We start from the raw sequence: 55,049 nt of genomic DNA on the forward strand, positions 1-55,049 counted from the left end.
GATACTATGAATGGTAAAATTGCATGAGTGGTTGTAATGTATATGACAGGTAATATTGCACATGAAAAAAGCAACTTAGCATTTTATTATATTTTATTGTTTGTATATATATTATATATAAAGAAGAATCGACCTAAAATACATAATAAATACATATTATCAAACAAAAAACAAAGATTTAATCAACGAGGATTGGCTGAGGGAAAATTACATCACACGTGTGTGTGTCTCTCTTTCTCTCTCTCTCTCACTGTCTCTCACTCTCTCTCTCTCCGTGCGTGTGTGTGCGCGGAGTGAAGCGCGCAGCTCTGGAGCGTCTGGAAACGCGCGGCAGAAGCGCATGATTCCGAGAGAGTCGCTCCACGGCGAAGAAGTGAAACGGGACGAGTTGATCTTCTGTTCTGCTCTCCATCATTTGCTCCTGTGACAGATTCTTCATCATCTTCATCCTCATCATCACCATCACCAGCCCCAACAAACTGGTTCTAAGCAAAGAGGAGAGACATGATGAGAGAGGGATCAACAGTGAGGAGGAGCGGATGAGCGCGTAGAGAAATAAAAGGGATACTGGTGGAAAAGTTGGAGGAGAGAGGACCAGGGGAGCGGGGGGGGGTCTCAGGTCGGCTGCTGCTGCTGCTGCCGATCCGCCATGCACCATGAGTAACGACAGCACCGGAGCTGAGGGGGTCGAGCCCCTCTGGAACTTCAGCGGTGAGTGAACCACTCAATTCATCAAGTTCTCCATGTAAAGCTTGGACCATAAAGACATGCATGGACGGGTGGTGGGGGGGGGAGGGGGTCCCATATTATGCTTTAGAAATACAAAAGAAAGTTATAATAACACTGGTGCATTTCTCTGTGTTGGAATAACCACCGTGCTCCTTTTAATGAATCTAGAAAATATCTGCTTTTATCAAATGATTATTCTTATAATGCTGACAGAGAAGAAACAGCATTGTGTTCATCTTTTGAATAATTGAACAAGGGATTGTGTGTGTGGTCCATGATTATTCTTTATTGTTATTTATTCATATTCAACCCTTAAAACTAATGGTTGCATGATAAAATCCTCTTAAAGGGCTCAACAGGTAAAATATAATCTGACACAATCCCCAAAAATCAACATCTATTTGTTTATGTTAACGGTGGAAGTTATTATTTCCTTTTTGTTAAAGGCAGCTCAGGGAAATGAGAAGAATAAAAAAAGGGAGAGAACCGAGCGCAGGCAGGCAGGAGGTGGAGAAGGAGAAGGAGGTGATAACTAAACAGAGGGAGAGGAGCAGCAGAATAAGGTTTTGGGGAGATTAAAAAGCCTGAATAATTACCTCCTCTCCCCCTTTCCCCTCTCTGCTGCGCTCCTCTCTTACTTTCCTCAACACTTCTCTTATTTCCCCTCATCCCGTCTTTTCCCCTCCTCTTTTCGTGTCTTTACCAGTAACAAGGTTTGAAATGAGAAAAGAACACGAAAGACATGAGTCCAGAGGGAATAAATGCATATATGCAGATTTTTAGGTGTCAATGCAGTCGCACTTTGCAGATTGACGTGTTGTGAGGATCCTACAGTGTGTGCGTGTGCGCGTGCGTGTGCTTGAGTGTGTGTGTGTGTGAGTGTGTGAGTTAATCACAGACCTAAAGAGGTGGGACTGTTGTTGTTTAGGCTGTTGTGTGAAACGACTTAACCGTATTTGTCTCTAACGCTTTAATGGTGCGTTTGCATTAAGATGAAAGATACTTGTGTATTTATATTTAGACTACCGGGTGGGGAATATGACAAATATTAGACACATCCGACAATGTATTATTGTCCAGCAATCAATACGCTCATCATACAAAGTAAACAACCTCAAAACTAAAATAAGTGTCTCGGGGGGGTTGTTTGACTTGGTTTGTTTTGATTTTGTGCGACCTGGGTTGCAGTGTTTCTGTTCACCTGGTGTTCGTGTGTCACCATTTTTGTGATGGTGTTCAGTCAGAAGGTATTCATCACCTTCCCCTGGTGACATGGTGACACACACAGACGACAGGTGAACGAGTGACTACTTTGTTATCCTCAAAAGACGAGCTTTTTTTCCTCCCGGAAGGAAAAGAGCTGCAAGGCTCTGTGTGATCGAATGATTGACAGCTCTGAGTTCTGGATGAAACATCAGGGGGTTGATGTAACAGACCCCCCCCCCCCTCCTCTCTTTTTTCTTCTTCTCTGATTCCTCCCTCGTCTCCTCCCCTCCATCAGTGGCTCCTCGCCTCCCTCGTTCACCTCTCCCATGTCTCCTCTCTTCCCTACTGCTCTCCTAATTCTCTCCTATTTCCATCCTTCGCTTCTGCGGCGGAAAAGATCCCCGCGGTGTAAAGGCGTGTTTGTTTGTCTGTTTGTGCGTCTATATGCTTCAGTGTGAATAAAGAGCTCTGGAGTGTGTGTGTGGGGGGGGGGGGGGGGGGGGGGGGGGGGGGGTGCACATGATTATATGCATAAAGCATGTAGGAGGGTTAATGTGTGTTTGTGTATTTAAGCGTAACTACTGTAGTAAGCATGTGCATTTGTTTATGGGCAAGGTCATTTTACTGTGAGGTTTTCTTTTCCCCCTCCATTTTTACCCAACCCATCATGTACACAATTGATATTTAGTTTTTAATTATGTTGCTTGTATATTCCGGTAGAGGTTATGCTGCCGTATTACGCATTTTTTGATGGTGCATTATGTTTTAAATTCACCGGAATTGAAATTTTAACGCACCAGCATGTCCATCAACAGCCGCCTCTGCACAGGGAGCACATACAGATGGTATTTGTTTTTTGTTTCAGCAGCCGCCATTCAGTTCTTTCTGCTCGTGAGGGAAACAAAACATGCACAGAGGGTAGTTGCACAGGACCTTTTTTTATCTTTTTCACCGATTCCTCTTCCTTTCTATTTTGTACAATGCTTTTTGGTCATTCCGTTGTTTGGAAAGAAAAACCACTGGGGCGAAACATCGTTTTCCACACAGTGTGCTGGGGAAAGCTGACGACAATGGAAAGTGGCGTCTTCCTTTTCTCAACAAGGCAGGGTTTAGTGCACCACTGCCTCCCACTGCTGTGGTTACATCATTGCCACTTAAGATCCGTGAGGGCTCTATCAGTCAACACGATATATTGTCTAAATCCACACCACAGGGCACATTTCATTTCGGTGTACTCCGGTGTACTTTCTACATTGTTCTGGCTGAGCGTCAAGTTTTTGTTTCTGGAGCCTGGGTGATTGGAGAGAGTGAAACTGAACCCGCTGACCAAAAACTGGTCAACACCACAGGAAGGTTACTCTCACTAACTAGTCGTTCCACCTCAAAGCCTTTCTTGTCAGATAACTGCTCCAAGTCTCCGGTTGAAGCGCCCATAGAAGTTGGCAAAATCCAATAATCACTGAAGCGGTTTGCGGGATGCAAGAGTCATCGACATGGTTTATTATGGGATGGTTCATCGAGGTGCTTCCATTATGTTCTCCAGGAGGGACAGAACCCACACTTCTTTGCTATTAACCGAAGCATGGTTCTCCAGGAGGACAGCATTCGTAAAAAAATCTTCAAGGCCTGTGGCACATCGTGGACATTATGGAATCCAAAAGGCAAGACCAGGTTCTCAGAATGGTCACCAGAGGTGATTTCCAATTAGTCCTCTTCTTGAATTCAGTCTAAAGGATATTTTGATTGGTATATTGTGTTTCTTTTTGAGAACCTATGTCGTTGGTTTTTGGGGCAGGGAGTACAGTTACATTTGTCACTTTTTGATGTTTTCAATATGAAGTAAATATCTTTAGCTATTGAGATGCTGCTCAGACAAACCAAGACATCTGAACATGTTACCTTCTGAAGTCAGAACTTATTACTGGTATTCCTTATTATTTTCCAATGCTTTAATAAGTTGATTCATCAAAGAAACAAGTTTGCCAATTAACTGATGTGTAGATGTGAAATTAAATGCCAGTTGCAATCCTGGTTGAAATGCCTCGCCTGCTTCCTGTATTAGAAAGAGAGGAGTAAAATGGAGGGAAAAGAGCTGATGTGCTGTGACCCACATTTCTTTCCTCTAATTAATTTGAGGGAATTATTGTGTTTTTCTCTTCTGGCGCTGGGGCAGAGGAGAGCTGTATTTAGGAATAATAGCATATTGTAATGACGCCTTTACAGTACCAGTATCATCTCACACAACCGGTAGTTGTGCTGCAGTCTTCTACTTTGTTTCCAATGTGTCATGGCCCCCAGTTGCCACGTGTACACGTATGTTATATGACCGCATCTGTGTCTAGGAGTGACTGTGTCAGCCCCAGATGTTATTACTGGCACGTTCCCTGTGAGCTGGCATCCAAACGGGCACAGACGTGTGTGAAGTTGGAGAGAGTGTGTTGGATGCAGGGGGCCGATAGAGGAATTAAGAGGTGGGGGGTTTTGACGAGAGGCAGATGAGGATTTATTCCAACTGTTCACAGCAAGAAGTGACAGCTAGTCTGCTATGGGATTAGAGCCGATTGTACCAACATTGCTCGTATCTTTCGTAATTCATTTACCCATCATTAGATATAAGACATTGTGCCTATGTGTGTATAGATAAGGGCAGAATGGGCTTCAGAAATATGAATTATACTAATTCTCAAATACTGACAGATACCTCAACAGTCAGCGTTTGAACCTGGGATTTATTTGACAGTCTCATCTCAGGGACATGCCTCCCCCCCACACACACACATTTCCATGATTTATAGGAATAATTTATCATATTTCAGGGAGAAACCTGCTTTTCTGATGCAAAGTCAACGTTTCCTCCTCGTCTGCCTAATTTCTCGGTGAATTAATTGTGATGCGCGTTCGCAGAATCCAACTTTTTGTGCGACATTGACGCCGACCTCACAGCGACTAATGGATGGAAATGAATAGGGCAGGATAACGGAGTGCTGGGTTTGACTTAATTCTGTTATAGCACAGATAGAATTAGTGCTATTGAAAGGTATTTGAATTCCAGCTTAACTGAATTCATTCTGACGGCTTATTTACAGATAAGCTATATACTATTAATTTCCTACATTTTTCATAAAGAGAGAAAATGATTTCAAGAATTATCAACATAAAATTGTCAATAATGGAAATATAATAGAAAAAGTATGGATTAAATGCACCAGTTTAGAGGTTCAGTGTGTAGAGAAACATCCCACACCAGATGTAAATATAAAGTATATAAATATAAGAGCCCATAGTAGGATGAAGGGCCAATTTGAACCATTTAGATGATTACAGATTAGTATCATTTAAGTCTTACACACTTAAACTTTAACAAATATTAAAAAGTATTTCACAAATCTGAGGAAGAACACTGAAAACGATTGTCTCCTCCCTCAGTAAATCAAAAGTTTGCGGAAGATTAGCCGGTGCCTAATGACGCCCACTGTATAAGGCACAGACATAAAAACTGATGGAAGCAGATAACTGACTTTCTCTGAGGACACTGACATGAAGCACTGTGCTGATTTTAATGCAGATAAGGTCAGATTCATTGGAAATGCGTCTGTGCAAACCTCTGAAGTGACAGAGGGAATTCAATGGAGGAAATAACGCAGCTGAAGTCATCTCACTCGGCTCCGTTAGAACTTGCGCTGCTGAAATTGTTGCCATTCATGTTAATCACAGAGCAGCACTTTAACAGCATTAAGAGTATTCTGTTAAAATGGCTCCAGAGGATTCAAGCCTTGAACAGAACACGGCCGATTAATGGCTTCGTGAATAATGTTGCCATTAATTAGCCAAATCTAATGTGACAGTTCTGCTGGACTGAGTTTAGCTCCGATATCAAACTCGAAATACCGCGAGGCAGCGTTCAGGCACCGGCTCAGTAGCTGTAGAAGGAGCAGCTGAGTGTATCTTGATAATAAAACAGTTTTGTGCCCACATTAGCATTTTTATAAGTGGTGCCCCAATGTCGGGGCTGCGTCTTTTGTTTGATTAATTCTAACCAGCCCACAAACACGCCTCCTTCTTAGAAATAAGACGTCCTAGTCCCGCTGCTGTGGTGCAATTGGTCCTCAAGTGCAGCCTCTGTGGACACATGTCTCTCCAGCTGTGGCTTCAGATGCGTCCAGATCTCTTCTTCTTTGCCCTTTATTTGAGTTGGCAAGGAAAAGAAGTGTTGCACAGCCCACATCTGGAGCGGTGAACAAACAGCTGGCTGAAAGCTAATTCTGGTAAAAAGACGTTTTACAAATCGGAATAATTGCTGATCAGTGACAACAGTTGTTATATACAATGGGCTCAATGTGTAAAATACTGTATCTGCTTTTTTGTTAAACCTCTACACACATTCTTGTCCTGTTATTGTGTTTTAATAAAGGTTTCCTGCTATCACAACCGACCAAAGGATGCTATATAGAGAATAATAATCAGCAGTCATTTTCAGGTGGAGGTTATATAATCACAGCCTCTAAAAAAAACAAACATCAGACTTCCATATTAATGAGAACAGCTCTGTCTTTTTTTTTGTTGCTTTTACTGGCTCACAGATTCCAACCCACTGGGCTGGCTTATGCTATCATTTGGAAAAAAGCTCAGTTTATCCAAGGAAACACCAAGCTGGAGTTTCAAGGATTTACGCACTCTGGAGGCCGTTGTGGAGAAGCTCCAGATCCGGGGTGAGAGGAGCAGGCAGAGGGATGAAACCGGCTTAATGTGGGGGTGAACCTCTGAGTCTGTTCACATGGGGGACTCGAGGATGAGCTTGTGGTGGCTGGGTGAATGTGTCTCCAACTTTCAGCAAATACACCTTTTGTTAAATTGACTAAACTGGCCTTGCTGATATAATTTTTTTGAAACAATTTCATATTTATCAAGTCTTGTTTTGGTGTATTTAAACTTGTAAAAGTCTTATCAGAAGCCGTGCTTGTGTTGGTTGGTTGGTTGTGTCCGGCACATTTCAACAACTACTGGATGGCTTCTCTCTTTTGTGGCCATTGGCTCTTTGTTTTGATTTGCAATAGACCCCAGTAAATGGAAGTCGGTGCAGAACCCAGTGTGTGAGACAGATGAAGCACATTTTAAACAGCATCAAAGATGTTGCTCTGACTCGAGGGAGAGCCAGCCATTGTGTTGAGGGATTATGCACTTGTGTGTGTGTGTGAGTATGTGTGTACTTGTGTGTGTGTAGTGGCTGCACTTAAACTCAGGGAGTGGGGGTGTAATTGGGCCACAATACAAAATATTTTGGGGGGGAAGATATGGGTGAGAGAAAGAGAAAAAAAGGTATTAAGTAAGTTATCTGGAGAAATAGTGCTTGTAGTGAGGTAGAGAGGCTCCATTACCGTGTGTGACTGTGTCAAATAGAATACTTAATGTTGCTGTGCGTGCACACACACACGCACACACACAGACACACACACACACACACACAGAGCAGATCGCTGCTGGCTCTGCACTGTGAAGTATGGATTGGCAATGCTATGATGTGCTTGGGGGGGTGTCAACTTTGCCTCCCCCTCTGACTGTCTCTCTCTCTCTCTGTCGCTCTCTCTCTCTAGCTACACACACACACACACATACACTTTTAAAATTCAAATTGGGACATGAACAAACCAGTAGCTTTGCCAGAGGAAAAAGAGATGAAGAGATGAAGCGAAAGGGAGGAGAGAGTGGAGTGTGTGCAGATGGAGAGACAAACGGAGTGGGGGGAGGGGGGGGGGGGGCAGGTTCCTGATCACAGCATCAAATTTGATCAAACTCCCTCTGACCTCGGTCACACGTCATCACAGTCGATTTCATTGTTTGAATGCGTGATCAAAGCTATTGTCTTAAAGCTGAGGAATATATGCCGTCACGTTAAATGTCAAAATATTCAACTATAACCTACTTATTGCTGTGAATGGAGCAACAGCAAGAAGAAAAAAAAAACATTCCCCCTGTCAGGTGAGCACAACTCGGAGTTACTAAACTCACCTCATTCAAAAAAAGACTCACAAATACTGACACGGGAGGAAAATCCTGCAAAACACTTCTCTTGTTAAAACAATATTCCCTCTCATCTGATATACCAGCCTGTGATGATATAATAAGCATGGTTTCCTGTAGAGATACTAATGGTAGCATGGGTACTTGGTATCTTACGATCCGGCAAGGTCTAGGTATTGTAATCGATGTAATAACTGTAAACTCATTAACTCACATGCTGATGATCAGGGGCCGTTTGTGCTGATTGTGTATAATTAACAGTCACTCGCTCACTCACTCGTTTTACCATCGGGCAGGATGGATTTTTTAATCTCCTATTTAACCGTTTGGTCTGACTGCTTCCGAACTGTCGATCATTCGATCAAGCGTTACCACAAAACTCTGCTTCGTAACACAGTAGAGCCATATCTCTGAAACTAATTTGAAATCACTCAACAGGGGGCGCCACTAAGTGCACGAGTCTGGCATAAATTGTGCCAAAAATCATCGAATCTGTCGAATCATCACAGAAACTTAGGTAGACCTGGCCAACAGGTTGCACCTTAGATGGTTTCCACATGGCCATATATTATTCCTGTGAGGCTTTTATTTTGAAACTTGGCCTCTGTCCAATTGGTCTCGGTAAATGAAGCATCACGTTTGAGGATTTAATTTATCTTTAGAGTAATGTATATATACACATAATATAAACATAATTGAATGGATGTTTTGAGTTTCAGAGCCTGATCATTAGTACTTATTATTATTATATTGCTATTTGTTATTCTAATAACGTTTTTTGATCTTTTATGTGAGACTATACTGAGCAGCGATTGTTTCGTGTGGGCGGCGCATTATCCACACTGCCACCCACTGCCTCCACGTTGTGAGGCCATGGTCCACACAAGAGAAGTGTTGACAGTCCTCGGATAAAGAACATCTCCTCAGCTCATGTGCTCTTGATGACGCTAATGAAGTTTCTCCTCCGGCTGTTATCAACTAGGATGCAGGCGCCGCCTTCGACAATCTGTCAATCAAACTGCAGCACAGGTGGAACCGCGTCTATGTGAATTCTTCCTGCTCCTTTAACGCCTCTATCCATTTTGTCGGCTGTAGTGTTTTATAATATCATCACTGGTGGCGGGCGGAGGAAGCCGCCTCGCCTCCTCAGTTTGTTTCTAACTCAATTCTGGTTTTATTTTTACCTCCTTCCTTTTGGGATTGCGCTAACCCATCATCACTGAGCTGAAACCCCCGGATCTGTGTGTAACACTGCCCTGACGCCTGAAATACCCCTCGTGTTGCCGAGCCGGCGGCGGCCCCTGCGGCCGCTGCAGCAGGAGCTTTCAGGGATTACGGATGTCAGAGGAGTCGAGTGCTCCCTGCGAGGCTCACAGAGCAAATCTTACAGTCCACATAGAAATACTATTATTAGGGAGGCACACGTGTAGAAATCTGAGCAAAAAATGTCATTACACATCTAGAAGAGTTGAATATCCTCTCGTGTGCAGCAGACCTATAATGCTCAGGTTTTGAAGTGTGATAGAGTCTGAACTCATCCCGACTGATCATTGGTCCTGAAGGCATCAGAGCAGCTGGAGTCTGATCCGGTTTGACATCATGTATGAGAGGGTGTGTCCTCCCTCCTCTGATGTCTCTATGCTGTCGCAGGTAATTCATGTACTGTGTGTGAGCCGGTGAGTCGGTGACAGTGGAAGCAAATGGCTTCACTGAAAAGGGAATACAACCTCCGTGTGTATGTGCACAATCTTTCATAAAGCATGGATGGGTTTTAACTGAACTTGGTGATTCACTTTTGGAGCTGATTGGTCAAAGGTAATAATACAATAAAATACATATTTTGCAAGATCAATTAATAGAGAGACAATCCTAGCTTATATTGATATGAAGTTTAGAGCTGATGTCCGTAGAAATCCAGGAGAAGACGATGTGAGGTTCGCATCAACCTGTTTATATTCATGTTCAAATATTGAAATAAAGCATCCAGTCTTTCAAGAGACTGCTCCATTGTGCAACTAGAGGTCAACAGCTCCACATGGTTAATATAGTTGTGATGAAGGGGGTCAGACCCCCCCCCACTGCCTCTCTCCCTCTCTGTATTCAATTCTGCTGTAGAGTTTCCACCTGCTACACCCACACTTGTAATTCCAGTTCCCTCTGCTGCAGCGCTCCCAATAATAAATCTGTTTAAATTCATTTATTCTCCCCTTTCCCACATTTTTGCACCCTTCACCGATCACATTAAAATACTGTAAATGTTGCACTTTTTTCCCAAATGAAAGAGTGCTGCAAATCTGTAATCAAACTTCTTTTTTTTTATCATCACTCTCTTGAAAAGAAACTTTCAGCAAGCTCAGTCATGTTCCAATCCCAGAACTGTCTGCTGCTCAACACGGTTAGATTTTCTGCCATTTCTGCCTTCTGGCATTTCCCTCTGGCAGTGTCTTTGCCTTATGACACTTGGGCATCTCCGTTACCTTCATCACATCTGTGGTAACAACCCGGCACCCTTTCCTCTATCGATCCACGTTCCTCCCTCCTTGTCCCACTGCTCCTGAGGAGAGAGACCTTCGTTCACTGCAGGAACTGCATCTCCGCCAATTTATACTCCAGAGTTTTAATAAAGATTTTGATTGGCATGGTGGCGTCCAGCAGCCGGAGCGAGGGGTGGAGGTGGAACTACCACCATGTTTGTCTATAATTACCTCTTAGCCCACACTCATTCGGAAGTGTTGCAAAACTAACTTTTCCCTCTGCATTTGAACTTCTCGCCCACAAACAAATGGTCTTTTAAGTCGCCAACACTGATATGGTCGACGAACACATTCCAAAGTGCAAAGCTGTATCTAACCCTGAAGTGCTTCCTCGCCTCATCCTCCTCACCTCGGACACCTCCAGCTCCACCTCCTGTCTTTTCATCAGCACCCACAGCTCCGCCTTGCCAGGTCTCCCATCAACTTGTTTCACACTCGCACTGGAGATCGCTGTGTCATCCGTGAACATCACAGTCCATGGAGTCCCCTACCTGACCCTGTCTGTCAACCTGTCCATCACCAGTGCAAACAAGAGACGGCTCAGAGCTGATCATTGTAATTCCACTGGCACACTACACAACTCCTACATGCTTCGGTACCACTTCTTCATACATCACCACAACCCCTCTGGCACAATTCGGTCTTATAGTTTCTCAGTATATATTCATAGTGTGTATATTAATCATTCAGTCTGTAAAACTGAACTGGTATTGTTATTCTCTCGGCTCCAGGTGACTCATTTCCTTATGATGAATAAAATGTATTCCCATTCCTGAACGTGTGAGCCTCTGGTCTGATCGTCACACGTCTTTCCCACTGGTGTTACCTTGATCAGTTCAGTGCCTAGACAAATGAAGATGAAAGCCAAAAAAAAAGAGGCAATGATGTAAAATAAACTAAAAATCATACTCTCATCATGCAGCCACGTTAAACAAAAGGCTAATCTTAATTCATGTAGTTACTTTTTACATCTTGGTAGGAGGTAATAAAATGTGTTTTCTTGTTCTGGCAGAACAAGCACTGTTCACACCAGTGGTCCCTCTCTACCAGCGACGCCTGCACACAACAGACCCATTGGGCCAATAATTAGGTTGATACTGTGGGCTGTGCATTGGGACCCTGTGGGTTTTGTGTGGATTTGCTCTAGTCCACATTTCTGTGTAAGAAAAAAAACAACAGTGGCCCCACAGGGGCTTGTTTGCTAGAAAATTGCTGGACCAGCGTTCTTCCCCGAGGAGCATTTTGGATCTCTTCTTCATTTTAAACCTTCTTTTCTCAAATTTAAGATGAATATTTAGCTTTCAGCATTGAGGTGTAAAGAGGGAGGTAACCTCACTGCTCACCTCTTCCTCCTCTGGGGAGGAGGTTTGGAATAAAGACAAGAAAAAGATGCCGGGAGAGGTAACAGAGCAAGGAGCATAAATATTCTGAAAACACATCCAAACAAAGACAAACCTTAAAAGATATCAAAAAATGATGGGGTGGCAAAGTATTTCTTCCAGGATTCTTCAAATGCATCCTAATATTCACAGGTCATTCTATGTTATTTGGCATAGACTCAGATTTTTCTTTTCAGATCCGAAACTTCAGGAGGTGAAAGAAATGAAATTGGAACATCTTCAGTTGTATAATTTAATATAATCTCTATTTTAGATGAATTTTTCAGTAGATTGTTGGCTGCTAGTTTTCTTCACAGTGTGTGTGTTAATGTTAGAGAGATATAAATGTTGCAACAGTGCGCTGGCTCGAGTCTTGTTTCTGCGATGTTGTTCATGTATAGACGAGTGTGTGAGATGATGGTGATGAAATCAAGGGTAACGTGCTTCTCATCTGCCTGTGTTGTATATTTCAGAGAAGATCTAAGGAAGCTCTTTTGTGGGCAGGGGCGTGTCCTGTTCTTTTTATTTTGGGAAAGAATGTGCAGAGAGGACAGACATATTAGACCACGTCTTCTATGGACGACAAGAATATTGTCCCTGAATAGTGAGAACATGAAGTACACAATCCAGACTATAGAGAGGTTATGAACCTGTTTTGAAAACATAGCATATTACGAATGAATACATTTAACTCTGTTTGTGGTCTTAATGGGAAGCCTGGGTGAGAGAGAGAGTCTCTGGTGTGGTAAACAACACAATTCTGTGGTTCTGTATATGGTTCAATAGACTATGATCTCCAGTCCTCACTGGGGCGGTTGGCACAGAGTGGGAAACCGCCAGCATCCAGAGTAGAGTGACTTTTCAAATAGGAGATGATTGAAATGGTTTGGGCATCTTATCATGGAGCTTTCATATGTTTTGTATGAAAGTTTAAGTTTTTTACTGACCAATAGGATCCTAGCTTATAAATCCAAGCTTAATACATATCACACAATCAGCTTTCAGGATCTTCAATTACAGAGGGTTAATAATGCTACCTCCTCCTGCAGCTTATCCTGCTGATCTTATTTTTCTTATTTTCACCAGGTGAGATCTTATAAACCCGAACATTGTAGTATATCCAATTGGGTGAAGACCCCATGGTAGACTCAGTACAGTTGTCAACAGGGGGTCCCGGATGTCAGGGGGAGAAACAGGAAGAGGAGTAAAATAGAATAAACATAACAGCTAGTAACTGACAGCGTGTTCACCATGTGAACAGTCAAAGATCAGAGAAGAGGACAAAAGTTTGTCTATGACTGTCTGATCTTGGTTTCAGCCTAAAGTAGAAAAGCTTAGAGGCTGAAAACACTACTTCAGAATGAACCCAGGTCAAAACAACAACAAAATTCTATTAAATCAAAAAGTTAACTATTAACTCAAGCCAAGTATAGACATATACAACTTAAATACCTAACGCTGCAACAGAGAATTGCACTTCACTCCCATATTTCTGTCTTATTTACAGGGGGAAGTGATCGATATACACATTTTAAGATAGTCCAAACAGAACCTCATGCTAACAAGGAACAAGCTGGAGGCCGAGATCACTCAGACACGGGGGTTAGATGCTGTCCAGTCCGTCTCCCTGGGAGTTGGAGATCTGGAGATTTCTTAATTGGATGAAATTGGATTTGGAACCAATCACTGTCCGACAGCTACTCAGGCCAAGGCCATGGATCTGGAGACCCAGAGGTGGAGCCGCAGATTCCCACCTGTACACAGAGCAGCCGCTCACACAGAAACAAACAGGAACAAAGGCCTAAACCCTGGAGGCCATTTCCAGATCAACCCTGAGGCACAACAGGTCTCTATTAGCCCCCGTCACCTGTCCATACCATTATTGCAGGTCACATGACAAGTGAGCAAATAACGTAGCATAGGCACTTGAGTATAACATCAACAACAAAGACCGTGACCGACACAGAGTTAGCTCCATTAATGATGCATCGGAAACGTATGTGGCTCTGTGGGGATTTTAGAACATCACGGACCCAATGTCACCGAGTAAGAGATTCAAACAGAATTATCACGCATCTAAGATTATAAAAAATGTAAGAACATCTTCCTGGCACGCTCGTCCTCCACGTACCTAAGTACTGAGTACCTGAGTACTAGTGTCCCCTTCAGCCCTCAGTGTCCACATGAACCTGGTCTGCAGCAGCAGCAGGTTATCATGTGGATTGAAAATGCATTGGATTCCTAATTCTGTCCGCGTCCACGCAAGAAACAGAATAAGAAATGCTCTGCAGCTTAAACATTTGATTTGCAATGAAAATTTGCTCTTTTAGATTCTCTTATTCAGCCTTTATTTATAATATATATTCTTCCCTCTCTGTATTTCTCTCTTACACTAATATATGTCAATTTTTTCTCTTTTTATACTAATGTTTAACCTGTATTGAAGATTTTCTTTGTAATGCTTGGGTGTGGTTTTCCAAAGCCATTACTGGTTTCTACAACACCCCACGCAGTGTTTACCATTTAATTTACATGATTACCTGATTATATATATTTAATTCATACACATCTCCTCTTCTTTTTCTGCTCGCATACATCACACAGATCCGGGCTGACTTTCATCTGAGCCCTATTCTAGTCAGGGAATCACCATTCTGATCTCTGGAGTCAATATATCAATATGTACGTAAGCATATAATTTATAGGCATCTGTGTGCAGTGTTTATTTAGTGTGCCGTGTTGGCATCGTCTGTGGCTGCACATGGACACTGGCGCACGTTGTTAATTACTATTCCAACCGTGATGATTATGTCTAATTACAGATTGCAGTGCATCTCGTCCGGGGTCCGTTTCATCCGTCAGCAGCGAGCGCCTCCCGTCTGTGTCCCGCTGTTATTAGACTGTTAACCTGCGGGTCACCAGCAGGAGCTTTATTAACGGGACCCTGACGTGTTTATTGCCAGATCCAAATATATGTATTTTTGAGTAAACTGGGCTGAAGCACGAGCTGTGATGAAGAGGAGTTCATGTGAGCTGTGAAGCAGTCGGAGTATTAAAGGGCTAGAAAAGAAAGAACAGTGTGATAGATGTGCACGGAGGTCGGTCACACTGTGTCAGACAAGCTTTGATGTTGAATTTCACATGCTTAATGACTGTTATAGGCAGTTTGCCTGTCATAATGAAAAAACAGTAAAAGACAACACTGCATTATATTGTTTAGAGCAATACAGTACTTGAAAAATATTCATAATGAGAAATAAAGCTTTCCCATCAAATGCAAACCAGCAGGATCCAATATATTATATACAAAGTATTTCTCCGTTTCATATTCAGAGCTGATCTTTCCTACTTAATCCAATCATGTGATTTCTTTATTAGATATGGCTGAACTATGTCGAACTATAACTTAACGCTTATTGTATAAACATGTATAGATAAGTAGGAGGTGATTAGTTTGTGAAACATGAGGTGAACTCAAACATGTTCTTTTCTTTTCCCCGGAAAATAGAGACGTTTTAGTCGGAGCAGGTTTATTTTATTTGGGTTGTCACATGAATAACTAACGCTCAGGCAGCTCTGTAGTTGTTGTGTTTAAGATTTAAAATACTTGCAGTTTCCCCCGGCGCGTGCATCATTGTGACCGAGCAGCATGGGGCTCCTCGCACATGCAGGATACACATACATGATTCAAACACTGCGGATACATTACATCCATGTTTAAACACTGGCCGGCTCCACCCACTCTCACTCAATGCCTTTATATGGCTGCAGTAACAGCAGGGGTGTGTGTTTGTGTGTGTGTTTGATGGTTAAGGGCTGATAACCTTCTGAACTGTGTGTATGATCAATATGTCCGTGCTTTCAGAATGTGCTCGTACTCCTTCACAATTTACACACTCGGTTTTGTAATAGATAAAAAAAAAATGTCCCCATCGATCTACAGAGGGACAGAGAGTGGACCACTGACCAGGAGGTCGGTGGTTTGATCCCCGACTCATAACCAATGGGAAGGCAACCGCGGGGGTGATTGCATCATCGTTTCCTGCAACGCTGGCCCCGCAGTTCACACACCTCATCGCGGATGGAGCCCTGAATACTTTTTATGATTATCTCATTGTGTGATTTTATTGAACAGAGTTGCTATCAAAACAGTGAACTGTCTGTGTGAGCTGTCTGCAGCAAGGGGAGAACAATGGAGACCTGCACAAAGCCCCTTATCTGCATCAGGAGTACAATCAATGTTATTCTCACAGTGAAGGTTTTAACATTGTGTGAAATACTTTATCGGAGTAGAACAGAAACAATAGATGTGTTCATTAAATACATAGGCTTTACAGTGTTTTCAAAATATCTATTGCTTTTCGATCATTTCGCATTTTTGACAAAGATTGATTGACTCGCGTATTTAACAAAAGCAAGGTGTTCTTCTGAAATGCAGAAATGGTGGATGAACAATTGACTTTGATCGATGGTGGAGTCATTTCAGAATGATGGAGAAGCTGGCAGAAATATTCATTTCTGGAGTCACTGTGGAGGGAGAGATGACAGAAAACGGGGCAGGACAGGGATTCACCTCGTATTTTATAATGAGCACATTTGTATTTTGGACACACAAAAAAAAGAATGGACCAGCACGAACAGGAACACTGCAGGGCTTATGCTCAATTCTCAGTCGGTGATAAATACAGCTGAAAATGGCTGGAGTGTTGAAGATACCACGTGTAAGTCATTAGGCCGACTCGCCTGTGTAGTGTGGTGGCTGGACACTGGTGTTGTGGGCTGGTGGCGTCAGCGGTAGAAAGTGAATACATTCGGATGAAGAAAAGCCAAATTGATAAATGGAACGTCTGTCAACGTAGTGAGAGCAATGCAAAGGCTAGGGAACCACATGGAAACCTGACAACCAGCAGATCGGCAGTTCGATTCCCAGTCTTCCACATCTGCAATTGAATAATAATCAAATCGACTCCTCTCCTGTTGCCAATAGAGGAGTTGGTCCGTCAGGTTTTTTTCTCTGGTGCTGTAAACTTTGAGATTCTCTCACCTCACTGTATTTCCATGAGTACGCAAACTTTGATGGCCATCTCCCAAAAAGTGCTGTGTCAGCATCTAGACTACAAAAATAAAGTCGTTAACGACCTGGTCCACTCCAGAGTTATTTTACTTAGACGAGTATTCTGATTGTAAACATTCCCATTGGAAAAAGCCAGGTGTCAGCAGGTTTCTGGACAAGTGGAAAAGGGGTTTTAAAGACCCAAAACGTGTCAGAAGCAGTTATTAGTTCGTTTTGGGTTTGCTGCAGAAACATTACTGACAACACTGAGAATTGGAAGTTCGGAGATTTTGTGTGCGAATGAGAACAAAAGGGCACAGGAGCAGGACGGCATTATTAATATTAGAAAAAGTGACCCTACGCCTGAACCTCAGCTCCAATGATATCCAACAGGCGGCAGAGTGATGCAGAGGTTATTACTGTTGCATGGCAGCAATTTGCATGACTCATCTGTGTGGGTGTCCACTGGCAGCGTGAACACTTGCCTTGAGTTTAAATGTGAACTCGTCCTCATGCCCAACGCGAGTGGTCCTCTCCTGATCCTGCAGACATTAGGCTTTGAAAACTGAGTGTTCGAATTGAAGATTAGAATCTAATCTAAATGGGGCGGCTGTGGCTGAGGGGGTCGAGCGGTCATCCTCCTCTGACTAGAAGGTCAGCGGTTCAATCCCAGTCCTCACCATCTGCATGCCAAAGTGTCCTTGGGCAAGAATGGGCAAAATGTGATGAATTGACAAGCTGCGGAAGTTTTAAGCAAACTTTCGGTGACAGACGTCACCAAGCTTGGTCTTTGTAGTCAATCCTATTGTTTTTAAGTCATTCTGCCTCCATTTAAGTCTCCGCCTTGTATTTTCCACTCCTCTCTGCCTAATTACAAGATCCCTTTGTGCAGATTTTAAAGCTTTTATTCAGCTTTTATCTCCACTTAGACATCACTGCCTTTGTACGCTTAATGGCAGTTTTAACCTCCGTGCCAACCAGTATGAATCAGTGGATTTTGACGTGAAGGCGCTACACAGTAATTATAATAAAAAAAAGTTTCTTATTAGAGGGTTCTCTTTGAAAGCAGAGCCCGTTTGGTGCAGTCAAAATATTTCTTCATAATTACATGAAGACAAATTGGCTGTTTTATGACTTTTGGGAGTTTTAAGAGGAAGCAGTGATTTATCTCAGGTTACATATCTAATATGTTATTCTTTATTAGTCATTAGCATACATTTACCTCAGTCTCAACCTGTGATCTGTACCTGGATGTGTTACTGAGCTCAGGAGGAACACATGCAATGTTTGGTATGAATGTCGGGGGACTGGACTGTGATTGGATCTGCCAGACCGCTTCATAACCTGATTGGACCTCAGTCAGCTAATAGGGTAGCCAATCAGAGGCAGGGTAGGGGCAGCAGTTATATTAAATAAGCATTTCAAGTTTAAAAAAAAGGTGAAATTACTACAGAAAGTGACAGTTGATACTTTCACAAACACATCACAGCTAATGACTTGTATTTGTTAACCTACTTGGCAATAAACCCTCGATTCCGATTGTATATTGTTGTGGAAATTGTAATTTTGGCAAGTTTTTTAAAGATGCTAGGATCTGTTTTAAATTGGCATTAGGGAACTCAAACCTGTCCATTGCTCTGCAGTGTTATAGAAGTTGTTTAAACCTTTGGTGCGTCACTCACACGCTCCCAAAATGCTCGGCGGTATATCGAAGAAGATGTCGAAGGTGGGAAATTGGAGTTCTTTAATACTTAAAGGAAGCACGGCCATTCCTCCTGCTCTCCATCCCCTTGCCTCCCGCAGCATTTGTTTCTTCAGTTAATCCACCCAGTGAATGTTATCAGAGGCAGCCAGTCTCTCCCTGTTAAAATGAGTTTGAATATCAACTGAATGACTCTGTTGACTCAGCATCTTGTTAAAAACTAACCGTACATTGAATTTCAACCACAGTGCAGATTGGACGGGGGCTGTGCATTAATTGCCAGTATATGCGCCGTGCTTTGAAGTTCCGGCCATGAAAGCGCATACGAATAGATTTGATTAGCGTGATGTGTTAGAAAGAGTTGAGCATTTCATCTCAGCCATTGCCTGATAATATAATAATCATGTATATTCATATAGGCAGGTTCCTCCTCAATATGAAGCTTGGAGTGTTATATGCAATATGCAAACATATGCAATTGCCAACACTTCATACTATTAAACTGATGAGGGCCTGTGAGTCATGAATAAGCTGCTTGATTAATATAAATACATTCAAATTAAAGCAGATTCACAATTAGTTTTTTTTTTTTATATTCACCACTTAACTGCTCCCAGCAAAACAACACAACTGTAAATACTGTTAAACGAGCAACAGAACAAACAACACAGACGGTGACTGAGGCAAACAAATTGGCAAAGTATCAGTAAACGCCTGAAGTGGAAGAGCACGTTCATAACTGCTCCTGGGCCAGGATTGTGTTTGATTAAACAACTCGTTGATTCGGGGAAGACAGAGAAAACGTATAATAAAATGATTTAGCGCTAACAATCAATTAATAAAATGTGACGTTGGGTTATGGATGGTTATGTATGAGACCTTTCAGATCGTGCGAGAGAAAGTCTCCAGAGGCCAAACTAAACCTGGAGTCTGAACATCCACAGAAAAACCTGATGTCTGCGGCGTCTTTGAAATCAAGGCTAAACTCCCTTCCATTCCCAATGCCCTTTGGTAAATCAGATAATTAATTCCCTACGCTGAACAGGAACCATCACTTTTCTAATTCCTTTTCAATTTCTTTCTTCTCTCCACCTTCTGCCATCTCTTACATTTTGCCTTGATGCCGTTTGATGGAATGAAATGTTCTGTACAAATGCAGCCGCCTTACCTTGAAGTGCCGAGACATAACGAATACAACATTGACCCATTGTGTCCAATCACTTGTCCATTTTATCCACGAGAGAGTTTGGCCCTGAACATCTGAGGTATTCATAGAGCATTTGATCTGGAAAAAAATCCAGCCACTCAAGACAGACAGTAAATAAGCACCGTCACCAGTGTCGGCCAAAGCCCCTGTCAAAATATTAAACATATTTTGAAGCACAGCAGTCGTGATGAGCAGAGAGGACCGTGAAACACTCAGGATTCCAAACTGGATTCAGACCAGTGACCTTGCGCAGTCGGGTTTTCTCCTCATACATTTGTTGAGCAGCAATTACAGAGGCAAACTCAATTCGACTGCCTACAAATCAGCTCACAGGCTTCACTCCATTCTTTTTAGCCGTGATCAGACGATCAAACCGAACTGTAACCTCAGATTAATGTCTTCAACTGCCGGTATATCTAAGAAGTCTCAAGAAGTCGTTCCAACTTTGGTCCGTCCATTTGCTTTGAAATCGTAATGCGGGAAAAACATGGACGCCTTAAACCTGTGTTGTATTTATAATATTTGCCTAATAGCAAAATTAAAAGAATATGCATGTTTATAGTGGATAAAATGTTTGGTGTTGTGTGCTTGTGAGAGATGGACATACAGTTTGCAAGGGACAAAACTGAAAGTATATGACAAGTTTTGAAACCAAAAAACTATATATACCTCCAAATATTGTATAACAAGAGGTAATTTTGAAGTGAGAATGAAAATGTCCTTATTCTATCCTCCTCTCCTGTCTCTCCTTCTCCCAGGGTCATCGGTCAACCAATCAGCTGACCTGTTCTCCAACGCAACGTGCAATGTGTCCACCAATGACTCGTCGTCCTGTTCTCCAGTGCACGATGGACTGGGCACAGGAAGTCCATACAAGGCTCTGGAGATGTTCTTCATCGCCTTGGTGACGGGATCCCTGAGCTTCGTGACCGTCACTGGAAACATTCTGGTCATGCTGTCCATCAAAGTGAACCGCCACCTGCAAACTGTCAATAACTACTTCTTGTTTTCGTTAGCCTGTGCTGACCTGATCATCGGCGCGTTCAGCATGAACTTGTACACGGTCTACATCATCGTCGGCTACTGGCCACTTGGGCCCGTGGTCTGCGACCTGTGGCTAGCTCTAGACTACGTGGTGTCAAACGCCTCGGTGATGAATTTGTTGATCATCAGCTTCGATCGCTACTTCTGCGTGACTAAGCCCCTCACGTACCCGGCGAGAAGGACCACTAAGATGGCGGGGTTGATGATCGCAGCGGCGTGGATTCTGTCCTTCATCTTGTGGGCTCCCGCCATCTTGTTCTGGCAGTTTATCGCTGGACAACGGACGGTGCCCCCTGGAGAGTGTTACATTCAGGTACAGTGCATCACACTCGGAAATACTCAAACAAACAATCATGTCACAGTCATGAATCCTAGAGATCATGTGTTTCCATACTTCTGATGAAGCTTGGGACCCATTTCTGCATTGACATGACTCGGTGACTGAGGCATTTCTCTACTTCCTCTGTTTCTACAGTTCCTCTCAAACCCGGCAGTGACGTTTGGGACCGCGATAGCCGCGTTCTACCTTCCCGTCATCATCATGACTGTCCTGTACATCCACATCTCCCTGGCCTCCAGGAGCAGGGTCTCCAAACACAAACCAGAGAAGAAGGAGAAGAAGGGAATAAAGTAAGAGCTTCGAAGGGATTGAATCTTGTCACCAGTGACCAAAACATTCGGAAAATATGGCAGATAGCATATGGAATCACATTTTCCTTATGTAGCTACTTATGTTTTATTCCGTCTAAGGAAGTAAAAGTTGTTTTCTCCAGAGAATTCTAACACCGACTATGGATACAAGGGGATCTGATAATGACTTGTTGCTTTTGAGGAGAGAAATTATATAAAATGTCCATTTAAACTGCTCCTACATAATATTATAATGATCTACACAGTTAACCAAAGTATCAGCTTCTTTTATATTTTAAGGAATGCAAGGACTGAATGTGCTGAACACAGGGAGATTGATATGTGAGCAGTAAAAAACTGAAAAAAAGAATATAAATTTATATATTTACTCCAGCTCAAAAAGGTGCTAGCAATGTGCAGGCCGGACTAGAAAGTGCTGGCAAACCAAAATATACCTGAGTCCATTCTCCGGAGATTCAGTTCTATAGGTGCAGATTGTTGAAGGACAGAGTGACTGACTGAGAGTGTGTGTGTGTGTTATATTTATATGTATTGCTTCTGCACATATGTGTAGTTGCACGTGATTGCTTTCATGTTTGACTGTTTTGTATGCTACAGTTTATATCTATGTAAAGAGAATCATCCAGTCTATCATCATTAATTAAATATACTGTTTCCTGCACAATGAATTTCCATAATACGTGCAGATAAAATATTCATAAATTACATAATGTTCATACTTATGTGTGCATCATACTAGAACATAGGACGTGTCTTTGGCACGTGCAAAGAATTCCATAGCATCTAGGCGATTTGAGCAAACAAAAAAATCTGTTCTTTGCTCAGTGTCATGATTTTTTTTTTCCAGGGCTCCCAGTTTGATGAAGAGTCACCTGTTGAAGCAGAACAACAACAACGAGACCAGTCCTCAGGCCAGTCCCCGCTCCACTCCCAAACTCAGCCTGGAATCCACCACCACCGCGGTGGAGGCCGTGAAGAACGGCCGGGTGGAGGAGCCGCAGGCTGCCCAGCCGCACCCAGCAGCACAGCCCAGTCCAGGCCTCACACAGGTGCTGACTCACAACATCCCTGCCTCGGTTTGTTCTTCAGTGGGAACACAGCAGTATTTACAGTGTTTGAGCTTTGGCTAATCAATCAATATATGTATTGATCCATCCAGGAGGAAAAAGAGAGCTCCAATGATTCGTCCACAGCTTTCATCCCCCCGACAGAACCGAAAGACAACGCCCACATGAAAGTGATATCTGAGGTCGGTGCAGCTAATGTCCCTTTAATTAGCTCATCTATATTTCGATCTGCCCATAGTCTGTCATCCTGGTACCTCTGATCCACATTTTGTGTTATATATTGTGTTAACTGTGCTGAATTAGATTTTACTACTGGTTCATACAAGTATTAACAACAAAGAGTGTACTTTCACCTCTGACAGTCCTAGCTTCAGCTATGGGGGAAACATGTTTTTGTTAACAGTAATGAACTGAAGATTAAATATTGACAAAAAAAATAACCCCATGTGCTGCAGTCCTCTCTCTCTAATAAAGGAATATAGATTTTAGTTGAGGTGCACATGTTGTTCAAAGTTTAAATCCATGAGTCATGGTCACAAAACATTATTCTCCTCACAGGCTGCAACAAATCCCAGCCCGGTTGCCACGACAACAACCAATCTTTCCACGGCCAAAACTAGCATAGGCTCGCGGTGGTCGAAGATAAAGATCGTGACCAAGCAGGCCGGGGACGAGTGCATCACGGCCATCGAGATCGTTCCGCCTGTAGAGGGCGCCGAGAGGCACTCAATCCCGATCAGCCGGCCTCGCACCGTGGCGAGAAAGTTTGCCAGCATCGCCCGGAGCCAAGTGAAGAGGAAAAGACAGATGGCCGCCAGAGAGAAGAAAGTATGTTTGTGACAGACTCGCTAATGTACTTTTATTGTTTGTATTGCTGTGGCTTTAATTCACGAGTTAAATTGAAACGATCCCTAAAAATAGAACTCGTGTTCCTCTAAAGTCTGACGAGCGGATGATGGACGTGGCCTGCAGCGGTACTCAGGTTCCATCTTTACTGATCAGACAGACAGAGCAGAGTGATGTCATTCATCATTAGAACAGGGACAGCTGAGAGGAGCGTCCCTGCATGGCAGCATCTGCTGCCGCCGTACAGGTGGGACCCGGTCCACCCGACTGTGGATCGCGCGAGGAAGCAGCTGGTTCCTGAGACGAGTTGCAGTCATTCCACTTAATTACTGCTCGGATTGACAAACATTCCGCTGAGACTTTAAAACAACAGCATGCATCCTCAACCACTCTTTCCCCCCCTTTGTTTTAGACGTTCATGAAATTTCCTTCTGGCTCACTGGCCATGTTTTGAAAGTCTCCACGGGTCGCATTCAAATCCTCAGCAGCGAGAGAGGATATTTGTATTTTTGGGGGATTTTACTAAATCAAAAATCTTAATCATTATCCCGGACAAGTCTTGGAACCGACTCCATGCATTCATTAAAACCTGTCCCGTTTCATGAGAATTCAGCCGTCTTCATTTTAAATACAGCGTCCCACCAATAACAATTAATGAGCATTCACTTAGTGTTTCTGCAAAAGTCAGGCACTTAATCTTAAGTGCCCGACTCGCGCTGTGAGAGTCACTTGGCATATTTAACTTTGTCTTGAATAAATTGAGGTGCTCTACTTCAAAAAAGAGTCAACTTGTTGAGCGGCTGCTGCAGGGAGACTTTTTCTAAATGTTATGAATATGTACGACAGAAATCTGCAGAGCCAGACAGCGAGAGTGCATCCAGACAGAAGAGATGAATGTGACCACGCAGCCTCCACCTCGCCCTCACCAGCACCTCACTGGTTTATTGATGATGCCTCCGCAGAATAAGCTCTATTATTGTATATATATATTTTTTTCATATCCTCCACCATTTACTTTGGTTTCAATCTATGTTTACAAAATACTCCATAAGTACCTTGCATATTTGAACAGTGCCACACAATAGTATCTGCTGATTCCAAACCATACCGAGCAGGGGAGTATTTCTACTCTCCACGTGCACAGAACAGTATCTGAGAGCAGAAAGGCATACTCGCTGGTAGCCAACCATTTCTGTTCCACATGCACGTACGCGAGCACAAGCCTGTTCCTTCCCTACACGCTCCAAACTGCTCAACAACACCCAACGCTCCAGCGCTCGGCAAGTTGAATTATGCGACTTTGGGGACAGGGAGAGTGGCTGATGCTCCCCTCCTCTGATTGGTCACTTTAAACACGCCCGTTTCCCACCTCTCTCTGTTCGTCAAATGGTATTGCTTCTATTTACACTAGCACATTTTTCGAGTTACAATAACTTCAAAGTGTATCACGTATTGAACCTGAAGGAAACATCTCTTCAGGTGTTTGCAGAGAGACAGTGGACCACACGGGGCTGTGCTCCACTGTGTTCTGTGCGTCTTCACCAGCGGAGAAGAAACTGATCAATGACAAGAAAGAGAATGAGCAACATCAGCTTCAAAGATGATAATCACATCGTTAACCATTCCCTTTGTAGCTGGGAGAGGAGATTATTCTACAAGGTGGAGAGAAGCAGTGTGTTAAGTGAATATAATAATAATAATGTACTGTAAGATATAAGGCACAGTGCTCACTCATTGATTAACTACCGCCAACAAGTTTATTCTGGGGTTATCCTCAAATAGATTCATACCCCTGCAGTGAAATTAAGTCTTTGCTCTCTGCTCCTCATACTCTCTCCTTCTCTAAAGGTGACCAAGACTATCTTTGCCATCCTGCTGGCCTTCATCATCACATGGACGCCATACAACGTGATGGTGCTGATCTCCACCTTCTGCCAGTCCTGCGTCCCCGACACCGTGTGGGCGATCGGCTACTGGCTCTGTTACGTCAACTCCACGATCAACCCGGCTTGTTACGCACTGTGCAACGCCACATTCAAGAAGACTTTCAAGAACCTGCTGCTGTGCCAGTATAAAAACATAGGTACAAGATGAGATGGAGGGAGAAGACTGAGGGTGGGATGGCTGAGGGGAAGAACGGGGGGGAAAGAGGAAGGACTGCTGACAGGTGAGTGAAAGAGAGCTGAGGAGAGAAATGGAGTTTAGCAGAAGGTTCCTTCCACAGAAAGCACACATCAGTTTGCCGGGGATGAGCAGCCATAGTCTATCATGCAAATGAATGCAAGTGATCCCAGTTGGCTCCTATGGACTCAGAGTGTAACATGAGTGCAGACCAGGGATTGTATAAGCTGCTCAGCTTCCACTAAGTTGGAACAAATCACACACTGGGCAGAAACATAGTTTCACAGACACAGGGAAAATAATTGCAGCGGGCGAATAGAGGTTTATGGGAGCAGAGGGATGAGAAAATGGAGGAAAAACAAACAGATGGGTGGAGGGATGGATATATACATGGCAACATGGAAGTGGTCTTTCTGGATAGCTTGGACGTACTTACAATTTATAGAGGGGACTGTGTAAAAGGTCACAAATAGCTCAAATCAGATTGAATTAATAGCAATAAACAAATATGAATGGTGGAGGTCAGCAGCAAATTTTGTAGGAAGAATAGAAATGTAGACGATATGGATGGATGGATAAACTCTGCGATAATGGAGGACATAGACAATGGATTGGTGGCACTACTCACTGAATAGGGACATCTGCAGGGGATGTGAAACCAGGATTTATTCCACATATTAACTGCCAGTAGAATGAGACTGTGCACCAGGCGTTCCTGCACCTGCACGGAACTCATCGGCATCGAACAAATTCCAGCTGTTTCCAGCTGTGTTCGGGCACAGCTTGGCCACCAATTAAAACCTGCGTGTCTCCGCTGTCAGAACAGCAGCGCCGCGGCCACAGACATAATCACAGCTACAGTCTGTCACAGTCAAGCAATCAGTGCGGAGACGCGTGTTAACAAGCTTCTGCCGGTTAGCTGCACGGACTCAGACTGGACCCGGCACAGCACAGGCTGCTCGTTCTCACACTGTGGTCACAGCAACTTGTTCTACACACTGCACAGTATCATATGCTAATGTCCCCATAATGTGGGAGCTCAGTATCAACAGTAATGAATATTATTGGGCCTGGAGGGGAAGAAGAAAAATCGAAGGTAGATGATGGGTGTAAACTAATGCATGGGAGCTTAATAACTGGTGAAGAATGATGCTGCAGTTTTCACCAGTTTATTTTATTTCACACCACAGCTCAGTGAACTTGTTTGATACAGAGCTACAAATATTAAATGTTACCCCAGAGATGGTAACAATTTATTAAATTGAATGTGTTGGTTTGCTTCGATTTTGTTTTTGGAGCTAAAGCAATGCTTTTTTTTCTCCATTCATAACAATTTCCATTTCACAGCTTTCAGTTCAAAAATTGTGAAAAGCTGATTATTGTGTACATCAATTTTCCAGAGATTCCAAAGAGAAAACATCGGGATGGCATGAAATTACAGGCGGGAGGATGGGAGAAAGAGAAGAGGAGGAAAGAAGTCAGGAAAATTACGAGCTCGTGGGAGAAAAGTAGGACACGGAATAGATTCAGAGGAATTCGTCATTTAGTCCTGCTCGCTATTCTTAATGATCTAGAGGGAGACGAGTTATCAGGATATTATAAACTGTTCTATTGGCTTAATGATGCTGCCGTCTGATATTTCAGTTCACATAATGAACGATCTGTGTTTTGTCTTGTTCTCACATCGTCCGTTATTCGTATAAACGATGAGGGCACGTCAGGTTTTGGCGCGGAGCTTAGGATTTTTAAGGACACTGGCGTTATTTGCGCTCAACGCAGATTTGTAAAAAAAAAAAGAAAAGGCCCATCCGAAAAAGTCAGCCAAAGTGCTGAGAAGTCTCCCATGACTCAGCAGGACTCGGGTCGGGGTGCTGCGTATAATGGGACTGGTGTCGGCTTAGCGTGGCTCAGCAGCTCGTCAGGGAAGAAGTCGAGCACCTACAGCTCAGACTGATGAGAGAAACGGTGCAAGGAGGAAAATGATGACATTCCGCTCATGCATGCTGGGACAGAAGAGAAGCTAAGGAAACATGGGAGATAATCAGCCGATCAGGTGGCAGTGGTGCAACGTATAAAGTTCACCATCTTCTAATGGCTACTTCTCCGACTTATCAAGAGTGACAGTGAGTTCAGTGAATCCAGCAGAAGCTTTGTGATGTGATAGAACACAAGTGTGTGCTGCCGACAAATCTGCGGAGATGATGTGATGCAGAACCTCACAGCAAACATAATGTGGCCCGTCTGGCCGGAGCTTCACTTCAAACTCCGCTTCTTGTGTTTGTTAATGATGAGGAGCGCTGCTGCTGCCGTCGCTTTGCATTTGGTCCTAAGACACGAGCAGAGGAAAGTTTTCAAAGTCTTGTGTAACGCAAAGGGAGGAGCGACCCAGTATCACTGGTGTTCCCAGTTAAGAGAGGATGTTTTTGGGCCCTGTTTAAGATTGTGCTGCTCTGAAAAATAAACGTACCATTACATCAAGCAGCTGTCACCTCACATATTCACACAAAGTTGCGTTCAGTTCGCTTCACCCTCGACCTCAAGATGTTTAAAGGGGAATTTGAGGATCTAACTTAGTCTCAGCGATTGTGACAGTCCATGAAAAGTTATTTTTGTCACCAATAAATTGCTGTAATTGCAGCAGCTCTCTCTCTCTCTCTCTCTCTCGCTCCTCTGCTTGTTGCCTCTCTCCATCTCATCTTTTGCTCTCCGTCCGTACACTCAGGCTCTAATAAGTGTGGGGGGGGGCTCCATCGGTCAAATGATTCATTGTCCACATGCGAGACGTAATGTCTCTTAGCAAAGAGCCAGAAGAATAATTTTTGCATTTTATTGGTGGACTGTCGCGGTCGCCCCTGTAAGATTACCTTGAGCCACCTGCAACCTGTTGTTACCCCCCCCCTCCCCCCCATCTCTCTTTATCACTCTGCTCCCCACAGGGTCAAAGCAGCAGGATGGAGGAATCATTACACATTTCAGCAACTCTTTACACCTCAGTGTGTTTAGTGTCGGCAGCTTTTCCTAAACTGAGTGATAACGGCTCATAGTGGTCTTCAATGTTTTGCTGTCGCTGTTTTAAAGAGGGCGAAATGGATCAGAGACGTTTTTACTGGAGTTCACACACAGACGCTGAGTGGACAGGACTCTAGAGCAGTGATGCCTGGTAGGAGGAGCTATTTTGGGACGCTCAGGTTCCATAAGTGGGTCTGCAAGTAGTCAGTGGGAGGTGACTCACAGCTCTCTGCATGGGCATGAAAGTCAATATGCTCTTGTGAATAAATACAAAAGTTACAAAAAGTACAAACGTGTGTGCATAAAACTACCACATCTAGTTTGAAGTTCAGCCAGAAACACACAATCGTAGCTTTAAATTCTGTGACAAGCGATGATCTGCAGCTTAAATCTGATTATTTGGGGAAATCTGGAGGAAGTCCGCAACGATTTGTTCACAAATTTGAAAGTGAAACATTTTTTAAAACAGGCTGGTCTGAGGATAGTTTATAATTCAATGTTTTCTGTCGGCCGTGTCTGAAGGACAGAGAGAAGGCAAACAATTAAAAATGGAGATCATATAAAAAATGGAATAATGACTAGGAAAAACTCCGCTTTAGAACTCCATTATTCTAAAACTTTTGAATTACTTCAGACAGAGTAAAGTGAAGACCAGAACTAGCAGAGTCCCTCTCCACTGCAGCCTGACAGCAGACACTTCCCCGGCTGTAATGACCAGTGTTGCTGGCGGATTCTATCGGCTGTCAGCAGCTCGCTAATTAAAATGAACTTCACATGTTGGTTGAATCCACAGTCTGACTGAATTCGTTTTAAAATGAGGAGACTGCAGCATCAGGCCAGTAGTTTTCTTGAAAATAACCCAGTTGGCTGCTTATGATGTAAAGATAATAGATTTGCAGTTTGTTTTTACTTTTGAATGAAGAGAATATCAAGTATGCTAGACAACTGTAAATTGACTGCACCTCTGTACATATACTTACAACACAAGAATAACTAAAGATATAACAACAGAGAAAGGGTAATGAAAATAAAAACAGGCACACAACAAATCCTTAGGAGAAGCAAAACCAACAACACAAAACCAACAACACAAACTCAGAGGACCAACTGAAGGTGTTGATCCTCTGACAGCAAACCAACTGAACAAGGAAGCTCAACCTCCTTATGAAGCCTCCAGCCTCCAGGTGATTGCCACCAGCTGAGGGAGATCCCATGTGCAACCTGTTGCTCCAGATGAGCCGGGGAACCCGCGGCCTGGATCCCCATGTGATCTCTATGGTCATAACATAATCCTATCTTAAAACCTATTTCACCTATTGTACAAACCTAATTTGTACAATTTAGATGAAACAGGCTTGTGCAAACTTCCCTCGGATTATTTCATATTCACCTCCCGCTTGTAGATTCCTTTCACCTAAATCCTACACACTGAACCTTAAACCCTCAAACAGCTTAAAAAAGTCCTTGCAAAGACATTTGTACAAGTACACACAAGCAGGAATACACTTGCTGGTGTTAGAGCACACACACTTTACATTACACAAACAAGCCATTACCTGATAGACACAGTGCCTGACACCTGTTTCACTTACTGCTTCAAATCTAAAATCTGAATGGACCAGTCCTGAGTCTTATCTCAGTTTCAGAGTGTTCTTGTACTGAGCAGGTCATTTGGACTCTCACTCGTCCCTTATTACTCGGGTTCTCCACTTGTCTCAATAGATTACGTTGCTGCTTCCTCTTCAATATATTGAATCCCATCTGACTCAGTCACCTCTGATCAGCCATTCATCTCATCCTGTGCAACAACCAGACCCTAAATGGTTCCGACACATCTTCATCCACTCTATACCCTGGAGTCCTGACAGACAGATCGTACCACATCTCATTTTCTGTCATCTTCGGAGTCTTTCATTATCCTCCCGTCTCAGATTTCTCATCCGGTGCTTCCTCCGATACTTCATTACTCCCTCTCACTCATTTGTATGTTTGTCTGAAGTGATTTTCTTCTTACTGAAGAGCTCTCCGTCTTGTAGGTGCAGGAACAGGCAGAGGATCTGCTCTGCGTCCCGGAGGCCTGAGGTAAACCTTGATGGGTCTGTTCATAGCTGTCTCATTTCAGTTGAGTCTACGAAGGCGTTCCATGATAACCATTACGACAAGACAAGAAAGACAAGAACATGTTAGTGCCCATTCTTTTTTTAATACGTGAATCAGTAGCTACTTGGTTGAGATGAAGTCACCGGATTGCTAAATTAAAAAAACGTGTCTTCACTAAAGCGATGTGTCAGTAACGTTCCACCCATTGGAGCCTTGGTTTCTCAGGGATGATTGACGCATTCGCCGGCCGCATTTGAAGGAGTCTTCAGATGCAGCCTCAGAGTGACAGGGAAAAAACAGGGAAAGTAGAATTTAAAGCCAAGTTCTGATCAAGGGTTTGTCTCCAGGCAATAGCTGTGAGAAACAAACCTTGTGGTAATTTATCTGCTTATTACCTTGATGCCTGCTTGGCACCAATGGATTCTGCAAGTTCATAAACAATTCCTCCAGTCTGTTGAGAAAGTTTCTTGTTGTAGATCCACAGGCAAACCTGCCTCACGCCCAAACATAACGCTGCAGTAACCCGATGGCTTCATTAGAGGTGCGGTTGTGTGGACAGGATGTCCAATATGCTGACTCCACTGTTTCTTCTCGTTTTGTCTCAAGGGTCCTGAGCTTGTTTAACAGGGCCCTATTAAATCTAAAGACTGGGTATCCCTCTGTGGTGTAGCTCTCGATTTCTCAATCCTAAGTACACGCAGCAACTCCTAGATAAGGTAACTGTATAAGTGTCTTCCTTGATCTGTGTGGCATTCCACAGTGAACAAGGTGTTTCTCTACCAACACTTATTGAAGAGTCGGAGGACGGTTATGGGAATATTTCAAATCAAAATGTAAAGTTGAGCAACAACACCCCTGTGCTGTGTTTGGCACATCTTCGTCCTCATCAGCAGTTTTTCGTGCTGTGTCACAACTTGTTTTATTTCCTAAAAAACTCATCTAGAGTATGAGTATAATTTAGACATAACTTTGAGAATGACACAGAGGACGTGGAGGCAGAGGAGACGTTATGAAGTGGAAACAATTCCCTTTATTATCAGTTGTTCTCAGAGAGTCGGCACGGACTTTTGAAAAGCTTTCGGGTAATTTGCTTTGTTCCCTCCTCTTCACTATCTCCTCAATTAATCAATACTCCTCTTGCTCTCCTCCACCTCATGTCACTTTCTCTCTCTCTCTGGCTGTGTTTACATTTGTCTTGCAAAGCTTCTGCTATGACGACGATCGTCAAATTACTCCGGAACATTTCTGAGCGAAATACAACCAGTAATTTCAACAGCAGATTAAAAATCATCATTCTCTCCCTCTTGTTTTGAATGTTCACTAACATAGGCCATTTGCAGATAGTAAAGTCCCCATATAAAGAAGGTAACTGCAAGATTGAAGTAAACTCATTTCCTTAATCTCAGCTCTGCTCTCTCTGTTTTTGTCATGGGAATATTGTCTGGTACTTTGAACCGTTGGAGACGACTCTGGTGCCGGCTTTTCTAAACGCTCAGCCCACTTTTCACTGTGCATGTCAGGGATGTGGAACCTTTTTCCTATCAAGGGCCATCTCATTTCTTTATTGAACACATACATCACACTAGCCTCGGTAATGCGATGGCTGGGACTGCGTCTCTGTGCCGAGCTGTTTGCATTCACAGCAGCGTTTTGTCCCAAACAGAGATGCAGACTTTCTGTAAGTGGAATAATCCTCGGGACGCTTACGGAGCTCAAGCAGTGGGAGGCAGTCGTAGCGCTGAGCTCGTTGCAGCTTCGCAGCTCAGTGATTTCATGTTGTACGTTGCCAGGTCCATCGGCTGCTTCTGCATTTAGCAGCGTGTTCACTTCCCTTTCTTTAATTTTCATGTCCGGAAAACCTCTCGTCAAATGCCTGAAACAGTTTCTCACGCTCTCTCAACAGAAAATACAGTTTTACCCCTTTCCAGTTGCAACACGCATGGCTTAATATTTCTGTTCATGGAGTTTTGGTTTTGAAAAGCGCCACAGAAATGAAGGATTATTAACAGCATTATTGTTATTATTATATATTCCAGTAAGAACAACTGAGGCTCAATACTGACTTAATTCTTCTATCATCAGAGTTTTTTGTCCGTCCTCACTAAATTCGCACGTTTACTTGTTTTCCTGATGCTTATGCAGATTCTTCAGATCTGTACTGAAAGGCAGCTTTTTCTGCTTTTGTGTTTTCACAGTGAGAATAAATCCTATTCTATTTAGAACACAGCTTTAGAATTGGTGCATTTAAAAAAACAGAGGAGTGTTGACAGAGAAGGAAAGTGAGTGGATGTACTTCGTCTTTCAGGGACTTTACGAGGACAAATAGCTCAGAGAGACAGAAGGAGAGGGGGGGGGGGGGGGGGTCGCCGGTTGGTTAGCTCATATTCTTAATTGACATTTTGAATGGTTGACAGCGGAGTTTAAAGAAATTGGATGTGACCGCCTCACTGCTTCTTACTGACAGAAAGAGTGAGAGCTTCACCAGGCCAAGAATTCACGAGAACCTCCATCCATCCTATTAACTTTAATTATAAAACTTGGGTGGAACTGACGAAGGGGCCAAACATTTATCCTAGAAACTAGGATATTGATTGGTAAAACCATTACCAATCAATATCTTCTAAATCTACCACAAAGATAATGGAAACACTCATGTTCCAGGTGAAAAGAAGAGAGGTCTTCCTCGTGTTCAAGTAGTTTAAGTTCTGTTCAGGAAGGGACCAAGCTACAGTATCTCTGCCTCCATTTCTCACCAGCTCTCTTTCACCCAGTGCGGCACTGGTCTGTTCAGAAAAAGCTGAACTCTTTATCTCCTGTGGTTTGCCATTGTAACTCTCCTCAGTTTGGAGAGCATCCATTTGTCCCCGGGAGGAGGTTTGTGGTGGTGTGGTGGTGCCGGATCCGGCACAGAGTCTGACCCACAGGGAAGAGGAGGCGCTTTGAACCTGTGGCTGCACAATAAAGTCTAATAACTGTGATTGAGCTTTTTTCTCCCAGCGGAAACAGATCGGTGGACACATCCAACAAGCCCTCGCCAGCTCTATCGGTCTGTCATCACACGCCGCCACCAGGAGCTCATGGCTACAGATGGGACCGGATGTTAATGTTCTCTCAGTATTCATCGACTGCACTAAAAACCTTGAGGCAAACTCTGATCAACCAGTTTCGTGGTGTTATTGTGTGATTTTATTACGTTTGTGTAAAGAAAAACAGGAAAAACCGAAGCTGAGCAATGCTACGATTTTGCAAATGTGTGTATGTCAAAGAAAGTTAATTTGGAAAATGTTGAAACTCAAACTCAACCCTACCCCTGGCTGAGAGTCCATGGTCCATTTATAAAATACCACATACACTCAGTGAACACTTATTGGGAACACCACATAATTTTCCACAAGAAATTGGGAACTTTCTTCTGAGGTTCTGCTCCATGTTGACATGACGGCATCACATTGTCTCTACTAACGTTCCACTGGATTCACAATTGCATGAATTAAGAGGCGGAAAGGTGTTCCTAATAAAGTGCACGCTGAGTGTATATCTGCTACGTGGAGAAACAGGAGCCTTTGACTATGTTTACACCAATATTCAGATTATTGACCGAGTTTACATGAGTTGCCAATAGAATATTCCGCAATTATTGCTTATTCAGAGGATGACATTATTCAGGTGAAACTGCTCTTATTCAGACTATTGGTTTAATCTGGTTAATATAGGAGTATTGGTGTGCATGTAAATATAGTCGGGCCCAGTGGGTGAAAGTAGCAGAAAACCCTCCATAGACATCTGCTTCCAAGAAAAACTGAGGGGAGAGAACCAGTGGCCAGAACATTCAATTGAGGGAACACATTTTGTTTATGTCCTCCTAAGTATTAATTTAGAGTTAGAAAAGCTGAAAAGGTTGAGAAAGGTTTTCCACTGTTGTGTGCAGTGGCCAGTAAAACAGCGGACGCACAGCTCAGGGTAGCTCACACTGTCTCAGAGGACGATGAAGAACCAGGACATCTTGTTTCAGAAGATTGTTTGGATACACAGTGATGATCGCTGATGACGGGTTCCATCTTCTTTCCACAAGAAATCCCACAGAATGTATTTTCCCTGATGGAACAATGTCATGACAGCTCAAAATGGCATTTTTCTTAAAAACCCAAACTAAAGGAAACATCCGGAGAAAACGACATTGCATGGTGTTTCTTTTAATTTGGTAATTTACAGTAAGACACTGGTTTAGCATTTTCCTAAGATCTCTCAGTAAAACTCGATGTAATGTAAAATACAAAAGGTAGTAACCAGTCACTAGTTTAAAAAACACCTCCATATGTTCAAACATCAATGTAAAGCACATTTCTGTAAATACACAATCATTCTGAATATTTGCTCTAAATATATGACATACTGAATCATTCCAGGGGGACGAGATGTGGTCCTTGTCTTCTTTCAGAGTATATGAAGTATATTTACCTCCCAATGTACAGAGCATGTACTTTATAGTGATCTAAAGACATTGTGAATTGTAGTCTCTTATTTTTTGGGGTCAAATTATTGCTATTAAAACTCAGTGGCATCAGTTAAGTGAGAAAAAAACCTTTTCTCATGTTGAAAAGCAAACTGGTACGTTCATCAATTTTCCGTGAAGAGTACACCCCCCTGCTTTCAATGTTTTTATCCGGGAGCTGGAAACCTGTTACACCAAACTAAAGGAAACCGGGACGCACAAAGGTCTCTGGGACGTTTCCTTTATGTTGGCAGCAATTTTATATGTACTGTAAATGCTTTAAATCTAAAGAGCTGCGCTGCCAGAGCCCCACGACTCACAGGCCACGAGCGGGAGGACTCTTTAAAGTGTAAATCAACACGATGAAGTAGCACTAGGTGTTTGGAGCTTTCACACGGAACATTTCCAAGCAAATCCATGAAAAGTGTGGCGTTTATTTTATTTTGAGGCGGTCACCTGGAAAGGTTATCGACAAACACTCCCGATCAGTTGCTGTAGCGTTCCAAGTCATGGCAAGAACTGATCCAATTGATATGACGGTCAGCTAATCGGAGAAATGTCCATCACCATCAAACACCGTGATGAAACTGGCTCTAATGAAAGAGAAGGAAGGCCGCATGAGTCCCGGAGTTCGAGTAGCAGACGTATCTCGAGTTGAAGAGTGTGGGGGAGTGAATGGGTACTTAATGGGCAAAGTGGTGCAAAGAAAAACAACAAGAGGGAAGGAAATTTACTACTTGAAATCTGTGGCTCGGCCTGATATCGACAGTGAATCTTTGTGTGGGAGGGGGGCGGGGGGGGCCCAGTGGGAGATTGATGGATTGAGATGAGATGGACCACAGAGTGAGGAAAAGACCGTTGGGAGAATGTCCTTGGTGACTGCTTTCTGAAGACGGTTGAGAAAGTGGGTCTCTTTTAAAACCATGAAATATTAAACACTTATGATCATAATTAAAATTTGGGTTATTGCAGAGTTTAGCGGTCTTTGGTATTGGGGGGGGGGGGGATAATAGAAACAATGAAAAACCATTGACATTAGAAGTTTTAAAACTTTTAAACTGCCACAGCGCTGTGTATTTGTTGACTTTGAAACGGCTAAGAATACAACAATGTGAAATAAAATACAGTCATGCAATTTATTTTACAGCTAAAAAAAAAAACATTTCAGTGTGAATTTAATTACTTTCATTCTACTTTAGTATGCTGCACAAACCTCATTATGTAACAGTGGTAGCATGTGGCTCAAACACGAACTTAACTCCAGCACTTTGGGTAAAAAGAATTTGGTTATTTCCCACGTGGGTCATAAAACAGCGAATCAGCGGTTTACTACGGTTTGATGGGTCGCAGTTGATTTACTCTTTAAACCGATAAGTGCGAACACAAGTCCTCTCCCCGCTTCAGTTTCCTGTGGCGGCTTTTGGGGGAAAACCCCCCGTCTGGTGGTTTATTTTGTCTGTATAATGCTTTTATGGCTGTTTGTACATTATCTTATATTGTATGTATGTATTTAATGTAACACAACCCTTTTTTTCGAAAGCTGACACAGGAACATCGCCTGGCACAGTACACGGCTCGTATGACTTTTTAAATGAAACGTTCTAAAGATAAATCAGAAGCTGCTTGTGTTGATAATAAACTGTAATGCTAATAAACACCTGCTGTTGAAGGAGTGTGTCTTGTGTGTTGCTGCCCACCTCATGCATGGTTTATAAGAACACGTCATTCAGGGGAGTAATTCAAAGCAGTATGACATTTTATATGTTATTACATTATATTTATACACTTAGGAGCTTAGGAATTGGGAAATGCAAGGACAGCAGTGTTGCTATTTATAGAGCTAAGTATATTAACTTTCTGATAGAGTTGCACAGATATAATTAAAAAAAACAAGTAGGCACATATTACTTGATGTTACATCAGCTTTACAACTGTGACTTAACATTTACAACCTGCATTTACATTTTTAACTTTGAAAAATTACTTTCTTGAGCCTGTTTGTGGTTTTTATAGTAAAAAAATGTTTGGGATTATATACTTTTAGTGCGTTTTGGGGTCCAATACATAGATATAGTAAGTAAAAGGTGAAAAGATAATAGCCTGATCCTCCAGGCGATGTTAGCGAGATAGCAAACTACATTATGTGGAAGGGCACAAGCTCTGAAAATAGCCCAGGTCTTCTAAAGGTGAAGTCACTTTAAGACACTTATCTGTGTCTGGTATGTTTTTATCCACAGGTTCAATCACTAAAGCCAAATATTCTTTTAAACTCACACTTGGGAAAGTTTCAAAATAGTTGGGATGGCACAAAATCCTGCAGATGTATCTAAACCCCCCACCCCCCGATAGCAGATACAACAAAACTAATCTCTGCACGCACATCATTCTGCTCAGTGGATTTCTAATAGAGTTTTATCTATTTAAGTGAGCTTCAGTTTGGGACACTGGAGATAGCCCCTCCCACTGGCGCTGTGCAGCCGACGTCAGGCGGTAACCACGGCAACACAGATAGAAGCTCCACATATCATTTTATCCCGAATGTCGATTCCAGTGGAATGGAACACGGAGATCAGAACATGAGAGCTGACCTAGATCTGGAGAGGCAAGGTGGCAGGAGTCGGAGAAATGAGCCACATGGACGAGACGCTCAGAGTCGATCACACACACGTTATTATCAGATGTTATTATCGTTTCAGAAAGAGACTGGGTCGTCTTGTCCTGGTCAGAGTGGGACACACCGTCTTTCACACTGTGACCTGAACGGACACAAACAACTGTATCGCACACGGTTGTAACACAAGATTTTAAGAAAATGGCAGTCCCTGGTATTTAGCAGTCACTCGCCCAGGGAGAAGTGGAGAGGCGGTGCGTTGCCATGGCGAAGGTGTGATCATCGTCAGAGTAACTGTCTTATTATGAAGAGGAACAATCGTCAGCAGGAACGGGAAATGGAACACACACACACACACACGCACACACACACGTCAGTGTATAAATCAAAAACTAAAACAGTGTAATTTCCATAATAAAAGTCATACACACACACACTTACGTCCTGACTACTAGTATAATATTTAGCATCACATAAATCTGTTATATATTCACATGTATTCACATGATACAAAAGCCTAATACTATTACTGTAATAATAGTAGTTATAATAGGCTGGTAAGGTTAAGATTTCATTATACATATAACTGGGAGTTTGCCTTAGTGGCGTTTTGATGGCTGAACCAAATAGTTGGATTACCTCCCAAAGGAACCTTGTGGCAAGTCTCTGATTTCACCAACTGTCAAATTCAAAACACAAAAGACGAAAATGACCCAAAATAAGCAGATCTCATGTCACATTGTCCAAATGCAATGAGCTGAAGCAACAGTTGTCTTTAGTTCAGCATCTCACTGGGAGTGATGCAACCGCAAGTCAAGTCTTGTGTCTGGTAATGAGATCATGGGCTTCGTGCAAGAACCAGTCGTACACACAGACGATCTGTTTTTGTACAATTCCCTCTTAGGTACAAACAAAACGCACAAGTTATCATAATAATAGCAACTTTATTTATAGGGCACTTTTCAAATTCTAAGTTACAAAGTGCATCAAACCGTGAGCACAGCAAAAAACAAGGAATCACAAACATGAAAAGGCACACACAACTGTTTTATGGGTTTAATCTTTTCATATTTGATGACGTGTGATGTATTTTATATTTCAATGTGTGCTTATGATGTGCATTTTATATAATAGTGTTTATAAATATGTATCTGCTGCAAAGAGCAGCGGCAGCAGAAAGGAAAGTGGTTGAGCCATAAAGTGCATTATTTATACAGTTTTTTCATCCTATGTAAAGTGTTTCTAAAAGATTTTGAGGCGGCTGTACAAACAATTGTATTATTAATATCTCCTGTTACGTGTGGCCAATCGTTAGAGCCTCTGATTAGAGCCACACATGCTAAAGTCTCCTCAAGTGTTAATTGAAACGGACGAACCTGTGTGAGCGAATGGACCAGACCCAAGAGACATGACGACTTCAGCAGCATAAATTCAGTCTGAAGTGGGGATGAGATGAGCAGAGGAAAGTGCTCCTTCATCTCAGCAGACACACCAACTCTGACCCAAAGGAATCACACACAGGGGATGGAGGAAGTCTGCTCCTTGACGGTTACAGGGCCAGGGATTGTGTTCAGGGGCAAGCATGTTTCCTTCTTTATGAGTGAATGAAGCACGACATGTTTGAACTGCACCCAGGGCACAGGACGACTGACATCCTGGCACCTGGTACATCCTTTCGGTTTTGCTTTAATATAAAAAAGGACAAGTGTCTGAAGTGCTTGTGTCCTTTTTTAAACCACACCGAGATCTTTCATTATAACCTGATCCTAGAGTCTTAGCAAGCGTGGAACTGCATTTTTCTCCTTATCAGTGCATTAAAACTCACGGGTGATCCACAGAGGCCCGGTTTGACTGACACATCCGCGAGCTGGAAGACGAATCAGACACTGAGACACTTCACACGGGCTCCTAATACCACGAGACAGGGCTTCCCAACGCTGGAAAATGATCACAGCGGCCATTATTTGAGTCCATGTTACGATTGTGAGATAAAACATAATCACCAGTCTGATTCCAGACCTCGGAATGGTTGATCGTGTTCCCAGTGGGTCCAACCAGTGGCTCCAGGGGCTCAGAGCGAGGCCTGCGAGCACGTCTCCATTTGACAGGCGGCGGACCGCGCTGTCTTCCACAAACCACTTCCTCCACCGAAACATAAGTGACCTCTTTGACTTTAAGTGTCTTCCATGTGCTCTTATCTAAAATCCCGAGCGGAAATGTAGAACACAGGCTCATTAAATTTTTGACAAGGCCGTGCTCATTAGTAAATGAGATAAAATGTCCTTCGGGGCTCCATCGTGGAAGAGTCTGCGATTTCCCTGCCAGGCTTTCTCTGAGTCCATCTCCACGAGGGGCTCATCCCTGCAGCGTCACGTTCCACTACTTAGATATCCCTCTGTAAACTCCTCAGCTCTCTTTCTCTTCTAACTGCAGACATTATATTTATTTACCACTGCATTCATGCATGATGTTACCCTCTGCTTACCCAGACAGCAAATGGATGTGGGCAGTGATGCAGCACGCCCAGCCTTCTTGTGGTCCAAACTAAATTGCTGTGAGCTGGAAGTTGCCCACTTGCAAAAACAGAAAATAGGGCCCAACTTTTCTAAAAACAAATGCGATAATCTAAGCGAGGTGTAATCTGGATGTGAATCTGAAATGGCCCCTGTTTTAAATGCTGAATTTGTGTTTGAGGAAATAAGATAAAAACTGCTAGGGAGAATAAAGAAATGAAGATTTGAAAACAAAAAAAGATTTGTATGTTAACTAAAGTGGATGTAGAGAAAATAACCCAACTTGATGTATTGATCTAAGTTTTTTAAACCTTAAAAATTTGTTATAAACAAGTGACAAAGATATAACCCCATCTCTTAACCATAAACAAGGGGAAAACAGGGATATGTGTAAATATTATTATCATTATCATCGTCTCATCAGTGTGTTATCACCACCGTTCTTTGCACGTTATTTATTTAATCTTTCGTTCTTTCGTATTTGTGTATAAGTGTGTATCTGGACTTCCATTGCACCATATGTATTTTCTTTTCTTATTTTATACTTATCACAGTGTTGTCCAACAGTCGTCCTCTGCCTTTCACAGAAAGCATCATGATCATCTTGCATCGTCCTGTGAATCTGCTGTTTGACCAGCTCCAGTAGAGTCACTGCAGCGACTTGTCCCACTTTCAAAATGCAAACCAGACCGGACCAGCTGTGACGAGATGGTCAGCACTTAAAGGGAGAGTGGAGGGCAAAGGTCCACAGCTGGAAACCAAGCCTGCAGAGTGCTCTGAAGCCATGTACTTTTTATATCAGCTTTAGAATCCCTGTAATGACTTAGTATGACTCAGGTTAAATGTCTTTCTCCTGATTTAGTAATAGACTACATGTATGAAGGGTATTTACTCAAATAGGACGTTAAGGATCTTATAGTTAGCCATTGCCTCACAGTTGTTATGTCTTCCCCAGAGGTAAGGTGTAAAGATATGCCCAGAACATATCAAGGTCACCCTGATTCTGTCATATTTAAAAAAAAAGTAAAAGAGTTGTATGTGTTGTCAAGTCAGAGTCAAAGTTACCCCAACCTTGACCACCAAAGTCTAACTAGTTTGACTCTGAGTTGTTTCTACTGAATTTGAGGAAATTTGCAGCTGAGGAGACACACAACTGAAAAATCCCCAACACAACAGTGAGTAATTCAGTTCATTTCATGGTCAACATCCATTTCTGTTGCGATTGTGCGTCCGTTGTGTGGTCTTTGCAGTTGTGATCACCGTTACCGCGCTCTGTTGAAATGTCTCGAGTACGTTAGAAGAGCCCTCGATGAACAGACGGAAAATATAAAATCAAAAGCAGAACCAAGAGAATGAACTTAAAGGAGAATATTACGAGAAAGGAACTTGTGGGAGATCTCTTGACGGCGAATGGAAAAAGTCACAAACATCTGTGTAAACAACACAAGCGGCGCCTCAGCCAAATGCGAGTCGCCGGCTGAAATTAAGACAGCGGAATAAATCTTCAGCCGGGAGCCGTTTATTTATTGATGAAAGCTTTCTTCTCCCACCTACATCAAAAGGCATGACTGACGGATTCTAGGTGTGTGTAGGTGTGTGTAAAACGTGTGTGTGAGACCGACTGTGCGGCGGAGAGACAGGCAAATCAGGTCATTAAAACGAGTTCAAAGTCACATGACACCGTATCGTCGAGATCCCAGGAGACAGAACTTAGCGTCACGGCGAGAAATGTGTCAGCCTTTAATAACAAACAAATAATAACAGTGATCGTTGGAATATTGACGTCACAGGTAGAGCAGCTTAACAAGCAAGAACATTCGGAAACTGGATCAAAGAGACACACAGAATATAAATGCTTTATTTGTCTTTCGAGGATAAAAGTCAATTCTGCATTTTCCATACAATCGCGAGCTGCTCAACCAAGTTATCAGTGACTGTGTTAATTCCTTAGAGATCCTGTAGACCTGCATTATCAAATTTCACTTATTCATAAAAAGTTTGGGGATGTTTTGTTACAGCTACAGTAGAAAAAAATTGTCAAAACGTATTAAGAACATTCAAAGTGAAAGAAATGGACTGGATTACAGAGAGCTGCTGTGGTCTTGAGGCATTTTGACAGTGGTGGTGAGATTTTTAGAAAGAGAAAATGTTTATTGAGCCCCAATCAGCTCCAGCTCTCCGACATACAGCAAAACAAAGTTTGTCTGCTAATGACACATCCCAGATTAATAAGATAATTCCAGACCCAAAGCAAAGAGGAGCTGAGACAACCTGGAAATTAAAATAGCTCGAGTCTCCAGCACGGAGCGGGTGCCCACGTGCATTTATTCTATTAAAGGTTCGGCGGTGAAGGCTCAGATATTGAGAACGCCCCAGGCGGACATTTTTCACATTATTTAAAGTGGAGGGTGGTGTAAAGGAAGATTAATACCGCAAATATCCCTTCGATTTAGAAGAAGCTGCGTTTGGTTGGTCATAAAGCTAGAGGAAGGCACAGGAATATGTGAATGGGAATCAGGTCAGTCCAGCTGTCAGACCCACAACTGCTTCTGACAGTTATTGCTTTGTTTCTATTTTTGGGGGGTGAAGAAGAGAAGAATATAAAAGTATCACAAAGCAATAAAGATAACAAGATTATAATGTTTGTTACAACTCAATAAACATAAGTACTGGACAGAGCCCAAGAAGATGTTTCTATTCTTTAAAAGTCAAGTTTGCATTAGAGCAAAGTAGTGTTAGGCTCAGTAAACAGCTCCTGCTGTACAGTATTGTATTGGCTGAAATTCACCAAGAGGGCGCTCATGAGACAGTCCATAATGACCTAAAATACTTGTTTACATCTTCCTCAACACTAAAAAATATATAATATCGATCATATAGGAACGTGGCTTATGTAGAAAAGCTGCTAACTGATCATGGTGGAGTAAATATCTATATATTCGCCATACATACATAAAAATGCTCGGGTGAAACTAAAATGCGATTGCGCATTGTTTACTTGGTGTCACAAATGCATATATATTTCTACATCAAAAATATTGTGTAAATTATGAATAATAAAAATAAAGTATAACAGTTATGTTTTGGGTCTACCGCTACCATTCATTCTGGAGAACCTCACGAGCACCCCCTTCACAACCAATCAGCCACTAACTGCTCTTGACTGCAGCTGAGGCCAAAGAGTTCCTTCTTCTCGACTGAGACTGAGGAACGTCCAGCTGTGAACTCGTCGGTCGGGCCTTTGTTTGCTTCCCCGGTTTTCCCTGGCACGGTTTGGAGACAGAAATAGTCTGTTGACACTCTGCGTCGTAGAGAGCCCTCTTCAATGTCCCCGTTCGGGTTCTCGAGTCGGAGCTCGGATCACAATGTCCCCAACTTCCAAACCGATACTTACAGTCAGCTGGAAGAGAGAGAGAGAGAGAGAGAGAGAGAGAGAGAGAGAGAGAGAGAGAGAGAGAGAGAGAGAGAGAGAGAGAGAGAGAGAGAGAGAGAGAGAGAAGGGAACACAAGTGATAACATGCTTCTAAGGTTGTTGATCCACGTTATGTAGTTTTTCCCTGTCAAGCATAAATCAATGTCCTGTGAAAATAACCTGTTTTAAATTTCACAGTTAAATCCAAGGCCCCATCTGGTTACACAAGCTAATAAAATATAAATCAAATTGTCAAATAGTCAATATTGACACGTTCCGGGGGTCTCGGGGGGGCGCCGTTTATCCATTTTGCAACGCCCATTGAAAATTCACTTTCTAATTTTCTGCACATTTTGGTAAGAATTTGAGCATTTGAAAGCCCTCAAAAGGCCAATTCATTTGCCTGAATAATAATAATCCTTACAATTTCAATAGGGCCTCACTGTCTGTCAGTGCCTGTCAGTGCTCGGGCCCTAATAAGACGTGCTTAAACATTCACACATGCATATATAAAGCTTTTAATAAGTCTACCATCAGTATTTAATCCATCAAGGCAGCTTTAACATATTCCATCTACTTCTATCTTATTCAGAAATAAAATTTTGATTCACATTCCTTTCTTTTGCGACTTATTGTTGTATTATTTTCCACTCTGTCCTGCCTTAGCAGTTTAGCAAAAGCTCCAACTGACCTTGGACCAGGGAATCATCACACATATGCCTGCATGCTACGTCCATTGTGATTATGAAAATTGCTTATCCTTTCCCATTCGCAGGGGGCACTTTAAATAACTCGCCTACTCACAATTAAAACGCCTCCTTCTTTGGAAACCATTTCACACATAGCAATAGCTATAACCTTCATTCTGTGTGCTGCAATGTGAAACCGACCACATTTGCCTCCATTGTCAGTTTGTCAGGTGAGGAACAACAGAGCGAGCTCACATCTGATAAATCGATTGTAGCTGCAGACTTTACATTGAATGGATCTCGTCTAGTCACTCTCTGGCTCTTTGTGTTTGTGTGTGTGTTTTTGTGTGTACCTCCAAAGTCTTTTTTCCAGTTGCACGGTACTTTACATTTCATGGTGTTGGTCTGCTGGTCACATGACCCCTCTCTAATTCCTGCTCCGCAGTCTCCGTTGCTAGGCACACAGTTGCCATAGCGCCAGTCGGTGCATTCTGACCCATACTGGGAGGGCTGGTTTTTCTCTAAAGAGCAGAAGAAAGTCTATTAACAAGTGGTTTTGGACGAGACCTGCATAGTTATCAGGATTATTCCAACGAGCGAAGCCACACGCTCCGAGACAAATGGGAGAGATGAGGTGTTTGGTGCTGTAACAGTGGAAGGAAATGCACTAAGTAAACATACAATGACTAATCATGCAAATACATGTTGACTGAACACGCATGTATGCATTGAATAGATATCCATTCATGCTGTGACTAAACATGCATATATATATATACACAGTTTGTCCCTACAAAAGAAAGGCCGACCTTCAGTTTGAAAAGGGAGAAGAGCTGTGTCCAAGCATCCCAACAACCTCTCTGTATGTAACATCACTTGATTCTTCTGTGCTGTGGTCATAATTCAGTTTTAATTACTTTTTTTCTTTTTTAATCTTTATTTACAGTCTATGATCCCATTTGCTGTCACACATGACCCCAAGATGTCCCTTAGCAATAAAACTTGACTAGTGTTCATAATTATCTGCTTTAGGCTTGACCGTCCATTTGGGTTTCCAGAGGAAACAGTTGTTGTTTCCTTTTTGTGGACAAGATGGTGAATACCCTGTGTGCGTTTGAATGTTCTTCGCCATAGTTTGATGAGGAGTAACCAACCACCAGCAGAAATCGGGGATCACCAACAGCCTTTAGGGACATATCGTCAGTTGTGTACCCTGGAGGGTTTGGGCCTTTTTAATCACAAGACACCTTCTGCTAAGGCAGAGCCACCACAGGCTGATCAAACCTCTGTGTGTGTGTGTGTGTCTCTAACAACTTGGGGCTCAGTCGGGATCTGTCCCCCTGATCCAGAGCAGCGTTGTGCAGTCTGTGATGTTTCTTTTATGCTCTGGCGCAGGGCTCGTCTGTGGACCCCTCGCTCTTTGAGGAACCTGATGGTGGATGTGGCAGTGAAACCCCTGCAACCAACCTCCAGGGTTTTATTTCTGTCCAACCAGCAGACTAACTACATCCCGACTCCGGCTCTGCATTCAACAGACATTACACCATCTCCTTGTGTCCACTGAAAAATAACAACATTCTCCAAAATGTTGAACTACGAGGAGCAAAACCGAACCTGTGGCCAGTAAGAAATGCCCAGATGATTATCCCATAGTTCCTCATACTGGAAGTAATTCTGTACCATTCTGCAGCCTTGGCTTCCATTACTACGATTATGATAGGATGTTCAAAAAACTTTGGCAGTATAAAAATAGATATAAAAACGTGCAGGACATCGCTGTATTCAAAATAAACAAATAATTTTGTATGCATCGCACTGAATGCATCCCACATGAGCTTATTATTTGTAATAACAACAACAAAAAGGGACAGAGAAATAGATGGAATGGAAAGTTACCTTTGTTTTTCCCTCCAGCCACGGTGGGGACGAGAGCGACTAGCAGCAGCAGCAGCAGCGGGGGGGCAGCCCTCATCCTGGAGAAACACGCAGCAGTGGGGAAAATCAACATCCCAAAAGGTTCACATGCATCACGTCGGCTGAGCCATTAGGAGTTGACCCTCGGCCCAGGGTCAGTGTGTGTGTGTGTGTGTGTGTGTGTGATCATTATCTGCTCCGCTCACAACCTCCATCAGTGCTCGTAACAACCACTGGTCACCTGCATCCATACAAGGTAACGCTCTATGAGTTCTACAGCTCTACAACACACTGTCACTTTTTACAGGTTGTGTGTGCAGAGCTTTTTAGAAAACGTCTACGGTGCAAGATTGAAGTTAGAAAACTCTGTGCTCATCATACCTGGTTTATCTGTGTTTATGTTTACATACTACCAGAACTTGCGATATACACAACAGAGAGAGAACACGTGCTTGTGTCGGTTCTGAACTAACTCCCACTCTCTCTCGCTCTCTAGCATGAGATACATATAGAAATACAAATATGTACAATATGAACAGGATTGGAATGAATAAGGCATGACGTTCATTAGCATCTAGTAGCTCGTATGTTTAAGGGATTTCACTGATGTATTATTTATGAAAAGTCCAACACCTCCCCTACACTGATATTTTATTCAGTTATTAGGTTGTAATTAGATATAGTGCTTAGAAGGTGCACAGATATTTCACCTGTATCCCATCACATTAACATCTACCGATAAAATAGTCCAGAGTCCAAAATTTCCATGTGTCAAAATACTCCTTCGTCGAGGTCCAGCCTTGCTGCACAGAGAACACATTGCCATAAATGATGCTTCACTTCGACATTGACAAAAATAAAAGACTGTCAGAAGATAGATGCCTATAAGCAAACACACTTTTTTCACTCCACAAAACTGATTTATCTTCAAACTCAGACTTGAAGTTTTCCATCAGGCATCATTAACCATCATTAGCATCTGAACCCCCACCCCCCCATGCCGCCTGGGGGCTGAGGTGATCTGATCCGCTTGGTGGAAAAGTTTATTTTTCTTTTTGAGTGGAAAAAGTGAGGAAACTAATAATCTGTTCATAGAGTATGTTTAACATACAGTCATATTAACCGTATTGACAATTTACGTCTTTACACATAGAATATTAAAGATGTAAATTGCAGATAAACCAGGTAGGATGATGCAAAGTTTGAACTGTATATAAAAAGCACAGACTGTATATTGTAGAAATGCTTGAAGAGGACTCACAATAATAAGGAATAGTTGTGTAGTAGCCCCAGAGCTTTACCACACACAAGCAAGCAGCCAGGTTTTAGAACGGGCTCTGGACGACATGTGTAGTTTACATAGATTTTCCAAACCGTGTCTCTGCAGCTCAAACAAAAACATTCTCATGACTTCAATTTGGTCCCAGTGTCTAATTTTCAAGTCCGTAACACACAGTGTGAAGTGAAGCTGGTGGAGCACGATGGAGTGGATGTCTCACACTCCACCGGGGCTGCAATTATGCGCTGCCGCTCTAATAGCCCGTCCAGGGACTGGAGCTGGAAAGCATCCGCAGCAGCGTCCCATGAGGACACCACGCCGAGCTTTTCCAGGATCAACTGAACTAGCAGCAAGGGGGATAAAGAAAATATATATCTGTGGGAACAAGGGTTTTTAAAATCACGTTGCTGATCACAGAACAGTGGAACAACTGAGACATGAGACGGAATTGTTACAGAAAACAAAAGGTAATGAAACTGAATAACATGCTTTTTAAAACTCTGAGTGAAGGTCAGAGTTCAACATCATCGATTCCAGTCGGTGTTGAGAGATGACCAGTGGTTAGTTTGAGATCAGAGGTTAACAACAGTCTACCCAGGATGCTTCCCATAAATAAAAAGTGACGGATGCATGTGCAATATTATAGTATCACATTATATAATATATATAGCAAATTTCATATCATACTTCATATTTCAATAATGCATTAACAAAGGTATAACACATACACGTGCACAGGGGCCATGTATGGAAATAGAGTAATTAAGTGATAAAATCTGTCTCATTGTTGCTGATGATGTTATTAAGCTACAGCTCCGGTAAAGTCTACCTAAAGCAGAGCTGCTGCAGCGGATGCATTGTGTGCACGTGTATCATAGTCGTATCTCACATTGAAATGAACAGGAGGATTTTATTAACTTTCTCAATGGCTCAGAGATAAGGGTAAATATTAGGGCTCATGGCTGCTACCAGCTGTTGACAGCCGACGAGAGGCAGATGCTATTACCTCCGCCGAGGGATCTGTGTGTTTTCATTGCTGTTTTGCCGAAAAAACGACCGAGCAGATTGCCGTGACATTTTGTGGAGAGGTGGGACGTCACCCGAGGAGGAACCTGTTCAAGTTCAGAGCGGTTCCAGATAAACGAGGCCCTTTCATTCACATTCACACAGATGTTGTGCTGTCACTTCATTCGTTTCGAGCTCCTCGTCTTCTAATTGTTTCAGGGACAAATACATATAAATACATTGATTGACAACCGGTCCTTCTATTGTTGATAGAAAAGTAATTCAATGCGTGAGTTTTCCTACCAAACCTTCACTGTCGCAGTTTAATCACAAAAATGTCACGTTAGGAAATGATCTCTTTGGACCCTGGTATCTCCAGGAACAGCCCCCCCACACACACAGTCTTTGTGGGTCCACAGAGGACCCCTGCAATGGAGGATTTGTTTGCATAACAGCTTTTGAAAAATATGGCCGCATACGAATGTGTGTCAACACTGCTCTCATTTATACCCTGCGTGTGTGCTGCCTGGCAGACTGGGAGTCTGCACTGGGCTGATCAAACCTTTAGAAGGACGCTCGGCCTACATCTGCCAAATGTTAACTCCACATGACATATTCTGTATCTGGACTTTGTCACTAGATGCTGTATATATATTGTATATAGATACTGTGGAAATTTATATATATATCGTTTGAATAAGAATCTGTGACACGCGTGATGCCTGACTTTCTCTTTTGTTAAAATCTGCTATTTCAGCTTCTCCCCCTGACTTCAACTCTAGCTGTTGATTACTCAGTCGTACCGATTGAATAGCTCAGATAAATTCTTGAGATTTCCAGAAAGCTTTTTTAAAAAGGTCCGTCATTTGGGATTTAGTTCAAGGATAAAGAAAAATATAATGCGGGAGATGATTCTAAAGATGTGGCATTTCTTTGTGTGCGCTAAGCCACTGTCACTGTGGGGATGCGAAAGGCTGGAGCGACCAGAGAGAATATCCCTGGTCATCACACAGTGAAACTCTAAACTCCCTCGAGTGGCTTCGCTCTGCTCCAGATCTCTGAGTCAGCGCCTGGAGGTCCATCTGCCAGAAGACACAACAGGAAACCAAACGCTCGGACTTTCTTATGAGCATGAAAGCAAACACAAGAAGAAGATTTTTTCTGGGTCGTGATGGTTATTTGCGGTGGAATTAGTTTTGTCAGAGAAAGGAAATTAAATAATTCTGTTCCCCCGCCTCTCTGCTGACTAACATTAAATCAGGATTTACCCAGTGGCCATTTAATCATCTCTTTCTCTATCGTTTTAAAGTCTGATCGGTTGAACCCTTCTGATTTACTGCAATGAGAGTGAACACAAATGAAACATCTTCTCTCTGTATCACAGTGACTGACTCTTAGTCTTAATGAGACTGTGTCACAAAGAGAACGACCTATTCACTATGATTCATCCATGTAGCGTTGATCAGAACTCTCATTGTTATAATCTACAATTCTTTTGTTTGTACTTTTTGTGCTATGCTTGTAAATTAAGTTCACACACACACACACAGTGAAGATTCACGTTTATCTCCTTGTTACATAGTTTAGTAAAGAAGGCTTTGTCTGTACTGTAGAACTCGGATTATAACTAATAGCACTTACACACACACACACACACACTCACCCACACACATACATACACACACACACCTCCTAATAAAAGGGTGACAAAGTGAATTTCTCTGGCATGTTCATTTTTTTAATTTGACAAGCTCTGCTTAATAAGAGCTTTGAAAAAGACCAATTTTGCTCCCCAGCCAACAGAGTTGAAGTTTGGATTCTGTCCAGCACATTAGAAGTGTGTGTGTGTGGGGGGGGGGGGGGGGGGGGGGGTGGTACAGCAAGTGTGTGTGTGTGTATGTGTGTGTCTCTCTCTCTCTCTCTCTCTGTCTCTCTGTCGACTCTGTAATTAGGGATTTTGACAGGCAGTCAAGTGGAAATTACTGTTTTATTGCTCCTTATTTGACCCACTATACCAGAGAGGTTGCAGACCGTTTCTTTGGGGGATCACACACAACCATACACACACACACCCACACCCTGTTTACACAACACATGTTTTAGGCATGTTTTTCAGTTTTTTTGTCTTACATCTAAAGCTACTACGCAAACAAATCTTCCTGAGGACAGAATGGACTGTGTAAAAGACAAAGGAAGGAAACAACAAACACCTGACCATCGCAAATGTAACTTCTGACTCACAACCAAACATACTACTTTGTTCCTGGAAAAGCAGAGACCTGCGGGTGCTGACATCATGCAAGGGGAACTCAACCCCTGCAAACCCCAACAAAGAATAACACTCAACAACAAACATTATTGACTTGTATAATAAGACCTACTGGGTCTAAGAGTCTCTATTTATATTACCCTGTGTGTGTGTGTGTGTGTGTTTGTTTGTGTTTGTGTGTGTGTGTGTGGTGGAGAGGGTTGGAGTATGTAGAGATAATTAACTTTTGGAGTTGGTCGATAAAAGGTCAAGGTCAAAAAAATAAACATGGTCAGAAAAACACATTTTCCAAGATATCTCTGCAAATAATAGAGCTTATATTGATCGCATGATGTCATATTTTAAGTTACATGGAGAAGTCACCCTGCATAACATGAATAACTTGAAAATCGACGCATCCAGGACTATATACACAACCTAAAGCTGCCCTATAGCCAAAGATGATTTATGATTGTTTGTTGTATATATGAAATCGCACATTAGTTCTAATCTCGCTGCATGACATCACCACTCCTGTTTCTCAGCAGACATTCTCTGGTTCTTTATTTGTAATTAAGAGTTTCTCGTTGGTTATTATTATTTATTATTTGATTTAGAGATAAGCCGGCTAGCTCAGAAAATGGAGAGAGGCAGGACTGACTTGGATCAATATTGTCGGGAGCCAATTCTGAGTCATTCCGCTTTAAACCATTAATTCACTGTGACAAAAACCATGGGGTCAAAAAGTGTTTGTAGGGGTTAGTTGTACATAAGTTGAGTTTTATATTAGTTATGTGTGTGTTGCTCCTGTATGTCTTTCTATGTCCTCTCTACTTTAGTCGCTGCTCACCAGTTGTTAAGTCGCCAAATGTGCAAAAAAGCACTAATAACATGTAATTCTCTCAACAGTGCATCCAGCTGCCTGACAACACACACACAAAGACACACACAACACACACCCTGGATGTGTTCCAAATTCAACGCAACCAAGCTGCCTGCGTCAGCAGGAAGCAAAAACACAATTTAAACATTTTTAATCAAAAACAGCCCGACACACACACACACACCCATACCCCAAATTCCCACCTCTCTGCCACATACAGAACGTGTGGAGTGTGTATAGAAGAGCTTCACTTGCAGAATTGCAAAGTTGAGACGAGGGGAAAGGGCTGGGATGTGGCTGAGGAAATGGGACAATTATATAAAGACTAATGAAAGCCAGCGGGCAGATGATAAGCACCAAACAAAACAGGGTTAGAGGAGCAGCAGAGTGAGAGTGAACAGCACGGAGCTTCATATGAATCTGAGATGTGTGCCGATGAAAAAAATAAAAAATTAAAGTCTGTTCTTCTTAACACCTAATTGTAAAAAAACACAAACACAGAAACCATGAGTAATTATGAGTCTCTGTGGAGAGTGTGGAAAGAAAACAACTATTTATCTGAAAACTTTCGGAGCTATTAGGAGAGCTAATATTTGTTTCTATGTTCTGTCTTTTTATTTATTGTTTCTGTTCTTTGATATGTGTGCAGATCTTTTTTATAAACACAGATATGCTAGATTCATCCTACCTGGTTAATCTGCAGGGAATATTATACAATCTGTGTTTTTTCAGAAAATGAAACCTCCATAATAACAGCTATGTAAACACGTTCTGCATAAAAAAATGACAGCAATCAAAGAAATGTTGTAATGAGTGACTCTAGGAAAGTTGCTGCCATGATGCAGATGCATTTTACTAACAAACAGGTACAACAACAGAAAGACAAAATGAACCCTGGGAAATCCAACTAAACTAAATCACACAACAGAAAGAGAACACACGAGACAAACACAAGACCAAGCTATGACGCTAGGCACCTCACAATTGAACCTATCTACAAAAAACACAGGAGATAAATGCGACTACCTGACTGAAATGTAATCACAGCAGCACACTCAGCAGAGGCTGAGAAGATAAATAGTTTGTGAGATATGTGTTCCACAGGAAGTTGGTAGCAGGTGAACGAGGAGCAGGAGAGAGCGGAGCACTTACTTGTGTATCAGCGGTCGGGTCGGGGGGGGAAACTTGTCTCTGGTCTCCTGCCTCTCTCCACTCGTGCACCTCCTCACGCCCCCCCAGCTTTTGTCTCCCAAAACCAGTTCAGTCTGGTTGCATTAGCCTCGTTCACCCCACATCCTCAAACACACACACACACACACTGTTGACCCACACACACTTCACACTGCAAAGTTTGGTTCCATGAGACCAAGCAGCCTCTGCAGGCCGTCAGGGCACAAGCCTCAGGTTTTCACTTTCAACCGCTGCGAGTTCATCTCTTCACCCACTTTTCTATTTGCTGTCTTCTATAGATCTGCAGTTGATAAAAGCATCGCTGGAGAAATCCCATTTCGGCGTCTGTTGTTTCTTTTGATCATGGTGTATCTTTGTCTCATATCAGGCGAGGCCGAATCAATTCACGCGTCTCCTTTCATCTCACACCCATAATTCTGGAGAAACACAACAGAGACAAAGCAAAGCACGAGGAAGAAAGAGGGACAGTTACAATCTTAAAGTGATAATGCATCACAGTTGGATGGTATTCAAACAGCTTTGTGGTAAACTTTCTGGAACTAAACACAAAATAAGAGCGTCCCTCCAAAGCCGCTTGATGGGACTGAAAACTGAAAGAAAAAAGAAAAGTCATAATTTTGTTCATGAGCCGGTCCATAATAACCTTTGAACCAATCGGTTTACAGTGTTATTAAGAGTGTGTGTAACAAGTAGCTGCTACAGTTGCCACCCCCCTGCTGCACGGGAGACAATAGAGTTTGATTAATCTTTGCAAATGAGCATAAGAGCGGCTGGCAGCGTGTCAAGCTCCTGATCAAAGACGCCCCAACCACCTCGGAACCGGCGCTTCAATTATTCACGAGAACTTAGCTCGCACTCGTCAATGGGAAAATGGGGAGCGATTTCACAGGACTGAGCGCGGCGGCGGCATGCATTATGAAGAGCTCTCGCAGAACCAGAATATGAAACCGTGTAACGTCTGTGCCTCGTTCCATCACTGACGTGTGCTGCCGGATCAATCGGGACTCAAACCCATGTGTCACAGGGACAATTTGAATATCGGGGGTTTTTCTCGGCATGTATGTAGCATCATTTAAAAACAATTTTGAGTCATATGAAATAATAACAGCAGTTGAGTGTTTAAGCTTCTACTGTATATAAGGCATACCTGTCAACAGTATATAGGCACATACATATAAAAAACAATAAACCAGGAAGGACTAACACAAAGTTGTCGAACTTCTCTCCGCACCATAAACGGTTTATGAAAGCTCGCAACAAGTCCTGCACGAAAACAACCAAAAAAAGGACATTGGAGAAGTGTTCAAGGGGGACTCACTACTGACAGAATAATTCTGATGAAGGTTTCAGAGCAGTAACACAGGAAGTTCACCCCCTCTTTGGGTCTCGGATTTGAACAGAAAACTAAATGAAAATCAACACATCACAGTAGCTTCTCTAAGGTTATTATGATAGAGATTCAAATTTTGTGTGTGTGTATTGCTGCTGAACCCATTGGGAAAGGAGGATGAATACAGGTGTTGGAAAAGTTCGGATGTGAGCACGACTTCAAATGAATGCTGATGTAACTTTGCCGCCCCCCCCCCCCCCCCCTGGCGAGCTGCTGCATGGCGGTCACGGAGACGGAGAACTTTTTGTAAACTCCAGCTGTCGTACACTTAAATCACACACACATGTGCCACCACTCAGGAGACAGTAGGTGTGTGAACTTACACACTAGCTATTACACCAGCATCTTTCCTCCTTCACTCGGTGCCCCTGGTGTTCGGCCTCCTCTGTGCACACTGGCAGATTGGCATTTACATGCTTAGTTCACTGGGACAATTATAAGAGGGGAAATGTCAGAGGTCTGCACTCGACCCATTCAAACAGCAATGGATTTTTTTGGGCATCGACAACGCACGGTGTGTGGATAGAAAGAAAGTGAAACCTCTACACCACTCACAGAATAACACTTACACAAGTAATCAATGAAGATGAAAATAGGCAAAACAAGATATGTGCTTCTGGGAAAACAATGCAGCTGCTCATTAAGTCCTGACAACAATACGCCGTGATCGATACATCCGATCTGGAGGGAGGGCGTGAATGATTAAGTGTGAAGCAGCCTGCGTGGACTCATTAGGAACTCTGTCGGCAAGTGGTA

General features: G+C 42.7%; 2 protein-coding genes across 3 annotated transcripts; one reads left to right on the plus strand and one right to left on the minus strand.

Annotated features, from left to right (window-relative positions):
- The first annotated feature begins 322 nt into the window (after window positions 1–322).
- On the plus strand, window positions 323–32,973 carry chrm4a (cholinergic receptor, muscarinic 4a). Its single transcript, XM_062381096.1, has 7 exons — window positions 323–711; window positions 20,587–21,185; window positions 21,348–21,502; window positions 22,371–22,572; window positions 22,683–22,772; window positions 23,149–23,418; window positions 25,285–32,973. Exons 1-7 carry the CDS (start codon window positions 657–659, stop codon window positions 25,528–25,530), a joined length of 1,617 nt encoding a protein of 538 aa, XP_062237080.1. The 5' UTR covers window positions 323–656; the 3' UTR covers window positions 25,531–32,973.
- A 9,035-nt stretch (window positions 32,974–42,008) lies between these two features.
- LOC133933854 (midkine-like) lies at window positions 42,009–52,990 on the minus strand. Of its 2 annotated transcripts, none has more exons than XM_062381093.1 (4): window positions 52,865–52,990; window positions 46,280–46,356; window positions 44,737–44,904; window positions 42,009–43,682 (listed from the first exon to the last, which is right to left on the minus strand). In XM_062381093.1, exons 2-4 carry the CDS (start codon window positions 46,353–46,355, stop codon window positions 43,432–43,434), a joined length of 495 nt encoding a protein of 164 aa, XP_062237077.1. In that variant the 5' UTR covers window position 46,356; window positions 52,865–52,990; the 3' UTR covers window positions 42,009–43,431. The 2 variants fall into 2 exon arrangements, with proteins under 2 accessions (XP_062237077.1, XP_062237078.1); XM_062381094.1 differs by lacking the exon at window positions 52,865–52,990 and adding an exon at window positions 52,739–52,821.
- Window positions 52,991–55,049: the final 2,059 nt, after the last annotated feature.

Source organism: Platichthys flesus, chromosome 22 (assembly GCF_949316205.1).
Source record: "Platichthys flesus chromosome 22, fPlaFle2.1, whole genome shotgun sequence".
In the NCBI taxonomy this organism is placed as follows: domain Eukaryota; kingdom Metazoa; phylum Chordata; class Actinopteri; order Pleuronectiformes; family Pleuronectidae; genus Platichthys; species Platichthys flesus.

What these genes read in the sequence shown, in the direction of transcription:
- chrm4a (XM_062381096.1), top strand. Translation starts at nt 657, where the DNA reads ATGAGTAACGACAGCACCGGAGCTGAGGGGGTCGAGCCCCTCTGGAAC. An exon ending in AAGGAGAAGAAGGGAATAAA is followed by an intron (nt 21,503 to 22,370) that starts GTAAGAGCTTCG and finishes TTTTTTTTCCAG; the next exon opens with GGCTCCCAGTTTGATGAAGA. An exon ending in CCAGTCCAGGCCTCACACAG is followed by an intron (nt 22,573 to 22,682) that starts GTGCTGACTCAC and finishes TGATCCATCCAG; the next exon opens with GAGGAAAAAGAGAGCTCCAA.
- LOC133933854 (XM_062381093.1), bottom strand. Translation starts at nt 46,355, where the DNA reads ATGAGGGCTGCCCCCCCGCTGCTGCTGCTGCTGCTAGTCGCTCTCGTC. An exon ending in GGCTGGAGGGAAAAACAAAG is followed by an intron (nt 44,905 to 46,279) that starts GTAACTTTCCAT and finishes TCTGCTCTTTAG; the next exon opens with AGAAAAACCAGCCCTCCCAG. An exon ending in CTGGAAAAAAGACTTTGGAG is followed by an intron (nt 43,683 to 44,736) that starts GTACACACAAAA and finishes TCTCTCTTCCAG; the next exon opens with CTGACTGTAAGTATCGGTTT.